We start from the raw sequence: 69,747 nt of genomic DNA, 5'->3' as shown, positions 1-69,747 counted from the left end.
TGAGCAACTACATCACCTCCCTGCACATGTTCTCCAGCGCCTTCCTCCTCACGGCCATCAGTGTCCATCGCTGCGTCCTCGTGGCACGTCTTGAGTGGGCCCAGAAATGCTGCACTGCCTCCCTGGCCTGCTGGGTGGCTCTGGGCACATGGGCCCTGTCTGTTGGGTTCAGTTGGCGGTACCGTGACCTCTGGGAATCCCTCTTCCCACCTGCCAGGCCTAGCATGTACTTTGGCGTGGATGAATATAAAGAGAGGATGCAGGCCATTGTGATCCAGTTCCTGGTGGGGTTTCTGATCCCAGTAGCCTTGAATTTGATCCCAACCTTATACATCGTTCTAGATGCCAGGTGGAGAAGGGACCGGCTGATCCAGGACACCCAGCCACTCAAGATCCTTCTTGGCTTGATCCCGACCTTTTTCCTCTGCTGGCTGCCGTATCACGTTTTCTTCATGCTGTCGATTTCAGCTCCGTACCCTCAGGATTTCCTGCTTGCAGACAGCACTTTTCCATATTTCCTGATGTATTTCAACTGCTGCCTCAACCCCATCTTCTACCTCACCATGGAGGAAGAGTTTCTGAGGTACTGGCAACGTACACCGAACCCTCACGCCACCGACCACTCGGGGCCAGCGCCAGCAAAATAGAGGAATTGTCGATATTGCTGTTCACTGACCAGCAACTTCCTCTTGCCCCAAAACTGTCTTTTTGAGCAAGAGAATTTTCGGCCTTATTGTTGGTTCTGGGACTAGCTGCTCCAAGAAACAGTCATATAAAGTCTCAAGAACCTGTCTCTCGCCATCCCGTGTAGCCAGTCAGTCAATTTGGGAAGAGTTGAAATCCCCCATTATTCTTGAGTTTTTAAATTGTACAGCCTCTCTGATCCCCCTGAGCATATCACAGTCCCTATCCCCATCACTAGTCAGGTGGGCAGGAACATATCCCGACTGCTCTATTCTTCTCATAGTGTGGCATTACTACCCACAGAGAGTCTACAGAACTGTTGGGTTGCTTTTGTTCACATATACCACCACTCCCCCACCAACATGGCTTGTTCTGTCCTTCCACTACATTTTTTACCTGAGTATTACCATGTCCTATTAATCATCCTCATTCCGCCAAGTTTCTGCGATGACTTTCATATTTATCTCTTCATTTACTATGAAGCACTCTATTTCACCTACCTTATTAATTAGATTTCTAACTTTTGCATATAAATATTTAAAAATTGCCATGTTTTAGCTGTTTGCGAGTACATGATGTAACTGAATTTGAGATTTTCCAGAGCATCTCTGAGAATTAGGAGCTTAACAGCTTTAGAACTAAGCATGGGAATTTGGCATCTAACTCCCTTTGCCATTTTTTAAAAACTAGCTCTGTTTTCTCATTTCTAAGTTTGTGCCTTCAAACCTCATGAGCCATCTCCTACCGCATGATGAGATTGGCTTGAAAGGGAAGACATTTGGTTTCTTGTATTTGGGCTTTTTTTGTTTTTGAATGGGGCTGGGCATTTCAAACTTTTCTTTGAAGAAAAGAAAAGAAAAGAAAAGAAAAGAAAAGAAAAGAAAAGAAAAGAAAAGAAAAGAAAAGAAAAGAAAAGAAAAGAAAAATTCCTACTAAAAATCTGATTCCAGGATCTGGAGCTTTGAGAAAACCAGCAAGCAGCACAGTGAATGCTGCCAAGAAATGTTAAGAGTCGATGATGCTACAAAACTCTGTAAAAAAAGTTTCAGAAAACCAGAAGTTCCCAGCTCTGCTTTAGAAGCCAAAGGGGTGAGGTGATGTTTAAATATTGGGGACGTTAAATACAAGGAGGGAGGTTCTGGCACTTTGCACCTCCAAACAGCGCCCTGGGGCTTCTGTTGCATTCACATTGCGTGACACCTCCTGCTGCACCACAAACTAAGTCGTGTCTTCTAGTTACAACATGAGCCTTTGTCTGACGCTCTCTGCACAACTGTGGGTGTGAGTGGAGGGGGGAGGGGGGTGAGTCTGACAGCGTCACAAACGCCCAGATGGTCAAGAAGTGGGAACCTCGAAGAGAACCAGGAGACACACATTGCGTCTGCGGCGGAATCGAATGAGCAGCGCTGGGGACTGGCAGAGACCCCTAGAAGTGAGACAAGCAAGACAAACACATGGGGAACCCGACAATGGCCATCAGAGGAGAACCACGGAAAACCCCGAGATTCACAGCTCCTAGGGGTGGAGGGTCCCAGCGTGACACTGCCAAACCCACCCGGTCCAAGGGGAACTTGCACGGCTAAGAGGGGGAGCTCTGGCCAGTAAACTCTGGGTTAGGTCCTGCGAGCCGAGCCCCAGAGGACCTCGAATCATCATCGATGGACCCCAGTTCCTCAGTCTGTCAGTCGTGCTGGCCAGTGAGAGGGACGTCAGTCACGACAGACTGGTAACTACACACCATCTGCAGGACGTGTGTGCACCTGGGTGTGTGTAAATGCATATGCTGCTTTTCATGTTGTATTCTCAATAAATGTGGCACGTTGCCTTTTCCCGTGAAAAAGATCCTGTCTGCTTCTTATACACACAACATCAGTCACTCAGCTCCCTGCTGGGAGAGAGGGAAGGCACCAGAACCGGACAGGGGATCACAGGACCCCCGGGCGGGCAGAGACCTCAGGAGGCGTCGAGTCCAGCCCCCTGCCCAAGGCAGGACCAGTCCAATTCAGTCAGCCCAGCCAGGGCTTTGTCCAGCTGGGACTTAAACACCCCTAGGGATGGAGATTCCACCCTCTCCCTAGGGAACCCAGCCCAGGGCTTCCCCACCCACCTACCAGGGCCAGACCCAGCGAGATTCCCGTGGGGATGAGTCCCAGGCTGGCCTAAGCCCGGCTGCTCTGGGGGCTCAGGACGAACTAGAAGACACCCAGGCCTGGGGCCTGCAGGAGACGGAGGCGAGACACAGGCCAGTTGGAGGCCGGGATGTGCTTTGTGTGGTCTCTAGCCCAGCGCGAGTGTTTCCTTAGTGATGGCTGGGCTGGAACATGGGCCAGGGCTGGGGCCCCTGCACAGAGGTCCAGCTCAGTATGTCCTGCGGCTGACTCCCAGTGGGGCCCTGGTCTCTTGCCCAGCCTGGAGGGGATCAGAGGGTGCCAAGTGCCAGTTGGCGTCTCTGCTTCTGGGTTTTCTCCTGTTGGATTCGTCGAGACAGGGCTTTCTCATCCCCTGTGCTCTTCATGGGACCTGTCCGCCTGCCCCGGGGTGTGGGCCTGCGAATGCAGCCCCCTTGCTGGGCCCTGTGGGGGGGGCGTGTGGTTTGGGTGAGCTCTGCATGTAGTCGCGGGCACCGGAGGGCCTGCAGGCTGTGCAGGCATGACTGGGCCCAGCCACATCCTGTGATCTCTTCCCCACAGCTGCCTCCCCCAAGCTACAGCCCCACATGTGTGGGGGAGATCACAGGCCGTGGTTGGCTCGAGCTCTGTCTGCAAAGCCTGAAAGGCCTCCGCACCCAGAGCTACATGCCGAGCTCACGCAAACCACAAACTCTCCCCTTCGGCAGCCCACGTCTGGGGGAGGGGGCAGGCCCCCAGCACAGAGCATCGGTCCCACCACCCCAGACAGCCCCCCAGACAGACAGTTCCCTGCTCCGGGCTCAGACAGTCCATGCGAGCTGCAGGCCTCGATTCAGGGACCTGGGATGGGATCGACTCTGAGATGCCACCTCCCCCCACAACACAGGTAAGGAAATGAGGGAAACCCTCCGGCTGCCTCAGTGGGTCTCCTTTTACTCCCCTCCCCCCTCCCCCCCCCGCCTCTTGGGTCTGCTCTTTTCCTTCTGTTCCCATCCACTCCTCTCATCGGCTCCAGACAGAGACAGCTGAACTGGTTTTGTGGGTCCTGTTTTCATAGACCTTGGATGCCCAGACCCTGACAGATTGGGGGTCCCAGTAAGCTTAGCGCTGCAGGGACCCTAAGGGAGAAATGGGCCTGGCCATAGACAGCTCACACTCTCAACAAATGTATGGAGGGGAAACTGAGGAACGGGCCCGTGACTTGATGTGTCAAAACTCCATGAGCAGTTCAGTGGGAGAGTCTGGGGAGAACCCAAGAGTCATGACTGCCCGTCTTGACCACTGAAATAGACTCCAGCAGTAGCCTTCCTTTAATAAAAACCATCGCTCTCTTCTTTTGTCGTGCTTGATTGTTACTGCTTTCTTCTTCCTCTGTGTTTTGAAGGGTGGGTGTTTTTCTCTCTGTCATTTCAAGCTCCACTTTTCTCCTCCTTGGAAGCTGCTCTCTGTTCCTGGAGGTTTCGATGGGGGTGTGGTCTTTTGCTGGGGATGTTTCCTCCTCTAAAATTTATCCCTTCAAATACCTCAAATGTGCAGAAAAGCTGCACTTCCAAACAGGAAGAGGGAGAGAAGACTCACTTTAAAATATTCTTGAAAGGAAAGGTGGGGAAATGATCATTCGTTAACTCTTCAACCAAAGACAGGACTCCCCTGCCCTTTGGAAAGCAAAATGCAAAAGGATTATCTGGGAATCGCAGTCAGAAAGTGAGGCGGGGTGGGAGGAGGAGGGAGAGATGTCTCACACTCTGGGTCTGCATCCAGGATACCCCACCCCCGCCTAGAAACCCACACATTCGGCAAGAAGCAAATGGGTTATTTAAATATTTGATTTAGTAGAAAACCCCGATACTCTGTAAAACCCAGGAATTTCCAGGCAGCGAATAAACAGGCAAAAGACGAGATGACCTGCATGGTCCCCTTCTAACTCGGTGCCTCTCGGTTTCAATGGCCTTGGAACCATTGGTGCCACTGGCCAACAAGAGGGGATGTGAGATGCTGTTTGAGTTGAGCTCAGAACACAAGGATGTCAGAACGGCCAGGCTGGGTCAAACTAATGGTCCATCTAGCCCCGTGTCCTGTCTGCCCACAGTGGCAAAAGCCAGATGCCCGCAGAGGGAGGGAACACAACAGGGAATCCTCATGCGATCCCTCCCCAGTCACCCATTTCCAGAAAATGGGTCTAGGATCTAGGGGATTATAAACTCTGTCTCTCTGCCCTCACAGCCCTTTTCACGGCTCTTCCTTCCTTTGCTCAGAACAGCGGCTGCGCTGCCCGCGCCCAGCCCTGGGAGGAAGGAGGGGACGTGGTATCAGTAACTTCTCCAAGCATGGACTCCCCAGCCCTTCCGCTGGTGCTGGATGGGACGATCTTCCTGGCTGGAGTGTCATTGAACAGCTGCGTCCTCTTCGTCACCGGCACCCGAGTGCAGAGGAGGGTCGGCACTTGTGGTTCTTGAACAGGGTCGTAGCTGATTTCATCTTCATCGTCTGCCTGCTCCTCAGATTCGACTCCATCTTGATCCCCCACTTAGACTGGGCCAGGAGGCTGAGCAGCTCCGTCACCTCCCTGCACATGTTCTCCAGCGCCTTCCTCCTCACGGCCATCAGCGTCCATCGCTGCGTCCTCACGGCACAGCCTGAGTGGGCCCAGAAATGCCTCACGGCCTCCCTGGCCTTCTCGATGGGTCTGGTTACATGGGCCCGGTCTGCTGGGTTCAGCTTGCAGTACGGTGACCTCTGGGAATCCCTCTTCCCACCTGCCAGCACCAGCATGATTTCTCCAGTGGAAAAAGCCGCCGTTGGGATCCTGTTCCTGGGCGGGTTTCTGATCCCATTAGCCTTGATCTGGTTTCCAACCTTCTACATCATACTAATTGCCAGGCTGAGAAGGAGCCAATTGATCCAATCCACTCAAGAGCCTTCTTGGCTTGATCCCGACATTTCTCCTCTGCTGACTGCCGTACCTCGTCTTCTCCTTCCTGTTCTTGTCAGTTGCATCCCCTCTGTGTCTGGACACAGTAAGTGTTTTTGTTTGTATCCTGATGTATTTCAACAGCTGCCTCAACCCCTCCTTCTACCTCACCATGGGGGAAGAGTTTCGGAGGTACCAGGAATGGGCACGCACCCCCCACATCACCAACAACACAAGGCAGGATCTGGATGAATAAGGGAATAGATAGAATTGTTGATATCGGCGTGGGGAAAGAATTCTGTGCCCTGGTTCCAATACCGGCTTCTTCTTCCCATAAGTGCCTTTTTTAATCAAGCTAATTTTCTTGTCTATTTCAGAGAAGAGCCACAAGAAGAGTTACAGGGTTAGGAAATCTACCTTTGAGTGATAGACTCAAGGATCTCAAGCTATTTAGCCTAACAAAGAGAAGGGGAGTGATCAGAGTCTGTGATTACCTCCCTGGGGAACAAATATTTAATAAAGATCTCAATTGTCTAGCTGAGGAAGGTCTAAGGGGGGTTGAGTGAACAGAAGTTGAACCTAGACAAATTTGATCTGGAAACGAGCTGTACGTTTTTAACGGTGAGGTAGGGATCCCTCTGAGCAAATTCCCAGGGTTCATGGTGGATCTTCCATCACTGGCATTTTCAAACCAAGCTTGCGCGTTTTTCTAAAAACTCTGCTTTTGGAATTATGGGGGGGGAGCACTCTCTGGCCCGTTCGATATGGGAGGTCTGATGAGATGACGATGATGGTTCCTTAGACACTTAAAAGAATCGATTCATCGACTTTAACAAAACAGATTCGAGTTTGAGGTTTTGTTCGTTCTTAGATTTGTGGGGGCCGTCTAGCCCAGTGTCCTGATAGTGGCCAGTACCAAGTACTCTAGAGGGCATTGAGAGAACAGGGAATCACCAAGTGATCCCTCCCCTGTCGTCCATACCCAGCCTCTAGCAAACAGATGTTAGAGACACCATCCCGGGTTTCAGCCGCTAATGGCCCTGCTATTACTTTTTGTGTCTTTGGCTGGCTGTTCTTCAACTTCTCTTGGGCCTCCCCAACTATATGTTTATACGTCATCTGACAAATTTCATGTTCCTCTCTCTTTTCCTCACTAGGATTTAACTTCCATTTTGAAAGGACACCCCTCGGCCTCTCAGAACTGCTTTTACTGTATTGTGTAGCCAAAGTGGCACGTTTTTATCTTACCATTGTTTTTATTTGGGGTACACGTTTCAGTTGACTCTCAGCTGTGGTGTCTTTTAAAAGAGTCTCCATGCAGGGAGCAGGGATTTCACCCTTTTCATTTCTGATTGACTTCCCCATTTTTGAGAAGTTCTCCTTTTGGAAATTAAATATCACAACTTTGAGCTTCTGTGGAGCCGTCCCCACCACACGGATGTTCAATTTAATTATATGATGGTCACTATCACCTAGCGATCCAGCTGTATTCATCTCTGGGACCCAAGCCTGTTCTCCATCTGGGACTAAATCAAACATTGTCTCTCCCCTTGGGTTTCAGGACTAGGTGCTCAAAGAAGCAGTCATTTAAGGTGGCAAGAAACTTACTGTCCACCTCCCATCCTGAGAGTAGGGGCACACATTCAACTGGGATAGTTGAACTCTCCCGTTATTATTGAGTTGTTAGTATTTAGAGCCTCTGTACCCACCCCCAGCATTTCACACTCACTTTCAACATCCTGGTTGGGTGGTCGCTGGTATCTCCCTACTTCTTTATTCTGATTCTTAATTACTATCCATAGAGATTCTATGGTACCAGTTGGTTCATTTCAGTTCATTCTACCCTTTCTTTCACATATAGCGCCACATCCCCCTCTGCACGACCTGTTCTCTCCTGCCAGTAGATTTTGTACCTGAGTATGACCATGTCCCATTGCTTGTCCTCCTCCCAACCAAGTTTCTGTATTGCCTGTTACATCAATCTCCTCCCTTCATCTGGGACACTCGAGTTCACTCATCTTATTATTCAGACTTCTACCTTTTGTACATCAGCACTTAAAATTGTCACTTTTTAGTGGTTTTGCCAGTACATGATCTTTTTGAACTGAATTGGAGATTTTCAAAAACACCTCTGTGAGTTAGGAGCATAACTCCTATTGACCTTCAATGGGAATTTGGCACCTAACGCCCTTGGCCACTTCTAAAAATCTAGCCCTCCACCTTCAGTGCCATGCCTGAGTCTTTCAATATCACAGTTCACCAAAAACATCAGGAGATTTGTTGAAAAGAAAGACATTTGGGTTCTTTTTGGTGACCATTTCAAGCTTTTTTCTGACACAAGGTAGGCAAGAAACTTACCTAAAGAAAAAAAGAAACGGAAGCTGAAATCCCCCCCCCCCCCCAATCATCTGATCCCAGGGTCTGGTGCTTTCAGAAAAATGCAAAACATGGTGAATGCTGCAGCCAAATGGTAACAAACATTTGCTTATTTGGTAATTGCCACCAAACATTTGCAAATAGCAGGCACATCAAGCTCTGATTTGGAAGCTAATGGAGTGAGGTGGGGTTTAAATGTAGAGATGTTAAATAAAATGTGGGAGGCTTTGGCAGCCTGCACCTCCAAACAGCGCCTCGGGATCCCCAAGCTCAGCAGCGTCAGACTCACGTAGTTACGTGTCATGTACTGAGCCTGCCTTGTGAGGTGTAATGTCAAGAGTCTTGATCTACTGTTGGATTGGGTCTGTTGCAGTCTCGGGGAGGTTGTGAAGTGTTGCTGTGTGTGTGCTCCTGACATCGGTTGTGATTTTGGGAACACCCACACCCAGCTCTTCCGGTATGGCTGTAGTGTAACTTTCTATTTTCGCCATATTTAAGTTAGGATAATGGCGTCATAGTTTAGCATTAGGCAAACGGCGTGTGTCTGATGTTCAGGACAAGAACAAAACCTTTATGAATATTACTTGAGAGGAATATTGTGGAAAAGATTGGTGGTGTCCCTGAAAACGGGGACTGGGCGTCCTTGCCCAAAGGCTGATATTGTGTCTATGTTCATGAACGCTCCCTGGTGTGTGAATGAGGGATGCGTGTGGGACGAGATAAGCAGGGAAGCCATCACCAGGTGTTCTAGGGAGGGAGCAGGACACACAGGGACACTGCATCCCAACGTGAGAAGGGGGCATATTGCGGACGCTGAAGGAGGAAGGCCGGGAGTTCTCAATCCAGACAAGACAGCAGTGACCGAAACCAGACTGATGGACAATAGATAAGGGGTGAGAAGAGCAACTGGAGAAAACAAGCCCCTCTCAAGGCGGCCTGACGATGCAACACCCCACTGGCCCCAACGCAGGGAAACTGCTCTAAGAAAGGGCTGCGCGGCCACAGACTTCGGGATCAGCTGCCACGTCCACTGAGATCTCAGCCCGGGCCGAAAGGAGCCAGGTCCTGAGCCTCGTACTTCACTGGCATGGCCGACTAGTGAAGGCGAGCAACAGACTGGTCATTATAAACATCAACTGACAAGATGGGTGTGTGTGTGTGTCTGTGTGTGTGTGTGTGTGTGTCTGTGTTATCAGACGCTAACTGCTTTTTGACTGTACTCAATAAATGCGGCGTGTTGCCTTTTCCCCTGAGAAAGGTCCCTTGTGCTCTTTATAAGTATAACCAGACAATGGTGCAGCCAGACAAGGGCTCAGGGCTCATCAGCACCCAGCAAAGAATCCACCATCCCAGGAGCTGCCGACAAGGGAGGTTTCTGAGAGCGCAGACCGTGGGGACGGCCTGACCCACCTCGCAGCAAAGGGGGATTAAGATACTGGGTCTAACCCTCCTGCTCAGCCCCTGGAGACATGTCTGGGCACCAGAGCGCTTGAGGCGGCGGGTGTCCCAGCTGGAGGACAGTCCCGGCCTGTTGGCTGAGGATTTGCCCCAGGCTGGTCCCACCTGCAGGGGGGATGCGGCTCAGTTCAAATCCGGCTTCGTTTGTACCCCCAGCCTGCAAGTTCCCTTCTGTTTCCCAGGTGCCAGCTGGGACCCCCATGCTGGCTGCTCCCCACCCTGGCCTGGCTCTGGCTGCAGCTAATCATCCTGTTTGCCATGTACACCCCCGCCCCCCGCCCTGTGTGATCTGGTCGCCGGGCTTGGGAACCCACACCCTGGCACCCAGAGTCGGCAGGGGAGGAATCCCCCCATTGGGGGAGTGAGGGCTGGGCACTGAGCTGCTCCTGGCCATGTTCTGAGCAGAGCCAGAGGGGGTAGGTCTGGGGGGCTGGGAGCTGGGGATTAGCTGGTGCCCCGTGTTCTGAACTCCAGCCTGGCTGATGGGTGACTGGTGGCTCTGAGCCGGGCGAGTCCCTGCCTGGGGATGGGGGTGCAAGTGCAGGGCCTGGCAGGGGGTTACAGCCTGTCACGGCCCCACGTCCAACAGAGCTAGAGATTCATGTGCCTGACGCGTGGGGAGGCCTCTCATGGGGTGACCAGGGCCAAAGGACGATGGGGCTCCCCACAAATCACCCCCCACCCAGCGTCACTTCAGGGGCCTGCGCCGGGTCTGGTGCTTCTCAAGGTGCGAACGAGCTGCCATTTTGCAACAACGCGGCTGCAGCCCAGCTCCTGCTCTGGGGCTGCAGCTACCACGGATGTGGGCGACCGTCTCTGCAGATGGTTTCTCAGACCCTGCGTCATGAGCGGGCCCAGGCTGGGACGAGCTGTTTGAGGCTTGCTCGGAACTGGCCACCTCAGGGGCTTTGCAGAGTCAGCTTCATGAGCATCTTCTACACCAGCCAAATGCGCCTCACCCCCGCCCTGTGCACCTCCCCTCCCAAGAGGACAGCTCCCAGTTTTCAGGCTCTCCAGGGTTTGCAGTTTGACTCAGTGGCTCTCAGCACCCCCACTATGCAAACTGTCCCAGCATCCCTGAGCCCATCCCCCGCACTCCCCACAGCAGTCCCTCCTCCAAATTCCTGCTTGTCACCTGTATAAACAGCCCCCATGACACACCCCAGAGGTGGCCACATCTCAGAGGAAAAGGACCCTGCAGACCAGTGGCGCTGAATCTTTCCCACTCCTCTTCCCCTTGCAGGATTCTGACTCGTCCTGCGTAGCCCCAAGTTTCTCTGCACTTCAAAACGCCTTGTGCACCAAATCAGAGCTAGAAACACAAGTGTCTCTGTGCACTGGTGCTGTCACACTGTTTGCCTTCACATTTTACCGTGCCATTGTATAATCGGTCAATCAATAGCACTGTACAATTGTTGTACTCTCATTTCCCGGACAGGCTATAGAGCAGATTAAATACCTCTGGGCAAATTCTGCCCCCCAAATTAAACATTCCGCAAGGACAAAAAAAAATGCTGCGTAAATATTTTAAAATTCTGCAAAATGCTGCAAATACTATCTGTCAAACTAACCCAGTATAATCACTCCAGTTTCAGTTATTGCTGGTCATTCATTTCAAAATGCCTGTCAGCAGATATGTAACAAAACAGACAACAAAAATGTTCAGTGGATTTTGACAAACTGATCCCTCTCTATCCTAGGCCCCTTTTCCTATAGGAGCCTCTGACTTTTCTGGGAAGAGTCTGCAATCTAGCCATAGATACTACAACTCCCATGATCCCTTGGGAAAAGGGGGGAAATGGCTTCTCTTCCAGGCAATGCAGGGAGAGCAGGTGGTGGGCTCCAGTTTGCAGGGAGGAACCAGGTGGCTGGGGTGGAGCTGGGCCCAGACCAGGAGCTGCTGCTGGAAGCTGGAGCTGGTGGAGGCATTGATGGAGCAGGACATTTCAGAGGCTGTTGGGGATTTTCCCTGCAGGGGAGGGACTCTGGCTCTGCCTGGGAAGGGTCTGCAGGGTAGGAACTAGGGTTGCCAGGTGTCCGGTTTTGGCCTGGACAGTTTGGTACTTTGGACTTCTGTCCAGTAAAAAAACAGAGAATACCGGAGATGTAAAATGTCTGGTATTTTCTGTTTTCCTCGGAGGGATGGCCGGCAGCATGTGCGAGAGCAGGGGAGCTAGGAGCATGGTAATTTAAAGTCACAGAAACCTCTTTTTTTTTTTTGTTCTCAACCAATTTTTCCCTGCCAGTTCAGGATTTTTTGTGAAGGTATCTGGCAACCCTGGTAGGAACTGGGAGTAATTGGGACTGCTTCGGAAAGTGCTCATGTAAGCTTGGCTGGGCCAGACTTCCCTGCCCTTCTCCAGGGCCTTAAAAAAACACCCAACTCCCACAGAGAGTAGCTGGTGACCCAGCGTTCGGTCTCTAAGGACTTTCAGCAGGGCCAGCACAGGGCCGGCCTCCCCCCTTCAAGTCCCACAAGGATTGAATTTAATTAAATAATTTTATCAAATCTTGTGATGAGGACACAAATAATCATCTGGGTTTTACAACAGAGCAGGGCTGTTTTCTAAGCCACAGACCCGCTGCCCCGAACTCCAGGAGCGTCAGACTGTGGAGGGTAAATCAGCCCAGCAACAGTGACCCAGACACAGCCCAAGCTCACACTCCCCCCGTCGTTCTCCCCGGGGTCTCTTAAAGACACAGCTCCCTGTTGGGTGCCGGGGCTACGTTTTTAAGTAAAAGGGTATGAAATTGACTTTTGTTGCAACAAAATGAGAATTAAAACTAGCCATGTAACACACAGCACACAACAAAGGACAACATACATAGCATACAGGACAACTTACACTTACAAACGCATGGCGCCAGAATTCTATTTATAACTAAACAAGATGAGCACATTTATCTCAGATCCTTAATTCAGGGTTGTGGGTTTTTTAATAAAAGGAAAAGGTACATGCTTGATTGAAGTGAGTGGGTTTTTTTTTAAATACAGTGTTCTTTTTATGATGTTCATGTTTATTTTGGATTTCTTTAAAGAAAGGGATTGTTAACATTTTTTAGTTTAATTTTTTTTAAATGGGAATTCCATTAAGTGTGGGGAGGTTTTTCTTCATCCCTATAAACTCTTATCAGTCGCTATGTTTTAATTTAAAAAAATGGCTGTAGACCATTTCATTTCCAATAACATTGTCTTCTAGTTTTCGAAGCTCAATAATGGAGTTAGCTGTGCCCTGACAGAGCGCTATTCCAAAATTCTCCATTTTATCTCTTTTCTATGAGAAGCGACCCTCTTGCAAGTTCATCCTGTTTTTCTGGCTCATCTTGGTTCAGTATGTTTCAATGTTTGCTCAGTGATGTCTTGATTCCGTCTCTTTTCTTCTGCTTGGTTTGACGAGAAGCAATCCTATTCCAGGCACATCCCATTTTCCAGGCACAAGCAAACCCTGACATTGCTTTCAGTTGTCATGCCGAATTTGGTGGTCCTGGCTCTTACCGTTTAGGAGTTCTTGAAAAAAACAGACAAACTCTCTCAAATATATAATAGATAAATAAAAAACAAACACACAAACAAAAAGAAACAAAAGGGTTAAACATGTAAATAGGTAAGTTATTACATTTCTCATTAAAACGTAATAAAAATTGATACAATTTATATTAATATTTGCCAAATTTGTTCTATTAATTTAGTCACTTATTTCATTTTCCATTACTTTATATTAACTCTAATTTAAAACTATGCTTTGTGGTAATAAGAAAAGCCGAAGTTTCAAATATTAGTCTTAGACTTAGAAGCAGGGGCAGCATTTCTGATGCTAAGGAATCATATTTTCCAAAAAGTTAGGAGTAATTCCAGCTGTTGCACACGCCAGGGTTAAAATAATTCATTGACTGGATGTATTTAAAGTAAAGCTTTTACCTGGTTTTTTGTTTGTTGCTTTGTCCTGTTTTCAATTGTTTTATTTTTTGGACGGTTCTATAAAAAAGGGAACTTTTAACTATTAACTCACAGAGAGTCAAAGTGAGGCGAGGCACAGCAAAGCGGTGGGGTGTGCAGAACAGCTTAGGAAGATGGGGAGACCTGAGCCTAGAGAGATTAACTCTCACAGTTGTCTTGGGGCTTGTCTGCACTTACCCAGAAATTGACACTCTGGAGATCGATCTTCTGGGGTTTGATTTAGCAGGTCTAGTAAGGACCTCCTAAATTGACCGCTGATAATGCCCCTGTCAACTCCCATACTCCATGGGGTCATAAGAAGTAAGGGACGGTAATGAGAGAAATTGGAGTTGTATATCTTCACTTTTGAACATGCAAGGCACGACATTCAGCTGTATGGAGTGGAAATCCATCTCTCCGGTAGTGTAGACCTGGTCCTAAGGCACAGGCAGCAGCAGCAAGTTTTGCAAGCTGAAAACACTATAAATAGCCAGTGCTTGCAGACTTTGTCTCTGCCCCAGCTGGGCTCCTGGCCGTTAATCATCCTCCAGGCCCTTCTCTGACCCCTCCTCAGTCATTCAGCACCTCTGAGATTTGACGCCCCTCATTGACATTTTACATCCCTAATCCAATGGAGAAACCCCCTCCCTGCGCCCCAGCAAGGTTCCTTGGGGACGGGGCCCAGGCTGGCCTGAACCTGGCTGCCCTGGGGATTCAGGCTGAACCGAAACGCGCCCCAGGCCGGTTGGAGGCCGGGCTGTGGTTTGTGTGGTCTCTAGCCCAGCGCGAGGGTTTCCTTAGCAGCTGACTCCCAGCGGGTCTGGTCTTGTTCCCAGGTTGGAGCGGCTGGGAGACAAGTCCCAGCTGGGGTCTCTGCTCCTGAGTCCTCCCCCGGGGAGCTGGCTGGACGTGGCTGTCTCAGCCCCAGCTCACCCCTGGGTGTTTCCCCTGCTGGCCCCAGGATGTGGGAGCCAAATGCTGACACCATGCTGGGGCCCAGCGGGGGGAGCTTGTGGTTCGTGTGAGCTCTGCGTAGAGCTGTGGGAGCCGGAGGCCTTCCACGCTTTGCAGACGTGATCGGACCCAGCCACGTCCTGTGATCTCCCCCCACGGCTCCCTCCCCACAGAGATCCCCCCATATGAACGGCTTCTTGTTGCTGGCTGGGCCAGTCTGGGTGAGCTGCAGGCACCGTGAGGGGACTTGGGACAGGGGTCGGCTCTGCATTGCTGCGTCCGCCCGAGACAAGGGTAAGGAATTGACGGAAACCCTCTGGCTGCCCATTAGATCTCATTCCGCCCCCCATTGCTCTTCCCTGGATCTCCCCCTCCTGCTCTCTCCAGCTCCTCCCCTCACCACCTCTGGATGGAGCCGGCTGATATTATTTGCCCATCCCATTGTCAGAGTTTAGGGTGCGGCACAGACTCCGACCAAGCTCAGGGGCCGCCTCCCACCCGGCGTTGCACAGACCCTGACTGAGTTCGGGGTCCCGTTATACCAGATGCTGCCCCAATCCACAGGGAGAAACAGTCCGTCCACAGCCAACTCACACTCTAAACAGGCAAATGGTCAGAGGGGAAACTGAGGCACGGGGCCATGATGTGCCTTGCCCAAACCCCGAGTATTTTAGTGGCAGAGTCTGGGATGAAACCAGGAGTCCTGACTCCTGGTCTATACAGCAAAATAGTCTCTAGAAATATCCTTTCATTAAAAATAAAACTTTTGGCTTGTTCCTGCTCTCTTCACTCTTTGGTGTTTTTCCGGGTGGCTTTTTTATCTCACTTTCCTCCTCCTTGGAACCTTTTCATCACCAGAGGTTTCCATGTTGTAGGGAGGAAGGGCTCTGTGGGGATTTTGCCTGCTCCAGTAGCTCACCCCCATCAGCCTCAAACCCAAAATGTCTGCTTCAACATGCAGAGCGGCGGGAGAAAAATGGATTTAAAAAAATTGAATATTAAAAAAAGATGAAAGGATAATTCGTTAATTTTTAACATTGATCCAACGTGGGATTGCCAGCACTGCGGGACACTACGAGTAAGACGATCATTTGGGACTTTGGGGGAGATAGGTAGGTATCGTATGTCTCTGTCTTTGCTCCCAGGTCACTATGTTGCCTAGAAATCCAACTTTTGAGCAAGAAGCAAATGTGGGTTTTTAAAAATATATACATTTGGTTTAGTTAAAATCCCTGCTATTGTGTAGAAACACAAACCATTCAGGCTGAGGATAGACACAACAAACGCTGTATCTTGGCAGGGCTCAGATGAGACGACAATTTCACCCCCACTGCTCACCCTGTCATTCTGTTCTTCGAAGGTCTTCCAGCCAATGGGGCCAATGGTCGGTCTGAGTTCAGCTCAGGATTTGGAAGATCATAAACTCTGCATCTGTCTCTCTTTGTCTTCTCCTGGAGCCCTTTTCATTGCTCTTCCTTCCTTCCCTCAGAACAACATTGGCCCTGCCCTGCCCCAGCCTTGAGGAGAAGGGGGAGATACTGTGACAGCAGCTCCTCCAAGAATGGTGTACAGGACCATCTTGCTGGTGCTCTGCTGCATGGCCTTCCCAACCGGGGTGTTGTGCAACGGGTACGTCCTCTTCGTCACCGGCTGCCGTATGGAGAGGACGGCCAGCGCCGTGTGGTTCCTCAACCGGGCCGTGTCCGATTTCATCTTCATCCTCTGCCTGCCCCTCAGATTCATCATCATCTTCATCTCCAACTTAGACTGGGCCAGGAGGCTGAGCAGCACCATCACCTCCCTGCACATGTTCTCCAGCACCTTCCTCCTCACGGCCATCAGCGTCCATCGCTGCATGCTCACTGCATGGCCTGAGTGGGCCCAGAAACACCGCACAGCTTCCCTGGCCTTCTGGGAGGGTCTAGTTGTATGGGCCCTGTCTGCTGGGTTCAGCTTGCGGTACGGTGACCTCTGTGAATTCCTCCCCTCAACTGCCAGCACCAGCATGCATTTCCCACTGGATGAAGGGAGGGCAAAGGTCGCCGTTGCAATCCAATTCCTGGTCGGGTTCCTGATCCCATTAGCCTTGATCGTCATCTCAATCTTCTACGTCATTCATGCTGCCAGGCTGAGAAGGAACCATCCAATCCAGGCCACCCAGCCTCTCAAGATCCTCTGCAGCTTGATCCCGACCTTTTTCCTCGGCTGGCTGCCATATCACGTCTTCTACTTTCTGCAGCTCTCAGCTACGCATCCTCCGCCTCTTCTGGAAAGAGGAAGCGCATTTGCTTGTGTCCTGACATATATCAGCAGCACCCTCAACCCCATCTTCTACCTCACCATGGAGGAAGAGTTTCTGAGGTACCAGAAATGCGCACACAATCCCGACACCGCTGACCAGTCAAGGCTGGAGCCAGCTGAATAGGGGAATAGACGGTATTGGTGAACATGACATGGAGAAAGAATTCTGTTCACTGGCTGCTGTCGGCTCCTTTTGATCTCCAGATTGTATTTTGGCAAGTAGATTTTCAGTTTTCTGCAGGGAAGTGTGAGGAGAATGAAGAACCCGCCTTAGTGTGAGAGACACAAGAAGAGCAGTCTATGTAGTTTAACAAGAAAAATGTGAAGGGGTCACTGGATCATAGTCTGTAAGTATCCACCCTGACAACAAATAAAGGCTGAACCACTCTGGTCGGGCAACATGTCATCAGCATGATTTCAGTTAGCCACATGCCCACTTTTCATGGGTTTGGCCTAGTTTATTGAGGTCCCATCAAGTTTTTTTATCGCCACCAGTCCTGGCTCAGGGTGTTCTGTGCTGTTAGTTAGCTCATATTTACCCCTAAATGTTCCCCTCCTGCCCAGCAAGCAGGGGAAGTGTTGGTAACACTACTAAGCAATATTGACTTCCCACAGTCTAAAACATTCTCTGGTTTGGCACCAGTCAGTTCCAGAGGGTTTATAAACTCTCTCTCTCTCTCTCTTTTCACTGTCCTGTCCACCCCGAGAGCCTTTTTCATTGCTTTCTACAGTGTCATTTTGGGGAGGGAAGCAAATTTAACTCTGATTCCAGAGGCTACCCGGCACTAGAAAATGCGAGTGTTTGAGGCACATGGATCTTGTGCAAAAAGGAAACGTCCTCACTGCTTGTTTTTGTGCAACAACAGATTGGGAGAGATTATGGAAATGAAGCATGAGAAAATGCTAATCTGCGCTTCATTTGCATTGCCTCTTCCAGCAAAACTCGTAGGCTGTGTCTACATTGGCAACCTTTTCTGGAAAAGGGATGCTAATGAGACCAGTCGGAATTGCAAATGCCCCGGGGATTTAAATTTTCCCCACGGCATTTGCATGAACATGGCTGCCGCTTTTTTCCGGCTCGGGGCTTATTCCTCTTTAAAATCAGTTCCCTTCTGTTTCTCAGGTGCCAGCTGTGACTGCCGTGCTGGCTGCTCCCCATCCCGGCCTGGCTCTGGCTGCAGTTAATCACCCTGTTTGCCGTGTCTGCCCACCCCCGCCCCCTGTGTTCTTGTTGCAGGGCTAGGGAAACCCCAGCTCAGCTCCCAGAGAGGGGCAGAGGCTCTCTCTGTCGGGAGAGGGATAGGCTGTGCACTGATCTGTCCCTGGCCAGGCTCTGAGCAGAGCCACAGGGGGCAGCTCATGTGGGGCAGGGAGATGGGGGTTGTCTGGAGACCCCTGTTGTGAGCTCTGGCCTGGCTGCAGGCTGACTGATGGCTCTGAGCTGGGCGAGTCTGGGATGGGGGCACAAGTGCAGCACCTAGCATTGGGGTGCCTGTCGGGATCCCCACGTCCAACAGAGCAAGAGATTCATGTGCCTGCTGCCTGGGGAGGCCTCTCACGGGCTGTCATAACCAGGGGTGCTGACCAGCCCCCGCTGACTAAGAGGTTAACTAATGTCTCCTGTATCTACCCAGGTATTGAGTGGTCAGCCAATAATAATGCAGGTAGGAATTTCAAAGTGGAAGAGAGGGTTTTCTCTCACTCTCTCTCTCTCTTCTGTGTTTGAGAGGCAGAGCAGTTTCTTCCAAGACTGGGGGAGATGGGAGACACTTTTCTCTCCAATAATGGACTTCTTACAATGTGTAAATAGAGAAAAGTTTAGGTAGTCCATCAGGATTTGTTATTTTCCTTGTTTGGGAATTTGGAACTAATGTCTGAGCTGGAAATTGCATTTTTCTTTTTTCTTTGTAACTAAGTTTTAGCCCAGGGGGTTTCCCTGAGTATCTATATCAATTGGTGTCTCTTTCCATCTAGCCACTTGACTATGCTTGCAACTGTAGTTTTGTTTTGATAATAAATGATTGTTTCTTTTTTCGAATGAACCGGGATTGGTTGATTATTGTGTCCTTAGGACTCAGTGCCTAGTTACAAGGGAAGAGTCCATTGTTGACTGTAGATTCCCTCTGGGTGCGTCTAGACTGGCCGCTTGAATTTGCGCAAGAGCACTGACTTTGTAATGTACAAAATCAGTGCTTCTTGTGCAAATACTTTCACGCTCCCGCTCGGGAAAAAGCCCTCTTGCACAAGAATACGTGCTCAAGTGTAGACAGGGAAGAACTGTTTTGTGCAAAAAAGCCCCAATGGCTAAAATGGCGATCGGGGCTTTCTTGCGCAAAATCGCATCTACACTGGCCACAGATGCTTTTGCACAAAAGCACTTTTTGCGCAAAAGCATCCGTGCCAATCTAGACGTGCTTTTGCGGATACACTTTTAACGGAAAAACTTTTCCGTTAAAAATATTTCCGCAAAATCATTCCAGTCTAGACGTAGCCTCTATGTTTCCCGACTCCAAGCAAAATGGAGGTTGGGGGAGGGGGAAAGTTTTACCTTAGGGAGGAGGTTTCCCAAGTGATCTCTTCCCTTGGGTAGTGGCAGCAGATTCCCCAGACTCTGGATATTAGGATTTTGGGGATAAGTTTTTGTTCCAGAACCTGTAGAGGCAAGGTTTTGGAGAGCTCTTGTGGGCTCCCACTTCTGGATTTGTCATGCCAGAGTGGGGAACAGCCTTTACACGGGTGTTCACAGGGTGACCGAGAGGGAAAGGTGGTGGGGCTCACCCAGAAACCACGCCTGACCCAGAGACACTTCCGGGGTCCAACCCAGCTCTGATGCCTCTCAAGGAATTTTTGTAAAAAAGTGGCTGCAGCTCAGGCCAACTCCTGCTCTTGGGCTGCAGCGGCCCCAAATGTGAGTGACCATCTCTGCTGATGGTTTCTCAGACTCTTCATCACTAAGGGCCCCAGAGCTGAGCCAAGTTGTCTGAGGCTTGCACGGAGCTGCCCACCTCAGAGACTTTGGAGGCTCAATGTCACTCAGCTTCGTAAGTGTCTCCCATCCCCACTGAGTCATCCCTTTCCTCCTTCCACTCTCCGGGAGAGGGCAGTTCTATGGGGACGGAGCCACACATGGTGTGTGCATGTTTAGGGAATCAGTCCTGAGGCGCTGTGTCCGATTCCCCCGCAACCCAGGAAAGAAAGTGAGAATAGACCTTCCAGCTTCAATTCTAGGGTGAATTCTGCAATGCCCCCTCCCATCACTCCCTACCCCTCAATAGGTGCTGCATCGCCAGGCTTAAAGTGGTCTCCATCCTATCCAGGTTTTGCAGTTTGACTGAGTAGCTCTTGACATTCCCACTATACGAGTTGTTCCAGCACCTCTAACCTCACCCCATTCCCCATAGCAGCCCCCCGAATTCCTCCCTGTCACCTGCATAAACAGCCCCCGTGACACACCCCAGAGGTAGCCACATCTCAGAGGGAAAGGACCCTGCAGACCAGAGCTCTGAACCTTTCTTGATTCCTGTTTCCCTTTCAGGATCCTGATTTGTCCTGTGTAGCCCCAAGCTTTTCAGCCTATAGATCAGATTAAACGCTCCTTGGGGGAATTCTGCATGAAAAAATGAATAAAGATTCTACGTGAACAAATGAAAAATTCCACACACAATGTTTGAAAATACTGCAAAATGCTGCAGATATGATTTGTCAAGATAACACAATATAATCCCCCCAGTTTTTCCACGAGGTGTAACAGTTAACTCGAACTAAGGACTTAGTTCGCGTTAACATTTGACTGCCACATGTAGCCACGGGCAGTTAGTTCAGACTAAGGGGATTTAAAAATGACACCCGGATGGGAAGATGCACATAAAGCCTGGGATATTTAAATCTCAGGCTTCATTTGCAGCTTTGAATGCCTACATTAGCCTCCCTAGTTCAAACTAGGGGGCTAGTGTAGACATACCCTTCGACAACTAAAAAGATTGAGGAAATGGTTTTTGAGAAGTGGATTCCTTGCTAGACGTATTAACACAGAACGGTGAGTAACAATTCTTGTACACTGCATTTCCAAACTGCATTTCCTGCACCCCCAGAAGCAGGGCAAAAGGCTGGGGGAGTTGGGGCTACAGGGGAGGCGGGGGAGATGGAAGGAAATTGTGGGGTGTGTCCTGGGTGCGTACTCAGAGAGATGTTGGGTGTGGGTGGGAAAAGATTGGAATAGGGTTTTTTTTTGGCAGGGAGGATTGTTAGTGAGCATCCCCCATGCAGACCCCCCGTGCCATAGCATGGAACACCCCCCCTCCCACCCCGCAAGGTGCAAACACGCAGGGTACTGTCCGGCTGCAATGTTAGCATGTTCTGTCTCTGCTTGTGCAGTCTATGGCGCCTGCTTGAAAGCCAGGCAAATCGTGAGACAATTTGATGTACCCCCTGGAAGAGCTCTGCCTGCCCTGGGGCGTGCATACCGCTGGCTGAGTCTCACTGCCCTAGACTGCTTGGGGCTCAGCATGGCAGCCAAACCACCCAGCAGCATAATTCAGGTACATGCCCTAAGCTGTTAATCAAATTTCCCTTCCCTGGTATCTAAAAGGGTGTCACAAGGAGGAGGGAGAAAACTTGTTCCCCTTGGCCTCTGAGGATAGGACAAGAAGCAATGGGCTTAAACTGCAGCAAGGGAGGTTTAGGTTGGACATTAGGAAAAAGTTCCTAACTGTCAGGGTGGTCAGACACTGGAATAAATTGCCCAGGGAGGTTGTGGAATCTCTATCACTGGAGATATTTAAGAGCAGGTTAGATAAGTGTCTATCAGGGATGGTCTAGATGGTACTGGGTCCTGCCACGAGGGCAGGGGACTAGACTCAATGACCTCTCGAGGTCCCTTCCAGTCCTAGTGCTCTATGATTCTATGATTCCCTGCCCCGTGGTCTGCAGCAGCCCCTGGCGTCGGTGTTGCAACGCAGCTCGGAGATGCGGAAAACCTGTCTCTCTGTGAGCCTGGAGGCTGGGCTGTGGTTTGTGTGGTCTGTAGCTCAGCGCGAGGGTTTCCTTAGCAGGGCTGGGGATGCTGCAGCAGAGGCCGGGCTCAGATCTCCTGCAGCCGACTCCCAGCGGGGCTCTGGTCTCTTTCCCAGCCAGGAGGCAGAGTCCCAGCTGGCGTCTCTGCTCCTGGGACCTCACCCGGTGGAGCTGGCTGGACGTGGCTGTCTCTGTTCCTTGCGGGGTGCCTGGCCCGCTGTCCCCCAGACATGGGCCTCAGAACGCAGACACCTTGCTGGGACCCAGCGAGGGGAGTTTGTGGTTCACGTGGGAACTGGAGGCCTGCCAGGCTTTGCAGAGGGATCGGACCTGGCCATGTCCTGTGATCTCCACCATCCTGCACAGGATTCCTGCTGCCGGCTGAGCCAGTCCGGGGAGCTGCAGGCATCGCGTCGGGGACCTGGGACGGGGGTCGTCTCTGAGGTGCTGCGTCCCCCCAAGACACGTGGAAGGAAATGCGGTAAACCCTCCAGCTGCCCCACTGGGTCTCCCCCTTCCCTGCTTCCCCATCTGCTCCATGCCTCTGCTCTGGAGAGAGCCAGTTGAAATTCTTGAGGGTCCTTTTGGACGTGCGAGGCCCCATCGTGCAAGGTGCTGCCCAGTTCCCACCGGAGATCAATGGGAAAGGCCCTGCCCAAATCCCAACCATGTTCAGGGCCCCTTGTGCTGGGTGCTGCACAGACTGACTGGGAGAAACAGGCTTGGCCACAGTGAGGTCACACAGTAATGGGAGAAATGTTTGGAGGGGAAACTGAGGCATGGGTGCAGGACGTGACTTGTCCAAGGCCTCCAAGCCTTCCCCGGCAGACTCTGGGATGGAACCCAGGAGTCCTGACTCTCTATCAAACCACCGACATGGACTCTTGCAACAGCCTCCCTTTCACAACAATCGTTTGGCTTGGTCCTGCTCTCATCTTCCGCTCACGTTTTCCCTCCGGGGAAGCTGCTCTCTGTCCTGGAGATTGTTGTGGGGAGTTCGTTCAGTGGCGATTTCGCCTGCTCCACTAACTCACCTCCCCAAAACAGCCCACGCCGCACACAGACTCCACTTCAACATGATGGCGGACGGGAGAAGAATCCCTTTTAAAATTTCCATTCTTTACAAAAGGAAGGGGGAGGAATCGCACCAGCTCCTTTGGGAATCTCCCAGCAAGCAGGTTAGTTGGGAACTTTGGTGAGGCTCAGAGGGCAGGGGGGTCTCTCCTCTCGGTCGCAGCACTTTGGATTCCCCCTTAGCTACCTCCTCTTGCCGAGAAATCCACATTTGCATCTTGAAATAAATGTGGAAGCTTTAAAATATTTGATTTAGTTAAAAAATGTAAAAACAAATAACCTTCGGGCTGGGGAGAGACACAACACACCCTGCCTCTTGGTAGGGGTCAGGCGGGACAAACTTTGTGGTCCCTGCTCAACTTGTGGCCTGATGCTTTTAAGATCTTCAAACCATTAGGGCTGTTGCCCTAGAAGGTTTGATCCTATCTGAGTTCAGTTCAGGATCTGGGGCGTTTATAAACTCTTTCTATCTCTGTCCTTTTTCATTGCTCTCAGCCACACCATCCTGGTTTTGGGGAGGGTGTCTGGGTGCACCCCTCCCCCACCGTGCCTCAGTGCCCCCTGACTGTCCTCATCTAGCCCCTCTCAGGGCAAGTTACAGTCTGTGCAGGTTGCTTATCATTGGCATTGGGGTTATTTCTACTGCCCCGCTTACCTAGGCTGCATTATGATCCACCTCCAAACCCTGGGCCTTGCCTCCGGCCCCTAGCCAAGGGGAGTCTTGGCTGGCCCTCTCCCAGCCCTAGCTGGCTATCCCCAGCTGTTCTTCCTCCTGGGAGCTCCTGCTTCCTCTCCAGTCAGCCCTTCACTAGCCCTCCCCCTCTAAGCAAACTGTTCTTCTCTAGATAGCTGCCAGCTGGGCCCTCACCCACCCTAACGGCTTCAGCTGGCCTCTTCAAGCAAACTGTGCTTCTTTAGATAGCTGCCAGCTGGGCTCTCACTAGCCCTAACGGCCTCAGCTGACCTCTCTGGGCTCAGCCCCGGCTCAGGGCCTGAGTCTTGGCCTTAAAGGGCCAGTGTAGGGCAGGCGCCCTGTCACAGAGGGAAGCAAATTTAACCCTGATTCCACTAGATTCCTGGGCACTAGAAAATGCTGACGTTTTGGCAGGTCACTTAGCAATTAGCGGTTGGATCTTATTCCTCTATAAAAGAAAATACAGATCCGGGTATGTCTACATGTGTCAGAGCGTTGGCCCTGCACTGGCTGTTTAAGGGCAAAATCCCAGCCCTGGGTGAGGGTTGCGAGGGAAGCCCAGCTGAGGCCGTTCTGGTTAATGAGGGCCCAGCTGGGGGTTATATAAAGAAAGACTCTGGGGGGGGGAGAGAGAATTGACTGTTGTTTTGGCTAGAGAGAGGGAGGGACTTGGTGGCCAGGGAAGCAGCAGTAGAAGGTGGCTTCCTGGAGACAGAGCAGGGGTGGGGAAGGCAGGCAGAGTTGGGGAAGCTTTGGCCAAGCATTCTCCCAGGCTACAAGGCCTGAAACAAGGCCTGAGGCTACTAGGGCTGTAGTGAGGCAGACAGGGGCAGCAGGTCCACACCTCTTTGCCCCTGTAGGGTTGCCAGGTGTCCAGTATTGACCTGGACAGTCTGGTATTTTTGCTTCCTGTCTGGGGGAAAAAAATTTAGAAAATACTGGACACCTAAAATGTTTAGTATTTTCTGATTTTTTTTTTTCCCCCCCAGCTAGGAGGCAAAAATACTGGATACCTGGCCAACCTAGGGCCCAGCCCTCGGCCTCTCTCCCCAGACCCTGATACCCTCTGCCCCTGGTTCCTACCCTGTTCCTAACTGTCAGGGTGGTCAAACACTGGAATAAATTGCCCAGGGAGGTTGTGGAATCTTCATCTGTGGAGATATTTAAGAGCAGGTTAGATAAATGTCTATCAGGGATGGACTAGACAGTATTTGGTTCTGCCATGAGGGCAGGGGACTGGACTCGATGACCTCTCGAGGTGCCTTCCAGTCCTAGTATTCTATGATTCTATAATCTATGATTCTATGAAACCAGTTCCCAATCCATGAAAGGACCTTCCCTCTTATCCCATGAGAACTTACTTTGCTTAAGAACCTTTGGTGAAGGACCTTGTCAAAGGCTTTCTGGAAATCTAAGTACACTAGAGCCACTGGATCCCTCTTGTCCACATATTTGTTGGCCCCCTCAGAGAATTCTAGTAGGTCAGTGAGGTACGTTTCCCTCTACAAAAAACATATTGATTCCCCCCCCAAAAGCTATATTCATTCATGTGTCTGACAGTTTTATTCCTTTGCCTGGTACTGACATTAGACTTACCAGTCTGCAATTGTCAAGGTCACCTCTAGAGCCCTTTTTAAAGGTTGGTGTCATATTAGCTATTCTTTAGTCATCTGCTTCAGAAGGAGATTTAAGTAACGGATTACGAACCACACTTAGCAGTTCTGCAGTTTCGCATTTGAGTTCCTTCAGGACTCTTGGGCGATACCATCCGGTCCTGGTGACTTATTGCTGCTTATCAATTTGTTCCCAAACCTCCTCTAATGGTACCTCAAGCGGGAACATTTCCTCAGGTGTCACTTGAAAGGAATGGCTCAAGTGTAGGAATCTCCCTCATGTCCTCAGCCGTGAAGACCAATGCAAAGAATTCACTGAGTTACTGTACAATGACCTTATCAGCCTTATTGTCCTTGAGTGTCTCCTTAGCATCTCCTTGGCTTCCTGCTTCTGACGTACTAGGCATTTTTTTGCTATTTCCTTTTGAGTGTTTGCTTGGCAATTCTTCAAATTCTTTTGGCCTCCCTCATTGCGTTTTCATACTTTGCAAACCTACGTGTCTGCTCTTTTCTATTTGCCTCAGTGGAGTTTAACTTCCACTTTCTAAACCAAGCCCTCATGCCTCTCCCAGTTGCTTGTACTTTGTTGTTTAGCCTCCGTGGCACTTTTTTAATTCTCTCACTAGTTCCTTTTTAATTTGGGCTACACATTTAATTTGACCCTCTGTCACAGTGGCTTTAAAACTTTTCCATGCGGCTACCAGGGATTTTACTTTTGACACTGTGCCTTTCAGTTTCTGTTCCACTAACCTCCTTTGTGTGTGGTTCCCCTTTCTGAAATTAAATGCCACCATGTTGGCATTTTCCCCACCACAGAGACGTTAAATGTGTTATATGATGGTCACTATTACTAAGCGGTCCAGCTGTATTCACCTCTTGGCCCAGATCCTGCACCCTACTTAGAACTAAATCAAGAGTAGCCCCTCCCCTTCTGGGTTCCAGGACCAGCTACTCCAAGAAAGAGTCATTTATAGTGTAAAACTTCTGCTCTGAATCACATCCTGAGGTGACGTGTACCCAGTCATTGTGGGAATAGTTGAAATCAGTGCTTTTTTCTATTAAAAAAAGGTGTCAGTACTCCAGGGGTAAAAGTTGTTGAGCTCTGACTGGAGGTGCCGGTACTGCGCCTGGAGATGCCGGTATTGTGTCTGGAGGTGCCAGTACTGCGTACCCAGCAGTACCACCCCAAAAAAAGCACTTATTGAAATCCTCCACTATTATTGAGTTTTTAATGCCGATAGCCTCTCATCTCCCATTAGCATTTCACAGGCATTATCACTGTCCTGGTCAGGTGTTCGGTGATATATCCCTCCTGCTGTATTATTACTGGAGCATGGAACTACTACCCACAGAGAGTCTCTGGTAGAGTTTGGTTCATTTACGATTTTTAGTTCATTTGATTCAACTTTCACCTGTGTATATCACTAACTCGAAGAGTAGCAACCCTCGGAGTGCGTGGCCAGAATCCTACTCCAATTGAAAGGCCAAACAAGTGAAATGGGGTCCATGATACAGTTCTTCCAGTTGTAACACTTTACCATCTATTAACTAGTGACACAGGATTAAAAAAAAATTAAGATCAGAGTTTGCAGAGATCTGCAACACTAAAAAAAATTCTGTTAAAAGAACCCTTTTCTTCTTGACCATAAGCCATTAACACTAATGTAAACTTCGTTTGAAGTGTAATCATGCAAATATCATGAGCTAGTCCAGGGGCGGCCAACCCATTTAACAAAGAGCCAAAACAACAGCAAAAGAAATGGGAAGAGCCACATCAGAATTGTCAAGCCAAAAAAAAAAAAAAAAAGGAGACTGCCCCTTTAAGAAACCCTAACAAACTCTCCTCTGTCTCCACCTCACTGCGCAGACACCAGCACCCACTCGCCCCTTGTTTCTTCCCTTGTCATGGGAGTCCAATGGGCTCCAGAGAGAGGCCCCCGGTGCCCTACCCAGCTGGTTCAATCCAGGGGGGAACAAAGGGTGGAGGATGGGAGAGGGGAGAAGAGGGGCCCAGGTGACCCTATTTGCCTGGACAGGAGACTGAGTCCAGGGGAGGGGCTGCTATAGGGGATATAGGCTGGGCTGGAAGGAGGGAGCTGTGGGACAGGGCAGAGAGAGCAGGCAGAGCCCAAATGGTGTCAGGGGAGACAGACAGGCTGGGCAGAGGGGGGCCAGGCCTGAGGGACCCTTTGTTGTGTTCAAAGCTCAATAACCCCCCCCCCCCCATGTGACACTGGCTGAGAGTCGCTCTGGGCTGGGGAACAGGGCTGCACTGTCACCTCTGGGAGTGAAGGACCCAGGGCCCAGAGGGGGGGACCCCCCCAAGGGGGCCCACAGCAGAGACGGGTTGAGGGCTCTGAGAGGCACTGGCCCAGGAGGCAGAGAGATGGACCCCACACCCCAAGAGAGAGGGGGTTCCCTGAGGGGGGCCTGTCACACTGGAGCGGGGCTCACCGAGTGGGGGTTGTTGCTTTGGAGGGGGCTCCTTGAGGGGGGATTGTCGCACTAGAGGGGGCTCCTTGAGGGGGGGTTGTCCCCCTTCCTGCTACCCCATCCACTCCCCTCATCCCACTGGCTAGAGCCGGTTGACATTAGCTGTGCATCCTGCAAGCAGGTGACAAAACAGAAACCAAACAAGATTCAGGAAGTGCTCTTTGACCCATGGATTCCTCACTAGGCACGTAAATTCAGAATGGCGAGCAACAAGTCACGTACACTGCAATGCAGAACTGCATTTCCCGCACTCCCAGACAGAGGTCAAAAACTGTGGGGCGGAAAGGGGGTGGAACAGGGGGCTGAGCTCTTGGCCGTTAATCCCGGTGGATCCCAACGCCTGGTGCACCAGGGCCACATCCAGTGGGGGAGCCCCTTCCTGCACTCGAGCGAGATTCCCCTGGGGACTGCTTCCAACCTGGCATGAGCCTGGCTACCTAGGAGCTCAGGCTGATCTGAAACGTGGATGTGAGACACAGGCTGGCTGGAGGCCGGGCTGTGGTTCGTGTGGTTTCCAGCTCAGCGCGAGGGTTTCCTGAGTGCTAGCTGGGCCAGTGCTGGGGTCCCTGCAGCAGCGGCTTCTTTTAGAATCTCATGTGGCCGACTCTGGTCTTGTACCGCAGCCAGGAGGGGATCGGAGGGTGCAAAGTCCCAGCTGGTGTCTCTGCTCCTGGCACCTCACCCGGTGGAGATGTCTAAACATGTTGGTCTCAGCCCCAGCTCCCTGCCGTCTTTCCTGCCCTCCTGGATGTGGGCTGCCGAACACAGAGAACTCGCTAGGGTTGGTAGGGCAATTGTGATTCACATGAGAACTGCATGGAGCAGTGGCTGCTGCAGGCCTTGCAGGCTTTGCAGAAGTGGTTGGACCCAGCTACGTACATTGTTCACCCTCCTATATACACCCCCCCACACAACTTCCTGCTGCCGGCCAGTCCGGGTGAGTTACAGGAGTTGTGTTGGGAACCTGGGATGGGGCTCGACTCAGAGACGCTGCGTCACCTCAAGACACGGGTAAGGAAATGAGGGTAAGGAAACCCTCCAGCTTCCCCAAAGGGTGTAATTCTGCCCTTCCCCTCCAGCTATTCCCAGGATCTCCCCCTTCCTCTTGCCCCATCCACCACCCTCATCCCATTGGCTACAGCCGGTTGACATTAGTTGTGTGTCCTGTGGTGAGAGGTCATGAGCCCCCATCCCGCTGGGTGTTGAGCGACACTGTCCAAATTCAGGGGTGCTGCACAGGCAAATGTTTGAAGGGGAAACTGAGGCCGAAAGCTGTGACGTGACTCAGCCAAGCTCCCTGAGCGGTTCAGTGAGTCTGGGATGGAACCCAGGAGTCCTGACTCCACATCCAGCCACGCAAATTGACTCTTGCAACAGCCTTTTATTAAACAAAAGGTGTTAGGAGCCTCCCCTTTCTCTGGTGCACTGCCCGGGGGCTTGTTTGTCGGTGGTTGTTGAAAGCTGGAATATCCCCTTCAAAATTTTTTTAAAAAGAGCAGGGGGAGAGGGAGGATCGGTCACCAGTTACATTCTCGAATAAAGCAGAGATTCTCCAGTCCCTTTGGGAAACCAACAGCGAAAAGCGTATTTGGGACTTTCAGGCCATGTCTACATGACAGAGAATCACAGAATCATAGATTACTAGGACTGGAAGGGACCTCGAGAGGTCATCGAGTCTAGTCCCCTGCCCTCATGGTAGGACCAAATACTCTCTTGACCATCCCTGATAGACATTTATCTAACCTGCTCTTAAATATCTCCAGAGATGGGGATTCCACAACCTCTCTGGGCAACTTTCTTTTATTAGTTTTAAACCTGCTACCCATTAATTTCATTTGGTGTCCTCTAGTTCTTCTATTATGGGAACTAATAAATAACTTTTCTTTATCTGCTCTCTCCACACCACTCATGATTTTATAGACCTCTATCATATCCCCCCTCAGTCTCCTCTTTTCTAAACTGAAAAGTCCCAGTCGCTTTAACCTCTCCTCATATGGGACCTTTCCAAACTCCTAATCATTTTAGTTGCCCTTTTCTGAACCCTTTCCAAGGCCAAAATATCTTTTTTGAGGTGAGGAGACCACATCTGTACACAGTGTTCAAGATGTGGGAGTACCATAGTTTTATACAGGGGCAGTAAGATATTCTGGGTCTTATTTTCTATCCCTTTCTTAATAATTCCTAGCATCCTATTTGCCTTTTTGACCACCGCTGCACACTGTGTGGAAGTTTTCAGAGAACTGTCCACGATAACTCCAAGATCTCTTTCCTGATTTGTCGTAGCCAAATTAGCCCCCATCATACTGTTGGGGTTATTTTTCCCGATGTGCATTACTTTACACTTATCCACATTAAATTTCATTTGCCATTTTGTTGCCCAATCACTCAGTTTGGTGAGATCTTGTTGGAGTCCCTCACAGTCTGCTTCTGTCTTGACTATCCTAAACACTTTGGTATCATCCGCAAACTTTACCACCTCACTGCTTACCCCTTTCTCCAGATCATTTATGAATAAGTTGAAAAGGATTGGTCCCAGGACTGACCCTTGGGGGACACCACTAGTTACCCCTCTCCATTCTGAAAATGTACCATTTATTCCTACCCTTTGTTTCCTGTCTTTTAACCAGTTCTCAATCCAAGAAAGGACCTTCCCTCTTATCCCATGGCCATGTAATTTACACAAGAGCCTTTGGTGAGGGACCTCGTCAAAGGCTTTCTGAAAATCTAAGTATAGTGTATCTATTGGATCCCCCTTGTCTGCATGTTTGTTAACCCCTTCAAAGAACTCTAATAGATTAGTAAGACATGATTTCCCATTACAGAAACCATGTTGACTTTTGTCCAACAAATTATGTACTTCTACATGCCTCACAATATTATTCTTTACTATTTTGACTAATTTGCCCAGTAGTGAAGTTAGACTTACCGGTCTGTAATTGCCAGGATCTCCTCAAGAGCCCTTTTTAAATATTGGTGTCATGTTGGCTACCTTCCAGTCATTAGGTACGGAAGCCGATTTAAAGGACAGGTTACAAACCACAGATAATAGTTCAGCAATTTCCCATTCGAGTTCTTATAGAACCCTTGGATGAATGCCATCCGGTCTCGGAGATTTGTTAACATTAAGTTTTTCTATTTGTTCCAAAACCTCCTCTAATGACACTTCAATCCGGGACAGTTCCTCAGATTCATCACCCACAAAGGACGGTGCAGATTTGGGAATCTCCCTAACGTCCTCAGCCGTGAAGACCGAAGCAAAGAAATAATTTAGTTTCTCCACAATGGCTTTATCGTCCTTGATTGCTCCTTTTATAGCTCGATCGTCTAGGGGACCCATGGGTTTTTTAGCAGGCTTCCTGCTTCTAATGTACCTAAAAAGCATTTTGTTAGTTCTTTTGGAGTTTTTGGCTAGCCGCGCCTCAATCTTTTTTTGCTTTTCTTATTACATTTTTACACTTGATTTGACAGTGTTTATGTTCCTTTTTATTTATCTCACTAGGATTGGACTTCCACTTCTTAAAAGATGCCTTTTTGTCCCTCACTGCTTCTTTTACATGGTGGTTAAGCCACGGTGACTCTTTTTTAGGTCTCTTGATATGTTTTTTAATTTAGGGCATACATTTAAGTTGGGCCTCTATTATGGTGTCTTTAAAAAGTTTCCATGCAGCTTGCAGGGATTTGGCTCTAGTCATTGTGCCTTTCAATTTCCGTTTAACCAACCTCCTCATTTTTGTGTAATTCCCCTTTTTGAAATTAAATGCCAGAGTGTTGGACTGATGAGGTTTTCTTCCAACCACTGGAATGTTAAATGTTATTATATTATGGTCACTATTCCCAAGCAGTCCTGTAACGGTTATCTCCTGGACCTGATCCTGTACTCCACTCAGGACCAAATCGAGAATTGCCTCTCCCCTTGTGGATTCCTGCACCAGCTGCTCCAAGGAGCAGTCATTTAAGCCATTGAGAAATTTTATCTCTGGTTCTCTTCCTGAGGTGACATGTATCCTGCCAATATGGGGATAATTAAAGTTCCCCATTATTATAGAGTTCTTTATTTTGGTAGCTTCTCTAATCTCCCTCAGCATTTCAATGTCAGTATCGCTGTCCTGGTCAGGTGGTTGGTAATATATCCATACTGCTAATTTCATATTATTGGAGCATGGAATTACTATCCATAGCGATTCTATTGAACATGTTGATTCATTTAAGCTTTTTATTTAATTTGATTCTACATTATCTTTCACATACAGTGCCACTCCGCCACCCACCCGGCCTGCTCTATCCTTTCTATATATTTTATATCCCGGTATGATTGTGTCCTACAGATTTTCCTCATTCCACCAGGTTTCAGTGATGCCTATTATGTCAATGTCCTCCTTTAATATGAGGTACTCTAGTTCACCCATCTTATTAGTCAGACTCCTAGCATTTGTGTAGAAGCACTTTAAAAATTTGCCACTGCTTATTTGTCTACCCTTCCCTGATGCATTGGATTCCTTTATATGCGGTTGTTTGTCTGCTCTGGCCCATGGTTTGTCCTCTCCCCTCCTCTCTTTGGGTATGTCTACACTACCACCGTAGTTTGAACTAGCGGGGTAATGTAGTCAACCGGAGTTGCAAATGAAGCCCGGGATTTGAATTTCCCGGGCTTCATTTGCATGTTGCGGGGCGCCGCCATTTTTAAATGTCCGCTAGTTCGGACTCCGTGCCTAGTTCGTGCCACGTGTAGCCGCGGGGCACGGAGTCCAAACTAGCGGACATTTAAAAATGGCGGCGCCCCGCAACATGCAAATGAAGCCTGGGAAATTCAAATCCCGGGCTTCATTTGCAACTCCGGTTGACTAAATTACCACCCTAGTTCGAACTAGGGTGGTAGTGTAGACATACCCTTTCTGACTACACTTTAGAGAATCTCTATCAATGGATTCTCCTCTAAGAGAAGTCTCCATCCGATTTATGTGTATCTCTGCACCAATCGGCTTTCCCCCATCTCTTAATTTAAAAACTGCTCTACGGCCTTTTTAATGTTTAGTGCCAGCAGTCTGGATCCATCTTGGTTTAGGTTCAGCCCATCCTTCCTGTGTAGGTTCCCCCTCTCCCAAAAGTGTCCCCAGTTCCTAATAAAGCCAAACCCCTCTTCCCTACACCATCGTCTCATCCACACATTGAGACTCTGAAGCTCTGCCTGCCTACCTGGCCCTTCACGTGGAACTGGAAGCATTTCCGAGAACGCCACCATAGAGGTCCTGGATTTCAGTCTCTTTCCTAGCAACCTCAATTTGGCCTCCAGGACATCTCTCCTACCCTTCCCTATGTCATTGGTACCTACATGTACCACGACCACCAGCTCCGCCCCAGCACTATGCATAAGTCTATCTAGATGCCTCGAGAGATCCGCAACCTTTACACCAGGCAGGCAAGTCACCATACGGTTCTCCCGGTCATCACAAACCCAACTATCTATGCTTCCAACAATCGAATCACGCACTACTAACACCTGCCTCTTCCTAACAACTGGCGTTCCCTCCCCCTCAAAGGTATCCTCAGTGCGAGAGGATACCGCAACATCCTCTGGAAGGAGGGTCCCAACTACGGGATGGTTTCCCTCTGTTCCCATTGAATGTTCTGTTCCCTTGAGACTTTCATCCTCTTTAAGAGCATTGGGGCTCTCAGACTGGAGGTGGGACAGTTTAACTCCCTTGCTGCAGTTTAAGCCCATTGCTTCCTGTTCTATCCTCAGAGGCCAAGATGAACAAGTTTTCTCCCTCCTCCTCATGACACCCTTTTAGATCCCTGAAAACTGCTATCATGTCCCCCCTCGATCTTCTCTTTTCTAAACTAAACAAACCTAATTCTTTCAGCCTTCCCTCATAGGTCATGTTCTTCAGACCTTTAATAATTCTTGTTGCTCTTCTCTTGACCCTCTCCAATTTCTCCACATCTTTCTCCCGGAGTATTTCACAGTGACTATGACCAGTCATATATCTCCACTGCTATATTGTCCTTAGGGTATGGAATGACTATCCAGCAAAAGTCCATGTGTAACCTTGGATGGGCCAGATTTCACTGCCCTTCACCAGTGTCTAAAAACCCCCCACTCCTGTAGAAAGTACTAGAGACTCAGAACTCGGACTGGAAGGAATTTTAGCAAGGATTGCCCAGTGTCAGCCTCCCAACATTCAAGTTCCAAAAGAAACTAAAAAAAAAAGAATTTAATTGAATAACTTTATAAAATCTTATGAAGAAACACATAGAACACGCCCACTGTGGAACCCACCGCTACTGTTTACAGTAAACAGAAGTAAAGAGAAAACCAAAAATAAAATGTGAACCTTCCACTCCACACGGACACAATAAGAAAAGTTCACGAAAGTCTCAGTTTGTGCCTCTGCTCGTCCAGTCTGCACCATGTGCTGATTCTGAACCATCTCTCCACTTGCTCACAGGGATCTTCAGTTGGAGTCCGGGCAGCCTCCTTCCCTGGCGTGGATCAAGGCTAGGCAGCCCAGCAACAGTAACACTCAACTCACTCCACCTCCCCACTGAGGTCTCTTAAAGACACAGCTCCCTACTAGGTGCCTGGGTTACACATACTCCAGTTTGGTTCATTAAAAATTCCTACTTAATTTGATTCGCTGCTCTTTTCACATATATAGTGCTCCCCATCCGACCCAGCCTGTTCTGTCCTTCCGATATAATTGGTACCCGGGTAATACCCTGTCCTACTGATCATCCATGTTTCACCAAGTTTCTCTGACACCTGTTTTGCCAATCTGCTCATTTCATAACTTCACATTTTACTAGGCCATTGCAGAATATATTTTATAGAGCAGATTAAGTATCCAGGAGGGGAATTCGGCATGAAAAATTAAACAGTCTACAAGAAAAAAAACCAAGCACACACACAGCTTGCTGCTGCCAGCTGAGCCAGTCCGGACGAGCTGCAGGAGTCATGTGGTTGACATGGGATGGGGCTCGATTCGGAAACACTGTCACCTCAGAACACAGGTAAGGAAATGAGGGAAACCCTTCAGCTGCCCTACAGGTCACTCTCTTCCCCCCCCCCCCAAAAAGTGCAGCTGGCAAAGTTTCTCCTGGGCTTCCTCAAAGTCCCCCAGTATCCGTGTGCTCGTGGAGCCCAAGATGGCAGCTGTTGAAGGGTGCCTGATATGGCCAAAAATCTAAGGCACCCACCTTTTCTTTTTTTGCCTGACAATTCCGGTGTGGCTCTTGCATTTTTTCCACCGCTGTTCTGGCTCTCTTTCTTCCATCATTATGTTCACAGTACTTGTCAGCAAATATGCGACAGAACAAAAACCAAAGGAGATTCAGGAAATGCTCTTTTACCCATGGATTCCTCACTAGGCATGACACTTGGGGCCTGGAGGCGACGGATGTGAGACACAGGCAGGCCTGTGGTTCGTGTGGTTTCTAGCCCAGCGCGAGGTTTTCCTGAGTGCTAGCTGGGCCAGTGCTGAGGTCCCCATAGCGGAGGCAGGGTTTAGAATCTCATGTGGCCGACTCTGGTCTTGTACCGCTGCCAGGAGGGGAAAAGAGGGTGCAAAGTCCCAGGTGGGGTCTCTGCTCCTGGCACCTCACCCGGTGGAGATGGCTGAATATGTTTGGTCTCAGCCTCAGCTCTCTACTGTCTTCCCTGCCCTCCTGGATGTGGGCTGCCGCACACAGAGAACTTGCTAGGGTTGGGAGGGCACTTGTGATACACGTGACAAATGCATGTGGCTGCTGCAGGCCTTGCAGGCTTTGCAGAAGTGGTTGGACCCAGCTATGTCCATTGTTCACCCTCCTAGATACACCCACACACACGGCTTCCTGCTGCCGGCTGGGCCAGTCCGGGTGAGCTGCAGGAGTCGTGTTGTAGATCTGGGACGGGGCTCGACTCGGAGACACTGCGTCACCTCAAGACACAGGTAAGGAAACGAGGGAAACCCTCCAGCTGCCCCACAGGGTGTCATTCTGCCCTTACCCCCTTCCCTCCAGCTGTTCCCTGGATCTCCCCCTTTCTCCTGCCCCATCCACCCCCCTCATCCTACTGGCTAGAGACGATTTACATTAGTTGTGTGTCCTGTGGTGAGAGGACATGAGCCCCCATCCCACTGGGTGTTGAATGACACTGTCCAACTTCAGTGTTGCAGCACAGGCAAATGTTTGGAGGGGAAACTGAGGCCCAAACCTGTGATGCAACTCAGCCAAGTTCCCTGAGCGGTTCAGTGGCAGAGTCTGGCATGGACCCAGGAGTCCTGACTCCCCGTCCAGCCACTCAAATGGTCTTTTCCAAAAGCCTTTCATTAGACAAAAGGGGTTAGGGGCCTCCCCTTTCTCTGGTGCACTGCCCGGGGCCTTGTTTGATGTTGGGGTTGCTGAAAGCTGGAATATCCCCTTCTAAAAAATGTCAAAAAGATCCGGGGGAGAGGGCGGATTGGTCACTGGTTACATTCTTAACTAAACCAGAGAGTCTCCAGCCCCTTTAGGAAACCAAGAGCAAAAAGAGTATTCGGGACTTTCCGGCCATGACTATACAACAGAGGAGATCAAAGCTGCCTCTGTCAATCTTCTGGGGTTTGAATTTGTGGGTCTAGTGAAGCCGGTGAGAGGGGCTCTGAACTGAGAGAGCCGGTCACCCTGCTCCTGCAAAAAGTAAGTGAAGCCAAAGGCAGACAAAAGCCGAGAAAAGATGAACGGACCTGAAGTTGCTGAATGTGGTTGAATTTGACCTTGTCCTGTAGGGTGCACCAGGGTGAGGAAGGCTCAGGGGGAAATGTCGCCCAGAGCTCTGTCTTTGCATCTGAGCAACTCGTCCCTCCTGCCTTGCCCCCCTGGCTCCAAAATTCAAATGACCAGCAATGAGCTAAACAGGTTTTTTTAATTTGGGCTGGGTAACCCCCTCCCCCCATGTAAAACCAAAACCTGTTGGGGCTGGGTACAGGGAAATCAAACCTTGCATCTTTGCAGTGATGTCACTGAGTCGACCCCTGCTCGCCCTGCAGTTCGCTGCATCTAAGGTCTTTGTACCACTGAGGCCATCGGCCCGCAAGGATTCGATCCCTCCTCAGCTCAGCCCAGGGACTGGGAATTTATAAACGCCGCCTCTGTCTCTCTGTCCCTGTCCTGCAGCCCTTTTCACTGCTATCCCTTCTCCCCTTCAGCCCAAAGTCTGCCCCGCCCCCGCCCAGCCCTGAGGAGAAGGGGGCCATATTGTGACAGCAGCTCCTCCAAGAATGGAGTTCCGAATCTTCTTCTTCGTGCTGTGCAGCTTGGCCTTCCTCATTGGGGCACCGTTGAACGGCTACGTCCTCTTCATCGCCGGCTGCCGTGTGGAGAGGACGGCCAGCGCCCTGTTGTTCCTGAACAAGGCCCTGTCCGATTTCATCTTCATCCTCTGCCTGCCCCTCAGATTCGTTTTCATCTACTTACTTCACGTAGACTGGGCCAGGAGGCTGAGCAGCACCATCACCTCCCTGCACATGTTCTCCAGCGCCTTCCTCCTCACGGCCATCTGCATCGATCGCTGCGTCCTCGCGGCACAGCCTGAGTGGGCTCAGAAACACCGCACGGCCTCCCTGGCCTTCTGGGTGGGTCTGGTTACATGGGCCCTGTCTGCTGGGTTCAGCTTACGGTACGGTGACCTCTGGGAATCCCTCTTCCCACCTGCCAACACCAGCATGAATTTACGAGTGGATCCAGGGAGGGTGAAGGCCGACGTCAAAATCCAGTTTCTGGTCGGATTCCTGATCCCATTATCCTTGAGCCTGATCCCAACCTTCTGCATCGTTCTCGCTGCCAGGCTGAGAAGGAACCAGCTGATCCAGGCCACCCAGCCTCTCAAGATCCTTCTTGGCTTGATCCCGACCTTTTTCCTCTGCTGGCTTCCCTATCACGTCTTCTTTTTCCTGTGGATTTCTTCTAGGCAGTCTCTGCCTTTCAAAGTCACTGAAAGCACTTTGGCTTGTGTCCTGGCTCCGGTGTATTTCTACAGCTGTGTCAACCCCGTCTTCTACCTCACCCTGGAGGAAGAGTTTCTGAGGTACCGGCAACGTGCTCGCAACCCCATGTAGCCAGACAGACACCCCCTCCCTCCCCATCACATCCATCTTATTTGCCTCTCTGAGGGTATGTCTACACTACCCCGCTAGTTCGAACTAGTGGGGTAATGTATGCATACTGAACTTGCTAATGAAGCCCGGGATTTGAATTTCCCAGGCTTCATTAGCATAAAGCCGGCACCGCCATTTTTAAAAGCCGGCTAGTGCGAACTACGTAGCCATTCCGAACTATCTGTACTCCTCGTGGAACTATCTAGTCCGTGCCGCGTGTAGCCGCGCGGTACGGGGTTCGCACTAGCCGGCTTTTAAAAATGGCGGCGCCGGCTTTATGCTAATGAATCCCGGGAAATTCAAATCCCGGGCTTCATTAGCAAGTTCGGTATGCATACATTACCCCCCTAGTTCGAACTAGGGGGGTAGTGTAGACATACCCTAGGATAGGTCCAGCACACACTCACTTTGAGTGTCATTCTACCCTCTACCTGCTGGTCGGGTTAGGTGTTTGACCTCCCGAGGTTCTATGGGGACGCCCACCTCGTATTTTCGTCTTTCCTAGGAATTGAGGGACCAGCCCTGGCCTGACATGCTGGAGTCAAGAGGCACAGAAGGGGGTAAAAATTGTACCTGGATGTGGTCCTCTGTCTTAAGTGTACACATAGAAAGAGTAAGCTGTTACTTGGTACCATTATTTCTATTTTTCTGACTTTATCTTCTTTGTAACCATTTTTAAGATCTATATTTTGCTAGTAGTTAAGAAATAGAGCAATAGCCATTGTAACCATATGATTTATAAGCTTCCTCAATAAACCTGTAACTGTTTAAGCTTTAACCTGACTCCTTCAGTTGCTGTAACAGAACCAATCACAATTTAAAAGAACTTCAGCCGGTCTTAAGGGACAGATATAGGGAGCCCTGACCGTCGGCTGACACCCCAACACCACCGATCACTTGGGACCGGAACCAGCCAATTAGCCCCATCCTCCAGCCCTCCCCATCATGAGCTGCACCCACTAGAGCCAATTTTAGGGGGTGCAGGACCTGGAATGTCGATATTGCCCAGAAGACAAATTCTCTGCGCTGGGACTAATAGTTTCTTTTTTACCCCAAAATTGTCTTTTATGGCAAGTGAATTCTGTGTCTCCTTTTCCAGGATTAGAAAACCTGTGTGATAACGAGAGCCGAGAGGTCCAGGTGCTAAATCTGCGTAGCTGAACAGACAGAAGGTGACTTGATCCCAGTCTGTCAGTATCCAGACGGGAATGGATTTTGAACAGTGGGCTCTTCAGTCCAGCTGAGGAAGGTCTAATGTCACCCAGGGAACAGAAGTTACACCCAGACAAATTCATCCTGAAAGTGAGACACTGACCCCGGGAGCACTTTCCCAAGGGTCGTGGTGGATCCAGGACTGTTCCTCCCAATACACAAATGTGCAGCTGGGTAGGGTGCCACGAAACGGCACCCACTTTTGTGATGCCCTACGTAGCTGCCCACTGTGTGTGCAGCATTGCCAGCTCCAGTACCCAGCCAGTGAGGGGTGGGGGGATTCAGGGCATGGAATAACTCCCCTGCTCTGTCTCTGCCCCGCCCCAACCCGACTGCACCCTTCCCCCAAGCTCTCCTGCTTGCTCAGCACCCAGCTGCTGTCTGTGAGTGCAGGGTGGGCCGAGCATCCTCCTGCCCCTCTCCTACCCCCTACAGCTCTGAGGCCTCCCCCTACAGCCCTGAAGTCTTGAGTGCAGCTCCCCCATCCCTCACAGAGCGGCTCCCCCCTTTGGTCACTGGGGACTCATGGCAGGGGGCATGTAGAGGGGTGTAGGAGGAGTCAGGGCAGGAACTTGGGCACAAGGAGATCTAGAGGGGGCAGGAGTCAGGGTGAGGGAAGGCTTGGGGAAGAGGGTGAGGCAGAGAAGGGAGGCAGCACGCTCTGTGTTCCCCCTCACTCCCTAGGCACAGGAAGCAGGAAAAGCAACAGGGAGCTGGTGTAACCCCTCACACAGCCCTGAAATGGTGAGGGCGGGGGCAGGGCGCCCTCAGGGCTGGAGCCGAGATGGGAGCGTTCCTCCCCCTGTAGCCGAGTGTCCCAGCCGACCAACTTCTTGCCAGAGAACCGCACGAGGGCGCCTGCCCTCCTCTCCCCTCTGGAAATCCTTCCTTTGGGTTGTTTTAAATCTGCAACCTACTAATTTCATTTGGCGACCCCTAGTGCTTGTGTTATGAGGTGGAGGAGGATGGACCACTGCCTTATGTATCTCCTCCACGCCAGTCATGGGTCTATAGATCTCTGTCTTATCCCCCCGCCATCGTCTCTGCTCCAACCTGAGCAGTCTCAGTCTCTTTAATCTCTCCTTATAGGGAGGTTGTTTCATACCCTGATCATTTCTGTCGCCCTTCTCGGGCCCTTTCCAGTTCCACGTTTATGCAGGTTTTAACGTGTGAGCATCCCATGGCTTCCAACATAGGCCATGTGATCCAATCTTTTCATAACCATGAGGGTTGGCTAGGAGCCTGGGAACTAAGGGGTTAACCTAGCCAGGTATCTGGTCAGCCAATGGTAAGGCAGGTAGAGATTTCAAACTGAGACAAAGGAAGTTTTAACATTTCACTCCTTTGTCTCTGAGCCAGTTTGCTCTCTGGATACTGAGGGAGACAGAAGACAGGTCTCTCCAAGAAAAAGATGCTTCATAACTGGTACATCTAGACTACATCCCTTTTTCGGAAAAGGGATGTAACTTAGACGTATCGAAATTGCTAATGAATTTTTCGGCACGGAGCTTTGTCGGAGGAAAGTGGCAGTCTAGAGGGCGATCATTCAAAAATTAAAGCCTTTTTCGAACTATCCCTTATCCCTCATGAAATGAGGTTTACAGGATCTTTCAAAACAGGCTTTATTTTTCGAAAGATCAGCCTCTAAACTGCCACTTTTCTTCGACAAGCTCCATGCCGAAAAAAGCAGTGGCCACTTTTATGCTAATGATATGTGGAATATTTAAATCCCTGCTTTATTAGCAACTTCAATGTGCCTAATCTGCATCTCTCTGTCGGCAGAGAGATGAAGTCTAGACACACCCAATGTGTAAGTTGGGTAATGTCTAGATAAATCTGTCAGGTTTTATTGTTTTCTGGTTTGGGAATTAGGATCGGATGTCTGTGCTGTCAGAAATAGTTTTTCCTCTCTTTTGTAACTAAGTAATCCTCCATGAGTATATAAATTGGTGGCTCTTTCCATTCATACTATGCTTGTAACTGGGGTATTGTTTTGATAATAAAAGTTCGTTCTTTTTCCATTTAACCTGGTATTGGTTCATTTTTCAGTCCTGGTTTTACTTCAGGGCTGAGATTTCCCAAGTGATCTCTTCCCTGGCTTTTCTTATAATACGTGGGAGATGGCAGCATTTTGTTTTTTGTTTTTATTTTATTTCCCAAAGTCCGGGTGTTAGGATTTTGGGGGAAATTTTGTACTGAAGTCTGTGAAGATCGGGTTATGGGGTGCATTTGCAGGCCCTATTTCTGCATTCATTGTAGCAGAGTAGAGAACAGCCTAGACATACCCTGACCCTGGTTCAGGACAGGGCCAGCATGACGGACAGAGATGTTATGCTCCATCCCCCATGTACAAGGTACTGGGTGGCATCTAATGACGTCAGCATCATGGAATGTCAGTGAGGCGTAAGTGTCTGTGTCTGGGTCTAACCATGGATCTCAGAGGGGCTGCCTTTATCCAGCCTAGGGGACAGTGAGAAACCCCGCCACTGCCTGAGCTGAGTCCATTGTCACGGGCGCTCAAGTATGACCAGAACCGTAAATTTTTGCACCAGGGATCTAGAGACTGGATTTCATTTACAACAAACCTGGCCAGGAAGCTCCCCACCGTGTCTCTTTGTGTGGGGTCTGCTGTAGTGATTCTCTGTGCAGAGCCTGGGCAGCATGCCCAGGGCGCTTTTGACAGAGCAAAATCCCTGTCAGGACACCAGACTTGTAACTACAAAGGACATTCCACAGCCTGAGGTGATTCGAATACACGGCCTTTGGATATTAGTCGCATGTATCCGTTATTGGGGAGCACCGCCCAGGCTCCGTCACACAAACCCTTCCCCCAACCATGGTCCCGGGTGTGGCATTCCCAGGCCCACCACAAAGAACAAAAAATAACTGGACAATAAAACTTGTTCCTCAGTCACATTAGGGAACGTGCAGGCTCAGGGCTAGGTGAGGTGAGAATGGGAGCAGCACAAAGTGTGGGGGCCACATAACTGTCTTTAGATGACCGGCTCAGACCAGGCACGATGCTTTTTTGTGCCCCTCAGCACTTTGCATGTACAGTTGGGATGACGTTTTACAATGCCCATTACGCTGTAGTTATCAACATGGAGTGTTATCCGCCATTTTGTCCCTCGGATGCCCAGTTCTGTTATTCCCCTTTGTCAGTCTTTGTGGTCTGCTCCGGGTTCAGCTGAGTGCTCTGGTATCCCCTGCAAAGTTTGCCTCCTCACAGTTTAGCTTTTCTTCTAGATTATTTATAAAGAGATTGACTAGCACTGGCCCCAGTGTGGACCCCTGCGGGACACCATCAGTCACCACTGTCCAGTCTGAAAATGACCCTTTATTCCTACCCTTCGCTTCCTACCTCTTAATCATTTACCGAGTTGTGATGGAACCTTGCCTCTTCTCCCATGAAAGGTCACTTTGCTTAAGAGCTTTAGGAGAGGCTGAGAAAAACAAGAAGCAGGCGAATGTAGCAGCCAAATTGTAAGTGTTGGGGAGGCTGCAAAACTCCACTGAAAGAATTGGAAAGGCAGAAATATCCAGCCCTGTTGTAGAGGCCAATGGGGTGAGGTGATTTTATCTACTGGGGACTTTAAATACAATGGGGGTGGCCACTGAGCACCTCCCAACAGCACTCTGGAGCCCGCACCTCCACCAGTGTCATATAATCGTGGGGTACTGAGCCTGCCATGTGAGGAGTCCTTCTAAGAGTTTTCATCTGATGAACGAGTAAACCCTGTTGGTTTGTAGCCGCGCTCTCCTTGTGGGTGAGGTTGTGCAGTGCTGCTGAGTGTTCTTGAATAAGTTGTGATTCTGGGGAACCCCACACCCAGCCCGGGGAGAGGCATAAGGATCTTCATTTGCATTGCCTCTTCCGGCAGAGCGCGTAGTGCAGCCGTAGCCTCACGTATGACAATGGAGCAGCCAGACGGCGACTCAGAGCTTCTCAGCCCAAACCAGAGAATCCGCCCCCCCTCAGACCTGCAGCCAAGGGGGGGTTTCTCAGAGCACAGACTGGGGCAACATGTCCCACCTCACAAGAAAGGGCCCTTCCAGTCAAGTGAGAGGAGCTAGGAAGCGGGGAAGTGGTGCCATGACAGGGAACCCCCCCAGTGACCAGTGGCTCTCAATCTTCCCAGACTCCTGTTCCCCTCTCAGGACTCTGACTTGTCCTGCGTAGCCGCAAGATTCTCTGCACTTTAGAACAACTTGTGCGCCAAATTTCAGATTTCAGGATCCTGACCAAAGAAAGAAAAGAGAGTAGTAAAATACACACCTGGGACTTCAAAAAAGTAGATTTTGACTCCCTCCGAGATCTGATGGGCAGAATCCCCTGGGATGCTAACATGAAGGGGAAAGCAGTCCAGGACAGCTCACAGTATTTTAAAGAAGCCTTACTGAAGGCATAGAAAGAAACCATCCCGATGTGCACCATGAGAAGCAAATATGATCGGAGACTGGATTGGCTTACAAGGGAATATCTTTATTAATGACCTGGACGAGGGGATGGATTGCACCGTCAGAAAGTCTGGAGATGACACTAAGCTAGGGGGAGAGGTAGATATGCTCAAGGGCAGATATAGGGTCCAGAGTGACTTAGACAAATTGGGGGATTGGGCCACAAGAAATCTGATGAGGTTCAACAAGGACAAATGCAGAGTCCTGCCTTGGGATGGAAGAATCCCAAACATTGGTACAGGCTGGGGACCGACTGGCTAAGTAGCAGTTCTGCAGAAAAGGACCTGGGGGTTACAGTGGATGAGAGGCTGGGTGTTGGCTGCCAAATGCAGACACTTTGCTATAGTCGGGTGGCTGTGGGGGAAACTTGTGATTCACGTGATAGCTGCATGTAGCAATGGCCACTGGAGGCCAACTAGGCTTTGCAGAAGTGAACGGACCCAGCTACATCCTGTGGTCTCCCCCCATTGTTCACCCTCCCAGATATAGCCACACACACGGCTTCCTGCTGCCGGCTGAGCCAGTCTGAGCGAGCTGCAAGAGTCATGTAGGGGATCTGGGAGAAGGCTTGATTCGGAGACGCTATGTCCCCTCAAGGCACGGGTAAGGAAATGAGGGAAACCATTCAGCTGCCCCACAGGGTGTCATTCTGCTCTCCCGCCTCCCCCCCCCCCCAACTATTCCCTGGATCTCCCCCTTGCTGCTGCCCCATTCTCCCCCTCCCCCCATCCCACTGGTTAGAGCCAGCTGACATTAGTTGTGTGTCCTGTGGTGAGAGGTCATGAGCCCCATCCCGTTGGGTGTTGAGCGACACTGTCCAACTTCAGGGGTGCTGCACAGGGAAATGTTTGGAGGGGAAACTGACACTGAAGGCTGTGATATGACTCAGCCAAGCTCCCAGAAAGATTCAGTGACAGAGTCTGAGATGGACCCAGGAGTCCTGACTCCCCTTCCAGCCACTCAGATAGACACACCTGCAACAGCCTTTCATTAAACAAAAGGGGTGCATCTAGACTGGCAAGATTTTGCACAAAAGCAACTGCTTTTGCGCAAAAACTTGCCAGCTGTCTCCACTGGCCGCTTGAATTTGCAGAAGAGCATTGACTTTGTAATGTACAAAATCAGTGCTTCTTGCGCAAATACTTTCCCGCTCCCGCTCGGGAAAAAGTATTCTTGCGCAAGAGGGCCAGTGTAGACAAGGAAGGACTGTTTTGTGCAAAAAAGCCCCAATGGCGAAAATGGCGATCGGGGCTTTCTAGACTGGCCATGGATGCTTTTGCGCAAAAGCACCTGTGCCAATCTAGACATTCCATTAAATGCATTTTTTCCATTAAAAGCATTAAAATGCATTAAAAGCATTTCCGCAAAATCATGCCAGTCTAGACGCAGCAGGTGTTAGCAGCCTCCCCGTTCTCTGGTGCACTGCCCGGAGGGGCGGGGGTTGTTGTCCAGGCTTATTGAAAGCTGGAAAATCCCTTTCAACATTTTTTTAAAAAGGCAGGGGGAGAGGGGACATTGGTCACTGGTTATATTCTGAAATAAACCAGAGAGTCATCAGCACTTTTCGAAAACCAACAGCAAACAGACTATTTGGAACTTTCAGGCCATGTCTACAAGACAGAGAAGGTCGAAGTTGCCTCTGTCAATCTTCCGGGGTTCAAATTCATGGGTCTAGTGATGTCCCTGAGAGGGCCAGTAACCCTTCTCCTACGAGGAATAAGCGAAGCCGAAGGCAGCCAAAAGCCAACAAAAGATGAATGGAACTGAAGTTTCTGAATGTGGCTGAATTGACCTTGTCCTGTAGGGTGCACCAGGGTGAGCGAGGCTCAGGAGGAAACATCTCCCAGAGCTCTGTCTCTGCGTCTGAGCAACTCGCCCCTCCTGCCCCCCTCCCCCGGCTTCAAAATGCAAATGATCAGCCACAAGCTAAAATTGTTTATTTAAACTGGGCAGCGTAACACCCTCCTCCCCACCACCATCACCCCAATGTAAAACCAAAAACCATTGGGGCTGGGTACAGAGAAAACAAACCCTGCATCTCGGCAGCGACGTCACTGAGTCAATCCTTTCGGTCCCCTGCTTGCCCTGCAGTTCGATGCGTCTAAGGTCTTTGTACCACTGGGGCCATCGGCCCACAAGGATTTGATGCCACCTCAGCACAGGGACTGGGAGTTTATAAACGCCGCCTCTGTCTCTCTGTCTCCGTCCTGCAGCCCTTTTCACTGCTCTCCCTTCCTCACCTCAGCCCAGAGTCTGCCCCGCCCCCACCCAGCCCTGAGGAGAAGGGGGCCATATTGTATCAGCAGCACCTCCAAGAATGGAGTTCCGAATCTTCTTCCTGGTGCTGTGCGGCTTGGCCTTCCTCACCGGGATTCCATTGAACGGCTACGTCCTCTTCGTCGCCAGCTGCCGTGTGGAGAGGACGGCCAGCGCCCTGTTGTTCTTGAACTGGACCGTATCCGATTTCATCTTCATTCTCTGCCTGCCCCTCAGATTCGTTTTCATCTACTTCCTGCACGTAGACTGGGCCAGGAGGCTGAGCAGCACCATCACCTCCCTGCACATGTTCTCCAGTGCCTTCCTCCTCATGGCCATCAGCGTCCATCGCTGCGTCCTCGCGGCACGGCCTGAGTGGGCCCAGAAATGCCGCACGGCCTCCCTGGCCTTCTGGGTGGGTCTGGTTACATGGGCCCTGTCTGCCGGGTTCAGCTTGCGGTACGGTGACCTCTGGGAATCCCTCCTCGCACCTGCCAACACCAGCATGAATTTACGAGTGCATTTAGGGAGGGCGAAGGACACCGTCGCCATCCAGTTCCTGGTCAGTTTCTGATCCCATTAGCCTTGAGCCTGATCCCAACCTTCTGCATCGTTCTCGCTGCCAGGCTGGGAAGGAACCGGCTGATCCAGGCCACCCAGCCTCTCAAGGTCCTTCTTGGAGTGATCCCGACCTTTTTCCTCTGCTGGCTGCCCTATTACGCCCTCTTCTTCCAGAGGATTTCAGGTCCCTACTCTCTCCCTTTCAACATCACTGAAAGCATTTTGGCTTGTGTCCTGGCTCCGGTGTATTTCTACAGCTGCCTCAACCTCGTGTTCTACCTCACCATGGAGGAAGAGTTTCTGAGGTACCGGCAATGTGCTCGCAGCCCCAACACCATCAACCACTTGGGACCGGAACCAGCCGACTAGCCCCATCCTCCAGCCCTCCCCATCATGAGCTGCACCCAGTAGGGCCAAGTTTAGGAAGTGCAGGGCCCATAATGTCAATATTGCCTGGAGTAAGAATTCTGTGCACTGGGATTAATAGTTTCTTTTTTACCCCAAAATTGTTTTTATTGGCAAATGAATTCTGGGCCTCCTTTTACAGTATTAGAAAACCTACTTCATAACAAGAGCCAAGAGATCTAGGCACTAAATCTGCGTAGCTGAACAGAGAGAAGGTGACTTGATCCCAGTTTGTCAGTATCCAGATGGGAACAGATATTGAACAGCTGCTGAGGAAGGTCTCACGTGACACAAGTTCCATGACCCAGGGAATCCATTGTTATACCTAGACAAAATCAGCCTCAACATGAGGGTACATTTTGAACGGCCAGAGACACTGACCCCGGGACCAATTTCCCAAGGGTTGTGGTGGATCCAGGACTGTGCCTCCCAATACACAAATGCGCAGCTGGGTAGGGTGCCACCAAATGGCACCAACTTTCATGGTACCCTGCATAGCTGCCCGCTGTGTGTGCGGCATTGCCAGCTCCAGAAATCAGTCTCATGGGGGTGGGTACAGGGCATGGATTAACCCCCCTCTCTGTCCCTGCCAGGCCCCAAACCGACTGCTCCCTACTCCCAAGCTCTCCCATCTGCTCAGCACCCAGGTGCTGTCATTTACTGCAAGGTGGGCCGAGCATCTCAGCTCCTGCTGACTCCCTGCCCCGCTCCTGCCCCCTATGGTTCTGGGGCCACCCCCTGTAGCCCTGGAGCCTTCATTGTAGCCCCCCAATCCTTCACAGAGGGGCTTCCCCACCCTTTGGTGGCTAGGGACTCAGAGTGGAGGGGATGTGGAGGGGTGTAGCAGGAGTCAGGGCAGGAACGTGGGCGTGAGAAGATCTAGAGGAGGTAGGAGGCAGGATCAGAGGTGAGGAAAGGCTCAGGGCAGAGGGTGAAGCAGAAGAGGGAGGCAGCAGGCTCAGTACTTCCCCTCACTCCCTCGGCAACGTAAGTCAGAAAAGCAACAGGGACTTGGTACGTGCGGTTGCAGCCCCTCACACGCCCATGACGTGGTGGGGGTGGGGCCCTCAGGGCTGGGGCCTGCTGCTGAACATGGCAAGAAGTCTGGATCCGGGCTGGGAGCATCCCTCCCACTGCAGCCGAATTCCCCGGAGGACCGGCTTCTTGCCAGAGCACCACACAGGCACCCTGCCTTCCTCTCCCCTCTGGAAATCCTTCCTTTGGCTGGTTGTAATCCTGTGAGCTACTCATTTCATTTGGCAACCCGTAGTGCTTGTGTTATGAGGTGGAGGAGGACGGACCACTGCCTTATGTACCTCCTCCACGCCAGTCATGGGTCTATAGATCACTGTCCTATCCCCCCATCGTCTCTGCTCCAAGCTGAACAGTCCCAGTCTCTTTGATCTCTCCTAATAGAGAGGCTGTTTCATACTCTGATTGTTTCTGTTGCCCTTCTCGGTCCCTTTCCAATTCCATGTTTATGCAGGTTTCCAGGTGTGGGCATCTCACAGTGTCCAACAGAGGCCATGTGATCCGATGTTTTCTGGCGTGTAAGCTGTCCCTTTCTTAACGCCGCCAACACTCTAGACGATTTTGTTTTCACCGCAGCTTCACAATGCATTGATGTCTTTCCATGAACGCTCCATTGTGACGGCACCATGGGGTGGGTGTTATCTGGGGGAGGCGGTATTGCTTGGTAACTGTAGTAACAAGAGGGCCTGAAACATATGGCCATGCCTCACAGGCCTGGGGTGAGGCTTGAGGCCTAGTTGAAAGTAGACACAATTTTCCTGCTACAAAGCAAACTTGAGCTCTAAGGAAGAGGCAGGTCCTACTCACCCAATCCAGCAGGAACCGGGCTGATATTGCAAAAACACCAGTACCTCAGAGGTACTAGGCACAGGCTGAAAACACAGTCCAGAGGGGTGGTACCGGAACACCTGGCTGAGAAACATCTTCAGACCAACAGACACCGCACAGTTCATAGGGACACCCTGTCATAACCATGAGGGCTGGCCAGAACCCTAGAGACTAAGGCATTAACCTAGCCAGGAATCTGGTCAGCCAGTGGTAAGGGAGGTAGGTAATTCAAACTGAGACAAAAGAATTTTTAACTTTTCCCACCCTTCTCTCTGAGCTAGTTTGCTCTCTGGATACCGAGGGAGACAGAAGCCATATCTATCTCCAAGAAAAAGACTCTTCATAATCTGTAAGTAGGGTAAAGTCTAGATAAATTCATCAGGTTTTCTAATTTGGGAATTTGGATCTAATGTCAGTTCTGTTACAAATGGTTTTTCCTCTTTTGTAACTAAGTTTTGGCCCATGGGGGAATCCTCCGTGAGTATATTAACTGGTGGCTCTTACCATCTACCCATTCATACCATGCTTGTTTTGATAATAAAAGTTCTTTCTTTTTCCATTTAACCCGGTATTGGTTCATTTTTGTGTCCTGGTTTCACTTTAGGGCTGAGATTTCCCACGTGATCTCTTCCCTGGTTTTTCTCGTAATACTTGGGTGGTGGCAGCAATTTTTTTTATTTTTATTTCCCAAAGTTCGGGTGTTCGGATTTTGGGGGAAGTTTTCTACCAAAGCCTGTGGAGATCAGGTGTTGGGGTGTTTTTGCAGGCCTCCACTTCTGCATTCATCATGTCAGAGTGGGGAACAGCCTTGATATACCTTGACCCTGGCTCAGGACAGGGCCAGCATGACAGCCTGATGGACAAAGATGTTTTGGTCCAACGCCCACGTACAAGGTACTGGGTGGTATCTAACGATGTCAGCACCCTGAAATGTCAGCAGTGAGGTGTAACTTGTCTGTAACCGGGTCTAACCATGGATCTCAGAGGGGCTGCCCTTGTCCATCCCAGGGGTCAGCCAGAAACCCAGCCACTGCCTGGGCGGAGTCCATTGTCAGGGGCACTCAGGTACCAACAGAACTGTAGACGTCTGTTCCAGGGCTTCACCTACAATAAACCTGGCCAGGCATGTTCACACCACGTCTCGTCACGTGGGGTCTGCTGTGGTAGCTCTCTGCACAGAGGCCAGGCAGCGTGTCGAGGGCGCTTTTGACAGAGCAAAATACCTGTCAGGACACCTCACTGGCAACTTCTGAGGACATTAGTTGGCCCAGCACGATTCAAACACACGGCCTTTGGATACTAGTCGCATGTATCCGTTATTGGGGAGCACCGCTGAGGCGCGGACACATAAACCCATCTCCCAGCTGTGGTGCCGGGTTTGGTATTCCCAGGCCCACCAACAGGCATTAAAAATAAATGGAAAATAAAACCTGTCCCTCAGTCACATCAGGGAACATGCAGGCTCAGGGCCAGGTGAGGTGAAAATGGCAGCAGAACAAAGTCGGGGGCCACATCACCGTCTTTCTGGCTCAGACCAGGCACGATATTTTTTTGGTCCCCTCAGCACTTTGCATGTACAGTCGGGATGATGTTTTACGATGCCCATTACGTTGTAGTTAACAATGCGGAATGCTATCCGCCATTTTGTCCCTCAGACACCCAGTTCTGTCAGGCCCCTTTGTCATTCTTTGCAGTCTGCTCTGGGTTCAGCTGAGTGCTCTGGTATCCCCTGCAAAGTTTGCCTCCTCAAAGTTTAGCTTTTTGTCTAGATTATTTATGAATAGATTGACTAACTTTGGCCCCAGTGTGGACCCTTGTGGGACACCACTAGTCACCACTGTCCGATCTGAAAATTACCCTTTATTCCTACCGTTTCCTTCCAACCTCTGAATCATTTACCGAGCTATGATGGAACCTTGACTCCCCTTCCATAGAATGTCACTTTACGAAAGAGCTTTTGGGGGGAGGCCTCATCAAACACTTTCTGAAAATCTCAGCATGCTAGATCCACTGGATCTCCTTGTCCACATTCTTGTTAACCCCTCAAAGAGCTCTAGTAGATCAGTGAGGTATGATTTACGTTCATCTCTGTGTCTGACAATTCTGTTCTTTACTACTTCTACCACTTTGCCCAGTAATTGCCAGAATCACCTCTAGCGCCCTTTTTAAAGTTTGGCATCATGTTAGGTAAGCTCCAGTTATCTGACACAGAAGGGGATTTAAGTAACATTATAAACCACAGTTAGCAGTTCTGCATTCTCACAGTTGCGTTCCTTCAGGAATATTGTCTGCTCCTGGTGATTTATTGATGTTCATTTATCAATTTGTTCCATAATCACCTCTAATGACACCTCAATCTGGGCCATTTCCTCAGATGTCTCATTTGAAAGGAACCGCTCACGGTGGGAACCTCCCTTACACCCTGAGGGTATGTCTACACTACCCTCCTAATTCGAACTAGGAGGGTAATGTAGGCATACCGCACTTGCAAATAAAGCCCGGGATTTGAATTTCCCGGGCTTCATTTGCATAAACCGGGTGCCGCCATTTTTAAATCCCGGCTGGTTCGAACCCCGTGCCGCGTGTAGCCGCGCGGCACGGGATTCGAACCAGCGGGGATTTAAAAATGGCGGTGCCCGGCTTATGCAAATGAAGCCCAGGAAATTCAAATCCCGGGCTTTATTTGCAAGTGCGGTATGCCTACATTACCCCGCTAGTTCGAACTAGCGGGGTAGTGTAGACATACCCTGAGATGTGGAGACCAATGCAAAGAATTCATTTAGTTTCTTTAAATGTCCTTATCGTCCTTTCATATCTCGATCATCCAGTGTCTCCACTGGTTGGTTAGCAGCTTCCTGCTAATGACAAACTCCATGTTCTTTTGCTTTTACCTTTTGAGTCTTTTGATTTGTGGTATAAATTTTCGTTGACCCTTTAGAGTGCTGGGTCAACTAACATTTTTCTGCACCTTGTAGAGATTTCACTTTTGCCCTATAACTTTCAATTTCTGTTGAACTAACCACTTCATTTTTGTGGTGTTCCCCTGTCTGAAATTAAATGCCTCAGTGCAGAACCACTGACATCTTTTTGTTGCCACAGGGATGTTAAACCTAATTATCTGATGGTCACTGTTCCCAAGCGGTGCAGCTGTTGTCACCTGTGGGACCAGGTCCTGCGCTCCACTCAGCAAGAATGGCCCCTCCCCATGTGGGTGACAGGAAAAGCTGTTCCAAGAAGGCATTTTTGAAGGTCTGAAGAAACTTTCTCTTAGTGTCCAGTCCTGAAGTGACATGTCCCCAGTCAATACGGGGATAGCTGAAATCCCCCCTTATTACTGAGATTTTACTCTCCAATCTCCGAGTATTTCACAGACTCTACGACAGGTTCTGTATCCCCCCTGCTATATTGTCTTTCGAGTATGGAATGACCATCCATCGAAACTCCATGTGCAACACTGAGTGGGCCCATCTTCACTGCCCTTCTCCAGTGTTTAATTCCCCTCCCCCGCTCCCGCCGTCCTATAGAAAGTACCTGGAGAGCCAGAGTTCGGTCTGTAAGGAATTTCAGCAAGGACTGCCCAGGGTCAGCCTCCCTACCTTCAAGTTCCAAAAGAAAATACAGAATGGGTTTAATTAAATAACTTTATAAAATCTTACGGAGAAACAAATTGTCTAATTCTCACAACAGAACATGCCCATTGTCTAACCCACAGATACTGCCCACAGTTACAGCAAACAGAAGCAAAGAGAAATCCCAGAGTAAAATGTGACCAGTCCACTCCATAAGACACAACAGGAAAAGTCGGAGAGGCCCTAAAAGCTCAGATTTAATTTACCAAAGCCTCAGTTTGTGCCTCTGCTCGTTCAATCTGCACCATATGCTGAGTCTGAACCATGGAATATTCGGACTGAAAGGGACCTCGAGAGGTCATCGAGTCCAGCCCCCCGCCCTCAAGGCAGGACCAAATACTGTCTAGACCATCCCTAATAGACATTTATCTAACCTACTCTTAAATATCTCCACAGATGGGGATTCCACAACCTCCCTGGGCAATTTATTCCAGTTTCAGACTATGCTGACAGTTAGGAACTTTTTCCTAATGTCCAACCTAAACCTCCCTTGCTGCAGTTTAAACCCATTTCTTCTTGTTCTATCCTCAGAGGCCAAGATGAACAAGTTTTCTCCCTCCTCCTTATGACGCCCTTTTAGATACCTGAAAACTGCTATCATGTCCCCCTTCAATCTTCTCTTTTCTAAACTAAACAAACCCAGTTCCTTCAGCCTTCCCTCATAGGTCATGTTCCCTAGACCTTTAATCATTCTGGTTGCTCTTCTCTGGACCCTCTCCAATTTCTCCACATCTTTCTTGAAATGCGGTGCCCAGAACTGGACACAACACTCCAATTGAGACCTAACCAATGCAGAGTAGAGCGGAAGAATGACTTCTCGTGTCTTGCTCACAACACACCTGTTAATGAATCCCAGAATCATGTTTGCTGCTTTGCAACAGCATCACACTGCTGACTCATATTCAACTTGTGGTCCACTATAACCTCTAGATCCTTTTCTGCCATACTCCCTCTCAGACAGTCGCTTCCCATTCTGCATGTATGAAACTGATTGTTCCTTCCTAAGTGGAGCACTTTGCATTTGTCTTTATTAAACTTCATCCTATTTACCTCAGACCATTTCTCCAATTTGTCCAGGTCATTTTGAATTATGACCCTATCCTCCAAAGTGGTCGTAACCCCTCCCAGCTTGGTATCATCTGCAAACTTAATAAGCGTACTTTCTATGCCAATATCTAAATCATTGATGAAGATATTGAACAGAGCAGGTCCCAAAACAGACCCCTGCGGAACCCCACTTGTTATGTCTTTCCAGCAGGATTGTGAACCATTAATAACTACTCTTTGAGTACTGTTATCCAGCTAGTTACGCACCCACCTTATAGTAGCCCCAGCTAAGTTGTATTTGCCTAGTTTATTGATAAGAAAATCATGCGAGACCGTATCAAACGCCTTACTAAAGTCTAGGTATACCACGTCCACCGCTTCTCCCTTATCCACAAGATTCGTTATCCTATTAAAGAAAGCTATCCGATTGGTTTGACAGGATTTGTTCTTTACAAATCCATGCTGGGTGTTCCCTATCATCTTGCCACCTTCCAAGTGTTCGCATATGATTTCCTTAATTACTTGCTCCATTATCTTCCCTGGCACAGAAGTTAAACTAACTGATCTGTAGTTTCCTGGGTTGTTCTTATTTCCCTTTTTATAAATGGGCAGTCTTCTGGAATCTCTCCTGTCTCCCATGATTTTCCAAAGATGCTAGCTAGAGGCTCAGATACCTCTTCTATCATCTCCTTGAGTATTCTAGGATGCATTTCATCAGGCCCTGGTGACTTGCATCTAACTTTTCTAGGTGATTATTGACTTGTTCTTTTTTATTTTACCTTCTAAAACTATCCCCTTCCCACTAGCATTCACTATGTTCGGCATTCCTACAGACTTCTCGGTGAAGAACAAAACAAAGTCATTGAGCATCACTGCCAATTCCAAGTTTCCTATTACTGTTTCTCCCTCCTCACTGAGCAGTGGGCCTACCCTGTCCTTGGTCTTCCTCTTGCTTCTAATGTATTTATAAAAATCTTCTTGTTTCCCTTTATTCCCGTAGCTAGTTTGAGCTCATTTTGTGCCTTTGCCTTTCTAATCTTGCCCCTACATTCCTGTGTTGTCTGCCTATATTCATCCTTTGTAATTTGTCCTACTTTCTATTTTTTATATGACTCCTTTTTTATTTTTAGATCATGCAAGATCTCGTGGTTAAGCCAAGGTGGTCTTTTGCCATATTTTCTATCTTTCCAACACATCAGAATAGCTTGCTTTTGGACCCTTAAGAATGTCCCTTTGAAAAACTGCCAACACTCCTCAATGGTTTTTCCCCTTAGTCTCGATTCCCATGGGACCTTACCTATCAGCTCTCTGAGCTTACCAAAATCCACCTTCCTGATATCCATTGTCTCTATTTTGCTCTTCTCCCTCCTACCCTTCCTTAGAATTGTGAACTCTATGATTTCATGATCACTTTCACTCAACCTGCCTTCCACTTTCAAATTCTCAACCAGTTCCTCCCTATTTGTTAGGATCAAATCTAGATCAATCTAGGATCAAATCTAGAACAATTTCCCCCCAGTTGCGCCCACATCAGATAGTCTCTCAGACGCTGCATCACGAGAGGGCCCGGCTCTGCGCTGAGCCATTAGACGCCTGAACGGAGAAGGTCACCTCGAGGGCTTTGAAGAGTTGCCTGTGTAAGCATCTCCCCCCTACTCAGCCTCCTCCCCCTGTTCTGCCTGCCCCCGAGAGGACAGCTCCCCACAGGGGGGCCGCTGGTGGGCGGTGTGTTATGACGTATCAGTTCTGAGCTGCTGGGTCTGATTCCTCCAGCACGTAGATTAGCAAGTGAGATTCAACCTTCCAGCTTCCATTCTGGGGTGAAATCCATCATGGTCCCCCAAATCTGCCACCCCCCTCCCCGAAGCCCTATCACTAGGCAAAGACCCTGTAGACCAGTGGCTCTCAATCTACTCAGATTCCTTCCCCTCTCAGCCTCAAGGTTCTCTGTACTTTGGAACGACTTCTGCGCTAAATCAGCTAGAAATACCACCATAGAGATGATTTGCCTTCACATTTTATAGGGCCACTGTCGAATATATTGCACAGAGCAGAGTAAGCACCTGAGAGGGGAATTTTACATGAAAAATTAAAAATTCTACCAAAAAAATCAAACCTGCTGCGCACAATATTTTAAAATTTCTCCAAAATTCTGCATCTTTTATTTGTCAAACCAACACAATATAATCCCAATTTCAATCATTATTTTTGCAATACCTGTCAGCGAGCATGTGACAAAACAGAAACCAAACGAGATTGAGGAGCTGGTGTTTGAGAAATGGATTCCTCACTAGGCACATGAATTCAGAACGGCGAGTAACAATCCGTACACACTTTAAAGCAGAGCTGCAGTTCCCGCACTCCCAGATGCAAGGCGAGGTCAGGGTGCGAGGGAGGGGGGCCAGACATAACAGGGAGATGAGGCTGGGATCCTGGCTGGTAAGCCCGGGCTGTGGTTTCCGTGGTCTCTAGCCCTCCGCAAGGGTTTTGTTAGCACTGGATGGGCCAGGACTGGAGTCCCTGCAGCAGAGGCCGATTCCCACCCATGCTCTGGTCTTGTTCCCCATCCAGGAGGTGATCAGAGGGGGCAAATTCCCAGCTGGGGTCTCTGTTCCCGGGACCTCACCCGGTGGAACTGGCTGGCCATGATGGTCTCAGCCCCACTTCTCTGCTGGCTGCCCTGCCCCCCTGGCTGCGGGCTTGTGATTCACGTGACAGCTGCATGGAGCAATGGCCACTGGAGGCTCTCCAGGTATTGCAGAAGTGATTGTACCAGCTACATCCTGTGGTCTCCCCGCATTGTTCACCCTCCCAGATACACCCACACACACGGCTTCCTGCTGCCGGCTGAGCCAGTCTAGGTGAGCTGCAGGAGTTGTGTGGGGGACCTGGGAGGAGGCTCGACTTGGAGATGCTGCGTCCCCTCAAGACACGGGTAAGGAAATGAGGGAAACCCTCCAGCTGCCCCACAACCCTCCAGCCCCCATCTGTCCCTTGGATCTCCCCCATCCTGCCCCAACCACTCCTCTAATCCCGGTGGCTAGAGACGGTTGACATTAGTTGTCTCCTGTGGTGAAAAGTCATGAGACCCCATCCCGCTGGGTGTTGAGTGACACTGTCTGAGCTCACGGATCCCATCTCAAGGGGTGCTGCACAGGGAAATGTTTGGAGGGGAAACTGAAGCCTAAGGCTGTGATGTGACTTGGCCAAGCTCCTTGAGCGGTTCAGTGGCAGAGTCTGGGGTGGAACCAGCCGCTCAAATTGTCTCTTGCAACAGCCTTTCATTAGACAAAAGGTGTTAGGGGCCTCCCCTTTCTCCCGTGCACTGCCCCGGGACTTGTTTGTTGTCAGTGTTGTTGAAAGCCTGGAAATCCCTTTCAATTTTTTTTAAAAGGGCCGGGGGAGAGGGAGGATTGGTCACTGGTTAAATTCTCAAAAAAAAAAAAACCGAGAGAGAGTCGCCAGCCCCCTTGGAAAACCAACAGCAAAAAGAGTATTTAGGACTTTTAGGCCCTGTCTACACGACAGAGATCGAATCTGTTGCGGTTAATCTTCCGGGGTTCAATTCAGCCGGTCTAATGAAGCCCTGACAGGTCGAGGCCAGTAACCCAGCTCCTACGAGGAGTAAGGGAAGTGGACAGTGCCAAAAGCCGAGTAAAGATGAACGGAGCTGAAGCTGCTGAATGTGGCTGAATTTCACCTTGTCCGTAGTGTGGGCCGGGGTGAGTGAGGCTCGGGGGGAAATGTCTCCAGGGCTCTGTCTCTGCGTCTGAGCAACTCGCCCTCCTGCCGCCTCCCTGGCTTTGAAACACAAATGATCGGCAAGAAGGTAACACGGTTCATTGAAATTGGGCTGGGTAACACTCTTCTTCCAATGTAAAACCGAAACCCGTTGGGGCTGGGTACAGAGGAAACAAACCCTGCATCTCGGCAGCGACCTCACTGAGTCGACCCTTTCGGTCCCCTGCTCGCCCTGCGGTTCGCTGCTTCTAAGGGCTTTGCACCACTGGGGCCATCGGCCCACAAGGATTCGATCCCACCTCAGCTCAGCCCAGGGACTGGGAGTTTATAAACGCCACCTCTGTCTCTCTCTGTCCCCGTCCTGCAGCCCTTTTCACTGCTCTCTCTTCCTCCCCACAGCCCAGCGTCTGCCCCGGCCCCACCCAGCCCTGAGGAAAAGGGGGCCATATTGTGTCAGTAGCCTCTCTGAGAATGGAGTTTGCCCCAATCTTACTCCTGGTGCTCTATGGCTTGGCCTTCCTCACGGGGGCACCATTGAACGGCTACGTCCTCTTCGTCACCGGCTGCCGTACAGAGAGGACGGCCAGCGCCGTGTGGTTCCTCAACCGGGCCGTGTCCGATTTCATCTTCCTCCTCTGCCTGCCCTTCAGATTCATCATCATCTTCTCCCTGCACATAGGTTGGGCCAGGAGGCTGAGCAGCTCCATCACCTCCCTGCACATGTTCTCCAGCGCCTTCCTCCTCACGGCCATCAGCGTCCATCGCTGCGTCCTCTTGGCACGACCTGAGTGGGCCCAGAAATGCTGCACTCCCTGCCTGGCCTGCTGGGTGGCTCTGGGCACATGGGCCCTGTCTGCTGGGTTCAGCTTGCGGTACAGTGACCTCTGGGAATCCCTCCTTCCACCTCCCAGCACCAGCATAAATTTCCAAATGGATCCAGAGAGGGCAAAAGTTGCCATCGCAATCCAGTTCCTGGTCGGATTTCTGATTCCATTAGCCTTGAGCCTGATCCCAATGTTCTGCGTCATTCACACTGCCAGGCTGGGAAGGAACCAGCTGATCCAGGCCACCCAGCCCCTCAAGATCCTTCTTGGCTTCATCCCAACCTTTTTCTTCTGCTGGCTTCCATATCACATCTTCTACTTCCTGCAGTTCTCAGCTACGCACCCTCGGCCTCTTCTGCATATAGGATGTGTAGTTACTTACTTCCTGACATATGTCAACAGCTGCCTCAACCCCATCTTCTACCTCACCATGAATGAAGAGTTTCTGAGGTACCAGCAACGTGCTCGCAACCCCCACACCACCGACCACTCGGAGTCGGAACCAGCTGACTAGCCCCATCCTCCAGCCTCCATGAGCTGCACCCTTTAGGGCCAATTTTAGGGAATGCTGGGCCTGGAATGCCTGAAGGAAGAATTCTGTACACTAGGTCTAATAGTTTCTTTTTTATCCCAAAATTGTTTTTTATGGCAAGTGAATTTTGGGCCTCCTTTTGCAGGATTAGAAAACCTGTGTGATAACGAGAGCTGAGAGATCTAGACGCTGAATCCAAGTAGCTGAACAAAGAGAAGGTGACTTGATCCCAGGCTGTAAGTATCCAGACGGGAACGGATATTGAACAAGGGGCTCTAGTCCAGCTGAGGAAGGTCTAACATGACCCAGGGAACAAAAGTTGCACCCAGACAAATTCAGCCGGGACGTGAGGGGAATGTTTTGAACGGCCAGAAACACTGACCCTGTGAGCAATTTCCCAAGGGTCGTGGTGGATCCAGGACTGTCCCTCCCAATACACAAATGTGCAGCTGGGTAGGGTGCCACCCAATGGCACCAAGTTTCATGGTCCCCAACCATGGGTGTGTGGCATTGCCAGCTCCAGGAGCCATCCCCATCCCCCAGCCAACCCCCCCCCCCCCCCCACGGGCTTCAGCCTGGGAAGCCATTTCTGGGGGGCTGCAGGGCCTGGAATATCCCCCCCTACTCTGTCCATGCCCTCCCCGAACACAATTATACCCTTCCCCCAACCTCTCCTGCCTGCTCAGCACCCAGCTGCTGTCAGTAAGTGCTGGGTGCACCCAGGCCCCCCCAGTTTCTGCTGCCTCCCTTCCCTGCTCCTGCCCCCATGGCTTTTTTTGGAAATGGAGCTTTTTGATTTTAAAAAAAGGCAGTCTAGATGCGGATCTTTCGAAAAATAACCCCTTTTTTGAAAGATCCTGTAATAAGGCATCTTTCGAAAAAGGGTTTATTTTTTCAAAGATCCACATCTAGACTGCCAGGGAGGTGGGGGTTTCAAAAAAACTCCATTTAAAAAAAAAAGTGGCGACTGTGTTTATGCTAATGAAGCAAGGGATACTTAAATCCCTGCTTCATTAGCAATTTTGACATGCCTAATCTACATCTCTTTGTCAACAGAGAGGTGTAGTCTAGACACAGCCAAGGTGTGGGGGGGTCTCATGGCTTTCAACAGAGGCCATGTGATCCGATCTTTTCTGGCGTGTCAGCTGTCCCTTTCTTAAAGCCTCCAACACTTCAGATGATTTTGTTTTTGCCGCTGGTTCACAATTAGTCAACGTGTTTTCATGAACGCTCCATGGTGACGTCACCATGAGGTGGGTTTTATTTGGAGGGGGAAGGTATTTGCTTGGTAACTTGTAGTAACAAGAGGGCCTGACACATACGGCCATGCTTCACACACCTGGGCTACGTCTAGACTGGCCCCTTCTCCGGAAGAGGCATGCTAATTTCTAACTTTTGAATAGGGAAATCCGCGGGGGATTTAAATATCCCCCGCGGGATTTAAATAAACATGGCCGCCGCTTTTTTTCCGGCTTGGGGAAAGCCGGAAAAGAGCGTCCAGACTGGCGCGATCCTCCGGAATAAAGCCCTATTCCGGAGGATCTCTTATTCCTACTTTCAATAAGAGATCCTCTGGAATAGGGCTTTATTCCGGAGGATCGCGCCAGTCTGGACGCTCTTTTCCGGCTTTTCCCCAAACCGGAAAAAAAGCGGCGGCCATGTTTATTTAAATCCCGCGGGGGATATTTAAATCCCCTGCGGATTTCCCTATTCCAAAGTTAGAAATTAGCATGCCTCTTCCGGAGAAGGGGCCAGTCTAGACGTAGCCCTGGGGTAAGGCCTGAGGCCTAGTTGAAAGTAGACACAATTTTGCTGCTACAAAGCAAACTTGAGCTCTAAGCAAGAGGCAGGTCCAGCTCACCGATTACAGCAGGATCTGGGCTGATATTGCAGAAACACCCGCACCTCAGAGGTACTAGGTGGAGGCCGAAAACACCGTCCAGAGGGGTGGCACCAGAACACCTGGCTCAGAAACATCTTCGGACCAACACACTCCTCACAGATAAGAGGGACATCCTGTCATAACCATGAGGGTTGGCCAGCAGCCTGGGGACTAAGGGTTAACCTAGCCAGGTATGCGGTCAGCCAATGATAAGGGAAGTCGGGATTTTAAACTGAGACAAGGAATTTTTAACTTTTCCCTCCTTTTGTCTCTGAGCCAGTTTGCTCTCTGGATACCAAGGGAGACAGAAGACAGGTCTCTCCAAGAAAAAGACTCTTCATAACAGGGGTGGCCTGTCTATATAGACGAACTAGGCGGTCACCTAGAGCGCCAAGTTAAATGGGGTGCCAAATGGTGGCACAATATCATTGAGGGGTTTGGAGGTGGGGCGCCAATTGCCTGGCTCGCCTAGGGCGCCAGTTACTGGCAGCTAGTCTAGGGCCACCCTTATGTGTAAATAGGTTAAAGTCTAGATACATTTATCAGGTTTGATTTTTTTCTAGTTTGGGAATTTGGATCTGATGTCTGTGCTGTTAGAAATGTTTTTTTCTCTCTTTTGTAACTAAATTTTGGCCCATGGGGGAATTGGTGGCTCTTACCATCTAGCCATTCATACTATGCTTGTAACTGGAATATTGTTTTGATAATAAAAGTTGTTTCTTTTTCCATCCAACCTGGTACTGGTTAATTTTTGTGTCCTGGCTTTACTTTAGAGCTGAGATTTCTCAAGTGATTTTTTTTCCCTGGTTTTTCTTGCAATACCTGGGTGGTGGCAGCAATTTTTTTTTATTTCCCAAAGTCTGGGTGTTAGGATTTTGGGGGAAGTTTTGTACCAAAGTCCGTGGAGATCAGGTATTTGGGGTGCTTTTGCAGTCCCCCACTTCTGCATTCATCATGCTAGAGTGGGGAACAACTTTGACCCACCCTCGTTCAGGACAGGGCCAGCATGATGGACAGAGATGTTTGGTTCAACCCCCATGTACAAGTTACTGGGCTTTAGCCAGAAAACCGATTTTAACCTACGCTGGCTTTCAGGCCCATCCCCAAACCCACATCTATCATTGGGAGTTATTAGGATTTCCCCAAGGACTAGGACAGACAGTAGAGGCGAACTAACAAGGATTTATTAAGCAACAAACAAGGTAACTTCAAAGAGGAATAAGATAGGACCCCACACAGCAAATAGAACAAAATAGGCTTGATTGCGACTTAAGGTGAGTACCAGGTAAGAACCCAGCTGACTGGAGGAAGAATGTCACAGGGACAATACCATGTCTCGCAGCTTGGGACCCTCACGGCAGCGCCTGAATGCCAGATTCCAGATTCGGTCTCAGTCGTCTGGAACAGCAGCAGGATCGGAACAGCAGGAACCTCCCTCAGCTGGAGCTGTTCATCCTCCACCCCTGGTCCTGGCCTTGGCATTCCCAGGCACTCTACAAGGAAATAATTGGACAATAAAACCTGTCCCTAGGTCACATGAGGGAATGTGCAGGCACAGGGCCAGCTGAGGTGTGCATGGGAGCAGGACAAAGTCAGGGCACCACATCACCGTCTTTAGCCCTCTGGCTCAGACCAAGCATGATACTCTTTTGGACCCCTCAGCACTTTCCATGTACAGTCGGGATGACGTTTTACAATGCCCATTACATTGTAGTTATCAATGCGGAATGTTATCCGCCTGTAACTGTGCCCCCCCCCCGAAAAGGGGGGCGTGGGTCTGCCGTCCCCATTCCTTCCCACCCTTTACCCAGTCTCGGGACGTCCGGCCCTCTGATGTCGGACTGCTTAGCCCCTTTTCGCTGGGCACTATAGTCCCTCGGTTCCCCCTACGAGAAGGAGGCGAAAGGGGGGCCCGGGCCTGCCCTCACTCGCGGGCCCCAGCCCAGGGCCCTAAGGACTCAGACTGCCCGGCAGTCCCAGTCTGGCTGACGGGGTTGCATCCTTAAACGCGCCAGCCCACGGGCTTCATTCACCGCCCTGCCCTGGGCTACTTGCCTTTCTCCTCTCCTCTAAATATTACCGGTAGCCTCCGGTCTCACCGGGGAGGCGGTCCTGGGCCACTACCCCCCTTACTGGTGGGTCCACTCCTCCTCGCCTGTCTCCCCCTCCCTCCGCTGTCCGGCGGGTTTTGAAGTTCCCGCTGCGCCGGGACGCTGATGTACGTCCTGCCCCCTGCGCCGACCGGCCAGCTGATCCATCCCTCCTCTTTCCCGCGTCCACTGCGGCGTTTCCTCAGCTGCGCCGTGGCTCAGGAGCATCCGGTGCATGGCCAGTAGCTGCTCCTCAGCAGCGTCAATAGGGGGCACACACCCCGGGGCTCAGTGCTGGTTCTCGGCGCCCCGTCACACCGCCATTTTGTCCTTCGGACATCCTGTTCTGTCAGGCCCCTTTGTCATTCTTTGCAATCAGCTCTGGGTTCAGCTGAGTGCTCTAGTATCCCCTGCAAATTTTCCCTTCTCACTGTTTAGCTTTTTGTCTAGATTATTTATGAATAGATTGACTAACACTGGCCCCAGTGTGAACCCCTGCGGGACACCACTAGACACCACTGTCCGGTCTGAAAATGACCCTTTATTCCCACCCTGTGCTTCCTACCTCTTAATCATTTACTGAACTATGATGGAACTTTGACTCCCCTTCCATGGAATGTCACTTTACATAAGAGCTTTTGGGGAGGGGCCTCATCAAACACTTTCTGGAATTCTCAGCACGCTAGATCCACTGGATCCACATGCTCGTTAACCCCTCTAAGAGCTCTCATAGATCAGTGAGGCATGATTTATGTTCATCTCTGTGTCTGATAATTCTGCTCTTTACTATACTTTCTACCACTTTGCCCAGTACTGATGTTACACTTACCACCACAAAATTGCCAGGATCACTTAGAGAGTCCTTTTTAAAGTTTGGCTTCATGTAAGGTAAACTCCAGTTATCTGGCACAGAAGGGGATTTAAGTAACAGATTACAAACCACAGTGAGCAGTTCTGCATTCTCACAGTTGTGTTCCTTCAGAAATACTGTCTGCTCCTGGTGATTTATTGATGTTCATTTATTAGTTTGTTCTGTAATCTCCTCTAATGACACCTCAGTCTGGGCATTTCCTCAGATGTGTCACTTCAAAGGATCGGCTCAGGTGTGGGAATCTCAGCTGTGGAGACTAATGCAAAAAAATCATTGCATTTCTCTGAATGCCCTTATCGTCCTTTCACATCTCGATCATCCAGTGACCCCGCTGCTTGGTTAGCAGCTTCCTGCTTCTGACGAACAACATGTTCATTTGCTATTCCCTTCTGAGTCTTTTAATTTAGGGTAAACATTTAAGTTCACCCTTCTATCATTTTGGGTTTAAACTTTTTTTCCTGTAGTTTGCAAGAGTTCACTTTTTGCCCTGTAACTTTCAATTTCCTCATTTTTGTGGAGTTCCCCTTTCTGAAAATAAAAGCTCCAGTGCTGGGTCACTGAGGTGTTTTTGTTGCAATGGGGATGATCGGCCTCATTATCTGATGGTCACTGTTCCCAAGAAGTGCAGTTGATGTCACCTCTGGGATCTGAACCTGTGTTCCACTGAGCAAGAATGGCCCCTCCCCATGTGGGTGACAGGAAAAGCTGTTCCAAGAAGGAGTCGTATCCCCCCTGCTATATTATCCTTAGGGCATTTAATGACTAACATAGAGTGGGCCAGACTTCATTGCTCTTCTCCAGCATCTAACCCCAAAACCCACCAACTTTTGTAGAAAGTACTGGACACCCAGAGTTTAGTCTGTAAGGGTATGTCTACACTACCCCGCTAGTTCGAACTAGCGGGGTAATGTATGCATACCGAACTTGCTAAGGAAGCCCGGGATTTGAATTTCCCGGGCTTCATTAGCATAAAGCCGGCGCCGCCATTTTTAAAAGCCGGCTAGTGCGAACCCCGTGCCGCGAACCCCATGGTTATGAGGAGCAGCTGACTTCACTGAGATGACCATTTTGGTCCCCTGGTGACCCTGCAGTTCGCTGCTTCTAAGGGTTTTGTACCACTGGAGCCATCGGCCCACAAGGATTCGATCCCACCTCAGCTCAGCCCAGGGACTGGGAGTTTATAAAGGCCGCCTCTGTCTCTCTGTCCCTGTCCTGCAGCCCTTTTCACTGCTCTCCCTTCCTCCCCACAGCCCAGTGTCAGCCCCGCCCAGCCCTGAGGAGAAGGGGGCCATATTGTGACAGCAGCTCCTCTGAGAATGCAGTTCCTCCCAATCTTCTTCCTGGTGCTCTTTGGTTTGGCTTTCCTCACTGGGGCGCCATTGAACGGCTACGTCCTCTTCGTCACCGGCTGCCATGTGAAGAGGACGGCCAGCACCGTATAGTTCCTAAACCAGGCCATTTACGATTTCATCTTCATCCTTTGCGTGCCCCTCAGATTCATCTTCTTCCTGCATTTAGACTGGGCCAGGAGGCTGAGCAGCACCATCACCTCCCTGCACATGTTCTCCAGCGCCTTCCTCCTCATGGCCATCAGCGTCCATCGCTGCTTCCTCACGGCACAGCCTGAGTGGGCCCAGAAATGCCTCACGGTCTCCCTGGCCTTCTGGATGGGTCTGGTTACGTGGGTCCTGTCTGTTGAGTTCAGCTTGCGGTACGGTGACCTCTGGGAATCCCTTGTCCCACATGCCAACACAAGAATGTATTTCCCAGTGGATTCAGGGAAGATGAAGGCCGCTGTCACTATCCAGTTTCTCATCCCATTATCCTTGAGCCTGATCCCAACCTTCTACGTCGTTCACATTGCAAGGCTGGGAAGGAACCGGCTGATCCAGGCCACCCAGCCCCTCAAGATCCTTCTCGGCTTGATCCCGACCTTTTTCCTCTGCTGGCTGCCCTATCACATCTTCTACTTCCTGTAGCTCTCAGCTATGCACCCTTGGCCTCTTCTGGAATTAGGAAGTGCATTTGCTTGTCTCCTGTCATATTTCACCATGGAGGAAGAGTTTCTGAGGTACCAGCAACGTGCTTGCAACCCTGACCACTCGGAACAGGCCAACTAGCCCCGTTTTCCATCACCTCCACGCCATGAGCTGCACCCACAAGGACCAATTTTAGGGAGTGCAGGGCCCAGAATGTCGATATTGCCTGTAGGAAGAATTCTGTGCACTGGAACTAATTCTTTCTTTTTGACCCCTAAATTGTGCTTTATGGAAAGTGAATGTGTTGCCACGGAGGAAAAAAAAATTGTCTGAAAGCTGTAGATACTGGGGGTATTTTAATTTAATTTAATTTAATTTAAGGGGGTACTTACAATTTTTTTTCTTCTTTTGGGAAAAAAGGGCACTTTATAAAAAAATGTTGAGAAACGCTGGTCTAGACCATCCGTGAGCGATGTCTATCTAACCTGTTCTGAAATATCTCTAGAGATGGAGATTCCACAACCACCCTAGACAACTTTTCCAATGTTTAGCCACCCTGATAGGTAGGAAGATATTGAACAAGGGGCTCTTCAGTCCAGCCGAGGAAGGTGGAACGTGACCCAGGGAACGGAAGCTGCACCCAGGCACATTCAGCCGGGACGTGAGGGGAACGTTTTGAACGGCCAGAGACACTGACCCTGGGAACAGTTTCCCAAGGTTCATGGTAGATCCAGGACTGTCCCTCCCAATCTACAAATGTGCAGCTGGGTAAAGTGCCAGCCCTGAAGCCTTGAGAGCAGCCCCCAATCACCCACAGAGACAGGATTTTCCTTTACAAAAGCCAGGTTGACTCTTCCCCAACAAATTGTGTTTATCACTGTGTCTGACAAGTCTGCTCTTTTCTGGGATTTCAACCATTTTGCCCGATACTGACGTTAGACTTACTGGTCTGTAATTGCCAGGATCACCTCTAGAGCCCTTTTCAAAACTGGTGTCACATTCACTACCTTCCAGTTATCTGGCACAGAAGGGGATTTAAGTAACAGTGTAACGAGCGAGCCCGTCCGGCTCCCCGCTGTCTCTGCTTCCCCCCCTTCTACGTAGTCCCCCTCACCCCTTGTGCTGCCCCACTTCCCTCCTTCCTGTGCTGCGTGCCTCTCCTTCTGTGTTCCGTGCCTCCTTCCTCCGTTATTCTCTCCTCCTCCTCTATTCTTCCCTCCTCCTCCTTCCCTGCTCCTTCCTCCTCCGTTCGCTCTCCGTCTCCTTCCTTCCTCCTCCTTGCTCCTTCGTCCTCCCCCCTGTCTTTCCCTGTTCCCCCTTTTTAAATCCCCCGCCGGCGTCCGGTCCTGGTGACGTAAGACGCCACGTCACCAGGCCCCTCCCCCGCCGTGCGTCCGGGTCTGATGACGTCAGACACCGCGTTGCCAGGCTCCGCCCCCGCCTCACGTGGACGTCCTGGTGTCGCCCCGCCCCCGCTGCGCCGCCCGTTATCCGAGCTGCGGCAGAGGAGCAGGCCCTGCAGGGTTGCCGCGCTCCCTGGGTGGCGCCCAGGAGAGCCAGTGCGATCGCGGGCTGAGTGCGGGGCGGGCCGCCGGGTGGGGCGTGGGGGCGGCGCGACCCGTCACACACCTCCCCCTCCAGGTTCGCCTGTTCCTCTCCTCGTGTCTCTGCAGTCTCTTCGGGTATTCTGGAAAAAAAGTCCGCATTCCCATGGTCTCTCCCTGCCCGGTGGCTCACTTTAAACCGGTAGGGCTGCAGCGCCAGGTACCACCTCTGGATGCGGGGGTTGGCGTCCTTCATAGCCTGGAGCCACCGGAGAGGTGCGTGGTCGGTCACCACCATGAACGTACTGCCTAGGAGATAATATCGTAACATGTCAACGGCCCACTTGACCGCCAAGGCCTCCTTTTCTATTGTTGAATACTGCCGCTCCCGCGGGAGCAGCTTGCGGCTCACGTATACTATAGGATGTTCTTCCTCTCCCTCGCCCTGGGACAATACCGCACCGAGCCTGCGCTCGGAGGCGTCCGTTTGCAAAATAAATGGGTGAGAAAAGTCGGGCTGTGCCAGCACGGGGGCTTGGGTCAGCCGTTGTTTTAGGGTCTCAAAGGCCTGGGCACACTCGGGGTCCCACCGCACCCTCTTAGGAGCCGCGTTCCTGGTTAGATCCGTCAGCGGGGCCGCAATGGTCGCAAAATCGGGCACGAAACGCCTATAATAACTGGCGAGTCCCAAAAACTGTCGGACCTGGCGCTTCGTGCTCGGGGGGGGGGGGGATAGTTTCGTAGCGCCTCCATTTTCCCGATTTGGGGCCGTATCTGCCCTCCCCCCACCGTGTACCCCAAGTACGACACCTCCCGTTGGCCAAACTGACACTTCACGGGGTTAGCGGTGAGCCCGGCTTCCTGAAGGGAGGATAATACCGCCTCTATTTGCTGTAGGTGTTCGGCCCAGGTAGCGCTAAAAATGATTATATCGTCGATATAAGCCGCCGCGTACGTCCCGTGGGGCCGGAGCACTAGGTCCATTAGCCTCTGAAATGTGGCGGCGGTGCCATGGAGGCCGAAGGGCATCCGCTTGAATTGATACAGGCCGAACGGCGTGGAGAACGCGGTCTTCTCGCGGGCCTCCTCCGTCAGCGGGATTTGCCAATACCCTTTCGACAGGTCGATAGTGGATAAGTATCGGGCATTCCCCAGTCGCTCCAGCAATTCGTCTATCCTTGGCATTGGGTAGGCATCGAACACAGACACAGCGTTGACCTTCCTGAAATCGATGCAGAACCGGGTGGTGCCATCCTTCTTAGGAACCAGTACGATGGGGCTTCTCCACGCGCTGCGGGATTCTTCGATCACCCCCCACCGCAGCATTTTGTCCACCTCGTCGCGTACCGTCCCCCACAGTTTCCTGGGCAGCGGCCTGACCGGCTCTCTCACGGGGCGGCCGGGCGCGGTCACGATCGGGTGATGAATCAAATTGGTCCGTCCTGGTGTCTCCGTCAGGACCTGTGAGAACCTCCCCAAGGTTTCCTGTAGCCCCCTGCTCTCCCCTGGTGTGAGGTCCGGGTTCAGGCGAGGCCGGGCGGCTACTTCTTCTCCCCTTGACTCTAAGACCCACCCCGCCAGGGCTTCCCGGGACCGCCATGCTTTAAGCAGGTTGACATGATAAATATTGGTTGCCTTCCGCTTCCCGGGCATCCTGATCTCATAGTTCACGTCCCCAACCCTCCTGACCACCTCGAAGGGGCCCTGCCAACTAGCTAGCAGTTTGGAGGACTGCTCGGGCAACAGGAGGAGGACCCTATCCCCGGGCTGGAAGGTGCGCAGCCGGGCGCCCTGGTTATAGTGGCGGGCCTGCTTCCCCTGTGCCTCCTCCAGATTACGCTTGGCGAACTCACCCACCCGACGTAGCCTTTCCCTGAGCCTCAGGATATACTGTACTGTTCCTTGCACTCGGGTCTCCTGCGCCTCCCAAGCCTCTCTCACTATATCTAGGATCCCTCTAGGCTGCCTACCATACAGGAGCTCGAACGGGGAGAACCCCGTGGAGGCTTGGGGTACTTCCCTTACTGCAAACAGGAGGGCCGGCAGGGCCCGGTCCCATTCTTTAGGCTCCTCTTCCACGAATTTCCGGAGCATCCCCTTGAGCGTCCGATTAAATCGCTCCACGAGCCCGTCGGTTTGTGGATGGTAGACCGATGTCCTCAAGGTTTTTACCCTCAGCAGGCGGCACAGTTCCTTCATAAGCGCCGAGGTGAAATTCGTCCCTTGGTCAGTGAGGATTTCTCCGGGTATGCCTACTCGTGAAAAGATTTTAATCAGTTCGTTCGCGAGCGTGGAGGCGGTTGCGTTCCGGAGTGGTACTGCCTCAGGGTATCGGGTCGCGTAGTCTACTACCACGAGGATATACTGGTACCGGTTCTTTGTCCGCTCCAATGGTCCCACCAGGTCCATAGCGATCCTCTGGAATGGGACATCTATTACCGGCATCGCCACTAGCGGGGCCTTGGCCACCCTTCCTGGTCCCATCTACTGGCATTCCGGGCAAGATTCACAAAAGTCTTTAGCCGCCCGGTATATGCCAGGCCAGTAGAATCGATGCAAGAGACGCTGCACTGTTTTCTCATACCCCAGGTGCCTGCCCCAGGGGTTGCTGTGAGCCAGGTCCAACAGCCGCCTGTGATGTAGCTTTGGTACAACCAGCTGCGTGACCACCTCCCCGTCCTCCCGTCCCTCAGTGATCCTATATAGTCGGTCGTCCTGGATCTCAAAGCGTGGGTAGGTCCTTTCTCCTTCCGCCCCTGTGGTCGCACTCCCCCACGCTTGCTGCAGGCGGGGGTCCTCCCTCTGTTCCCGGACGAAGTCAGGGGACCACTCCCCCTCCGTGCCAGTCGGGCCCTCCCCGGCCCTGGCTCCCGTCCCCCTCATTGGGGCCTCTGCGTCTTCTGTGGCCAAGGCGGCTTGGTCCCCCTGCCACTCCCGGAGGGCCTGCCCGAACCCGCTCCAGTCTCTTCCGAGGAGCACGGGGCATATGAGTCCCGGTACAAGGGTGACGTGGGCCCTCCCTTCCGAACCCCCATCTTTTAAGTGCACCCAGGCAGTGGGGTATGGCTCGACTCGCCCGTGTACGCATTGGACGAACACGGGGGGTC

At 50.6% G+C, this 69,747-nt stretch overlaps 4 protein-coding genes and 3 pseudogenes across 5 annotated transcripts in view; all 7 read left to right on the top strand.

Annotated features, from left to right (window-relative positions):
- The window catches only part of LOC142819733 (chemerin-like receptor 1), a 930-nt gene extending 283 nt beyond the window's left edge, over positions 1-647 (top strand). The window contains exon 1 of the mRNA XM_075908456.2: positions 1-647. This exon is cut by the window's left edge and continues 283 nt beyond it. Coding sequence (XP_075764571.2) covers positions 1-647 — 647 coding nt within the window.
- A 4,439-nt stretch (positions 648-5,086) lies between these two features.
- On the top strand, positions 5,087-7,953 carry LOC142819593 (C5a anaphylatoxin chemotactic receptor 1-like; annotated as a pseudogene).
- Positions 7,954-15,943: 7,990 nt separating this feature from the next.
- Positions 15,944-17,242, top strand: LOC102453209 (chemerin-like receptor 1). The gene has a single exon (XM_006113695.3). The coding sequence runs from the start codon at positions 16,011-16,013 to the stop codon at positions 16,872-16,874; it is 864 nt and encodes a 287-aa protein (XP_006113757.3). The 5' UTR covers positions 15,944-16,010; the 3' UTR covers positions 16,875-17,242.
- Positions 17,243-28,529: 11,287 nt separating this feature from the next.
- LOC102453473 (chemerin-like receptor 1) lies at positions 28,530-38,527 on the top strand. 2 transcript variants are annotated; one of them, XM_075907477.2, is made up of 4 exons: positions 28,530-28,648; positions 34,084-35,565; positions 36,802-37,679; positions 38,255-38,527. In XM_075907477.2, the coding sequence occupies exons 3-4, from the start codon at positions 36,874-36,876 to the stop codon at positions 38,259-38,261; spliced, it is 813 nt and encodes a 270-aa protein (XP_075763592.2). In that variant the 5' UTR covers positions 28,530-28,648; positions 34,084-35,565; positions 36,802-36,873; the 3' UTR covers positions 38,262-38,527. The 2 variants fall into 2 exon arrangements, with proteins under 2 accessions (XP_075763592.2, XP_006113758.3); XM_006113696.5 differs by lacking the exon at positions 38,255-38,527 and having other exon boundaries at positions 34,084-34,645; positions 35,446-35,565; positions 36,802-37,814.
- Positions 38,528-45,161: 6,634 nt separating this feature from the next.
- Positions 45,162-49,020, top strand: LOC149521865 (chemerin-like receptor 1; annotated as a pseudogene).
- Positions 49,021-56,985: 7,965 nt separating this feature from the next.
- Positions 56,986-58,819, top strand: LOC102453715 (chemerin-like receptor 1). The gene has a single exon (XM_075907796.2). The coding sequence runs from the start codon at positions 57,390-57,392 to the stop codon at positions 58,254-58,256; it is 867 nt and encodes a 288-aa protein (XP_075763911.2). The 5' UTR covers positions 56,986-57,389; the 3' UTR covers positions 58,257-58,819.
- A 5,596-nt stretch (positions 58,820-64,415) lies between these two features.
- LOC142819693 (chemerin-like receptor 1) lies at positions 64,416-65,237 on the top strand (annotated as a pseudogene).
- The last annotated feature ends 4,510 nt before the right edge of the window (positions 65,238-69,747 follow it).

This window comes from Pelodiscus sinensis, chromosome 22 (genome assembly GCF_052426305.1).
Source record: "Pelodiscus sinensis isolate ZL-2025 chromosome 22, ASM5242630v1, whole genome shotgun sequence".
Lineage (NCBI taxonomy): Eukaryota > Metazoa > Chordata > Testudines > Trionychidae > Pelodiscus > Pelodiscus sinensis.
Note: the sequence above shows the minus strand (reverse complement) of the source record. Positions and strands in the feature narration are given on the sequence as shown.

What these genes read in the sequence shown, in the direction of transcription:
- LOC102453209 (XM_006113695.3), top strand. Translation starts at nt 16,011, where the DNA reads ATGGTGTACAGGACCATCTTGCTGGTGCTCTGCTGCATGGCCTTCCCA.
- LOC102453473 (XM_006113696.5), top strand. Translation starts at nt 36,874, where the DNA reads ATGGAGTTCCGAATCTTCTTCTTCGTGCTGTGCAGCTTGGCCTTCCTC.
- LOC102453715 (XM_075907796.2), top strand. Translation starts at nt 57,390, where the DNA reads ATGGAGTTTGCCCCAATCTTACTCCTGGTGCTCTATGGCTTGGCCTTC.